The sequence below is a fragment of the Triticum aestivum genome, chromosome 3B (genome assembly GCF_018294505.1).
Source record: "Triticum aestivum cultivar Chinese Spring chromosome 3B, IWGSC CS RefSeq v2.1, whole genome shotgun sequence".
In the NCBI taxonomy this organism is placed as follows: Eukaryota; Viridiplantae; Streptophyta; class Magnoliopsida; order Poales; family Poaceae; genus Triticum; species Triticum aestivum.
The window spans coordinates 777,671,107-777,743,195 of NC_057801.1; the positions used below are offsets into that span (position 1 = coordinate 777,671,107).

Consider the following 72,089-nt stretch of genomic DNA (forward strand, 5'->3'; position numbering starts at 1 on the left):
TGCCATTAGTTTTCAAATTTAAAAACACTTTTTTGTTTTTTTGTTTTCTTTCTTGCTTTATTTATTTTATTTTGTTTCTACTTACAATAAAATACTTATGGTTGCTATTTTTAATTATTACGAGGGCCGAACAATAAGACATTAAAGCATTTCAAATGAACTATGAAAAAGTTGAAAGTTGGCATGGTATCATAAATTCACCCACATAGCATGTGCATGTACAAAACGGACAATGGTATCATACTCGTCTGTTACAAAGTTAGCATGGTATCATCATAATAGTTGCGAGAGAAAGTCTTCACTTTTTCTTCGCTTGTGTCATTTGCTTATTGCGCCGTAACCATGGATAATCTTCATCGTTTATCAGGATGCTGGGGTTAGCCTTGACTTTGAAGGGAGGAATTTCATGAAACTTTTCATAATCTTCAGACATGTCTGTCTTGCCCTTCACTCCCATGATGTCCCTTTTTCCTGAAAGAACTATGTGGCGCTTTGACTCATCGTATGATGTATTCACTTTCTTATCTTTTCTTTTTCTCGGTCTGGTAGACATGTCCTTCACATAGATAACCTGTGCCACATCATTGGCTAGGACGAACGGTTCATCAGTGTACCCAAGATTTTTCAGATCCACTATTGTCATTCCGTACTGTGGGTCTACCTGTACCCTGCCTCCTGACAGATTGACCCATTTGCACTTAAACAAAGGGACCTTAAAATCATGTCCGTAGTCAAGTTCCCATATGTCCACTATGTAACCATAATATGTGTCCTTTCCCCCCTCGGTTGTTGCATCAAAGCGGACACCGCTGTTTTGGTTGGTGCTCTTTTGATCTTGGTCAATCGTGTAAAATGTATTACCATTTATCTCGTATCCTTTTCAAATCGTAACAGTCGAAGATGGTCCCCTGGACAACAAGTACAGCTCATCACAAACAGTGTTGTCACCTCTAAGACGTGCTTCCAACCAACTGCTGAAAGTCCTGATGTGTTCACATGTAATCCAGTTGTCGCACTGCTCAGGGTGTTTGGAGCGCAGACTGCTCTTGTGTTCATCGACATACGGGGTCACCAAGGTAGAGTTCTGTAGAACTGTGTAGCATGCTTGAGACCAAGAATATCCGTCCGTGCATATTATTGAGTCCCTTCCAAGCGTGCCTTTTCAAGTCAGTCTCTCCTCATACCGCGATTGAGAGAGACCTATCTTCTTAAGGCCAGGAATGAAGTCAACACAAAACCCGATGACATCCTCTGTTTGATGGCCCATGGAGATGCTTCCTTCTGGCCTAGCGCGGTTACGGATATATTTCTTTAGGACTCCCATGAACCTCTCGAAGGGGTACATATTGTGTAGAAATACGGGGCCCAGAATGACAATCTCGTCAACTAGATGAACTAGGACATGCGTCATGATATTGAAGAAGGATGGTGGGAACACCAGCTCGAAACTGACAAGACATTGCACCACATCACTCCTTAGCCTTGGTATGATTTCTGGATCGATCACCTTCTGAGAGATTGCATTGAGGAATGCACATAGCTTCACAATGGCTAATTGGACGTTTTCCGGTAGAAGCCCCCTCAATGCAACCGGAATCAGTTGCGTCATAATCACGTGGTAGTCATGAGACTTTATGTTCTAAAACTTTTTCTCTGACATATTTATTATTCCTTTTATATTCGACGAGAAGATAGTCGGGACCTTCATACTAAGCATGCATTCAAAGAAGATTTCCTTCTCTTCTTTCGTAAGAGCATAGCTGGCAGGACCTTCATACTGCTTTGGAGGCATGCCGTCTTTTTCATGCAAACGTTGCAGGTCCTCCCGTGCCTCAGTTCTATCTTTTGTCTTCCCATACACGCCCAAAAAGCCTAGCAGGTTCACGCAAAGGTTCTTCGTCACGTGCATCACGTCGACCAAAGAGCGGACCTCTAGGTCTTTTGTAGGACCTTGAAGTATGTCTAGAGGGGGGGTGATTAGACTACTTGACCAATAATAACTTAACCTTTTCCCAATTTTAGAGTTTGGCAGATTTTAGCTATTTTAGGATAAGTCAAGCAATCATCATACAATTCAAGCAAGCATGCAAAGAGTGTATAGGCAGCGGAAATTAAAGCATGAAACTTGCAAGAAAGTAAAGGGAAGGGTTTGGAGGATTCAAACGCAATTGGAGACACGGATGTTTTTGGCGTGGTTCCGATAGGTGGTGCTATCGTACATCCACGTTGATGGAGACTTCAACCCATGAAGGGTAATGGTTGCGCGAGTCCACGGAGGGCTCCACCCACGAAGGGTCCACGAAGAAGCAACCTTGTCTATCCCACCATGGCCGTCGCCCACGAAGGACTTGCCTCACTAGCGGTAGATCTTCACGAAGTAGGCGATCTCCTTGCCCTTACAAACTCCTTGGTTCAACTCCACAATCTTGTCGGAGGCTCCCAAGTGACACCTAGCCAATCTAGGAGACACCACTCTCCAAGAAGTAACAAATGGTGCATTGATGATGAACTCCTTGCTCTTGTGCTTCAAATGATAGTCTCCCCAACACTCAACTCTATCTCATAGGATTTGGATCTGGTGGAAAGAGGGTTTGAGTGGAAAGCAACTTGGGGAAGGCTAGAGATCAAGATTCATATGGTAGGAATGGAATATCTTGGCCTCAACACATGAGTAGGTGGTTCTCTCTCAGAAATGGTAAGTTGGAAGTGTAGGTTTAGTCTGATGGCTCTCTCCACGAATGAAGAGGAGGTGGAGGGGTATATATAGCCTCCACACAAAATCTAACCGTTACACACAATTTACCAAACTCGGTGGGACCGAATAGTTAAACTCGGTCGGACTGATTTAGTAAACCTAGTGACCGTTAGTGATTTTCGGTGGGACCGACATGCAACTCGGTGAGACCGATTCGGTTAGGGTTAGGGCATAACGTAATCTCGGTAGGACCGATTACACAAACTCGGTGAAACCGATTTTGGTAATAAGCTTTCCAGAGAGTTGGTCAGGTAAACTCGGTGGGACCGATTTGCTCTTTTCGGTGAGAACAAAATGTTACAAAAAGGAAACAGAGAGTTTACATTGCAATCTCGGTGGGACCGATCGCTCACTTCGGTTAGACCGAAACGTTACGAAGGGAAACAGAGAGATTACAATCCCATCTCGGTGAGACCGAGATCCCTATCGGTAAGACCGATTTGCTTAGGGTTTGTGGCAGTGGCTATGACTTTTGGAATCGGTGGCGCCGGATTGGAAGAATCGATGTGACCGATTTTGGCTTTGGGTTTAGGTCATTTGTGGATGTGGGAAAGTAGTTGAGGGTTTTGGAGCATATCACTAAGCACATGAAGCAAGAGGCTCATTATGCAACACCTCATCCCTTCTTGATAGTATTGGCTTTTCCTATAAACTCAATGTGATCTTGGATCACTAAAATGTAAAATGAAGAGTCTTGAGCTCTTGAGCTTGAGCCAATCCTTTGTCCTTAGTATTTTGAGGGATTCACTTTCATCATCCATGCCATGCCATTCATTGAGCTTTCCTGAAATAATAGTCTTGGAATAGCATTAGCTCAATGAGCTATATGTTGTTATGAATTACCAAAACCACCTAGGGATAGTTGCACTTTCAATCTCCCCCTTTTTGGTAATTGATGACAACATATAGATCAAAGCTTCGACAAATGATAATAAAATTTAAATAACATCGTCGCTTTGAGAAGTATGTGATAAGCAAGAGCTCCCCCTAAATTTGTGCATAGTTTTAGATTTGCTTTGGACTGCAAATGCACAATGAATTAGGCTCATGGGTTACTCTTCCATGTCACATACATCTTGGTGGAGCGCTCAAAATAATAAACAATGAATACATGCACTCATCACCAAGCATAGTGAGTGATCACATAAGATAGATAGGATAATATCAAGCATGCATAAGTGTAGCTTATGATCAAACACATGATCATCAATGTCTCACAAGCATAGTATCTCAACCAAAAGCAAACAAAGATTGAAAAACCACCAAATAAAGCAAGAGAGAACAAAAGCAACACACACTCTCTCTCGAAGCCTATGATCTATACATTTTTCTCCCCCTTTGGCAACAAGTTACCAAAAAGTTCATAGAAAATGCATAGTGCTAGATCGACTCTCAGGCTTGATCTTCTGGTGGTGGTGTCCTGATAACTCCAAGGACGAAGGCTTCAGTTGATGTAGAGGGTGCTGGAGTTGATGCTGAAGCTGGTTGCACTGGAGCTGAAGGGGCAGTGGCTGGTGCTGAAGATGTTGCTCTAGTGTCTGTCATTGGCACTGCAACTGACCTCTGGGCTCTGGGCACTCTGGCAAACACATTGGTGGTAGTCTTGCCCTTCCTCTCCTGCATGTCATCCTACAGCTGCTCCACAACTGACCGAATCTCAGTTACCTTGACATCTAGATCATAGAATTTTTGTTCCATGATTCTTTCCAGGCTCTCCTGGTTTTGAGTTAGGGTGGCCAACCCCTTCTCAATCCTCAGAGATGATGCTATCAAGTAACCAAGCTGCTCCTGTTTGGGTTTCAAGAAATATTCAGATGCCTCCTCTTGAGTTGGCATCTTGGCAGCCTTCTCCCTCTTTGCCTTCTCCTTCTTCTCCTGAGCTTGAACTAATTGTGGATCATCTTCATTCATGACAACCTCATTGTCCTCAAAGTCTGGATAAAGTGGAAAGTGTTTCTTATCCAACTGATATTTTCCTATGCCCATCTTTGAGTTTATCAATTCTTGAATCTGAGGTGCATATCCACAGCTCCTCTTCTGATCTGCTGCAGTCCTCTTTATTGTTTCAACTATAAGGCTCATGACTTTGAATTTCTGTGGCACATCAAATAAATGCAACATATTGATGGCATGCCCTCTGATCATGTTATGGTCACCTGACTTGGGCAACAAAGTGTGCCTCAGAATCCAATTTATTGTAGGGAGCCCTGACAATAGAAAATGGACTGATCCAAAAGTGAAAGTCTCTAGGGCTTTGTCTGGGATCTCCTTGTACATATGTGTCATGGTATTGTGTTCAATTTTCTTCTTGGCATATACATCCAGATCATCATCATTTTCCTTTGGGGAATTTATCAGACTTGCCCATTCTTCTACAGTGGACTGGTACCTTGTACCTTCAGACATCCAAACTATTCTTCCATCTGGGTAAAAATATGCTGTGGAGTAGAATTGCATGATAAGTTCATTATTCCAATTTGTGAGCTTTTGCCCAACAAAATCTGCAACTCCACAAGCAACAAAGCTGTCTTGCACTCCAGGATAGTGCTCTTCATTTTCCTTGATGAATTTCCAGTCAACCCACCTCATGTCACAGACTATGGTCTTCTTGTCCAATAAGATTGTCTCATAGAAGTCCTGATGTTCCTTTGTATGGAACCTGTAATCAACAGCAGTTCTTCTCCTTGTGGCATATGGATCTGCCATCCTCCATATCCTCAATCCTGAGTCTTTCCTGATTCTCATGTCCTCAGCCACAGGATGGGCATCATTGTGGTCTGGTATCTTTGGCTTGAGCTTCCTTAGAACCTGTTCTTCTTCATCTTCCTCCTCAGCAACCTCAGGCACTGGGGCCTTGTTCTTCTCAGCAGCTGGAATACTCCTGGTATTCCTCTTTGGTGCAGACTTGGCCTTGGGGGCAGCTTTGGGTGCTTCCTTGGGCTTAGATGTTGCAGCCCCAGATTTAATAGCATCACCCATAAGCTTTGGTGCCTTTGGTGCTGGTGCAGAAAGCTCTTCCTCTTCCATCATGGAAGGTTGACCAACAACTCTGGCCATGGTCTTCTTGACCCTTTCCTTCCTCTTCTTGCTTTCATCAGCTAGCTCTTTGGGAACAGGATTTTCAGGCAGTTGAGTTGATGCTCTGGCCTTGGGCATAGGTTGCCTTCTTGCAGGCCTTTTAATCTTCATTCCTGGCTTTATATCTTTTGCTGAGCCATATTCCTTCTTGAGCACCTCTTTCTTGGAAGTAGCCTCACCTTCCTCAGCTTTGTAATCTTCATCCTCCGAATCTGAAGTTCTTTTCCTCCTTTGCCTAGTTGCAGCCTTAGGCAAATTGCTAGGAGTACTTCTGCTCCCTTCATCTGAAGTACTGGAGGGACTAGTGCCCTCACTCAAGTTCATCTGCTCTTCTGCCCTGTTCTGGCTGACACTTTGATCAGACATACTGCAAAAGCTGACTGCTGACCCTGTGAAGAGTAAAAGATGAGATAGAAAAGATGAGCATCACAAAATGCAGAGGTTTTTGCAAAAGAATGACTCAAAAGTTCAGTCTTAGTTTTCCACAGAAAGCATTTCGGATCCACCGATTTTCAAACTCGGTGATACCGAAGCAGTTTTGGAACCTAAACTGAAGATCTCGGTTGGACCGAGTTTCAGTTCGGTGGTACCGAGACAGCTAGGGTTTCACAGAATCCTCAAATCGGTTGCACTGATTAGTAATTCTCGGTCAGACCAAGAGTCAGTAATGCAATGGCATAAGCCAAATCGGTGAGACCGAGTTTTTCAACTCAGTGGGTCCGAGATGGTTTCGGCGGAAACCTAAACCTAAAAATTTGAATCACATCTAATCTATGAACTACTTTGGCTGGATAGAAGAGTTTCAATCATGGCAAGAATCAATATGAAATCAATGTGCTAGGAATCAGACGTGGATAGCACAAATATTAAGTCCATACCCTAACTTGGCGGTGGACTTGCTACGACGGCAACGGCGGGGACGAAATCCGTTGACGGCGGCGGAGACCAGCGACAGGAGGCTGCTCGCGACGAGGAGACGATCCGGAGACCACGAGGGCAGAGCGAGCTGTTGCGCGGGCGAAGGGGTTCGGAGAAATTTCCAAAATTTTGCTCGTGGCTATATATATTGCTCGACCATGTCGGTGTGACCGAGTGGAACAACTCGGTGGCACCGAGATGCATAACTGTGTTCAGTTACAGCAAATCGGTGAGACCGAAAAGTTCAAATCGGTTGCACCGAGATTGAAAACTCAGATCAACTTGATGATCTTGGTAGGACCGAAATGGAAGGATCGGTCAGACCGAGAATCACTAAGAGGTTTTGGAAGTTTAAGTCTATGACGAATCGGGGACTCCGAGTGCTCCTCACACAGAGTGGTTCGAATCTGACTTGATCAAATTTTGTGATGTAGCATGAATAGAGTTTGAGACGAGAAAAGCATAGATAGCTAAAGAAGGTTCTTAGGCATTCTTGTCCATCCACTTGCCACAAAGAAAAGAATCCAAACAAACAAAACAACAAGTGGATGTCCTTGAATGAGTAAAATATGCACCAACATGCTCACACAATAAGATGGCAATTGAAATATGTGGCAAAGCATGCACAACCAATTTAGCATCTATCAAACAATTGGCGATGACTAGGTCATCTATATATGAGTATATTGACTTAGGAGTCAAATGAGAACATTTGATCATAGGTCATACTCATCGTTTAAGCTCAAGTGGGGTTACCACTTTTACATAATGCATTAATGTGTTCACACCATTAGAGTTGCTTTGACTCAATTCTTAGAGTTAAGCTCCCCCTAGATGTGAGATCCCCCCTTAGAGGGATGAACTAACCTTGGGTTTTGTCGATGATGACTTCATGTAGGTGTTGAAGATGTAGATGCTCAATGTTGATGTAGATCATTTGGAGCAATCCTTTGGAGTGAGTTGCACTTTCAACTTGCCTACATGGGTTAGTCCCACAAGGAACAAACAAGAATATCCATAGACATAGAGTGATGCACACACAAGATGATGTCCATGAAAACATTAGGTTACCTTGTCCCTTGCCTTACCAACATGAGGGTTTGTGACTCCTTGAACTAGTGCAAGATGTGAAAGTTGATTGCACTTGTTCTTGCCAAAATGATATGAGTGAAGAATGTTGGCGGAGTCACCCTCAAGAACTCTCTAGTTCTTCTTCTTCGGGATCCACATCATCTTGATGGGAATCCTTGGAGTTGTAGTTGTACTTGATGAAGTAGAACTTGACGTAGTCTTGGGGACCCACTGAACGAGGCTTTAGGTGCTTCTTCAAATGCATCAATCTCTTCTTGAAGCTTGTCCTTGCCTTTGTTCTTGTGGTCTTGTGGTGGAAGATCATCTTGAGCTTGTGTCCCCTTGAAGGAAGTAGGATCATACTTCTCTTGTTGAGGAACAAACTTTGTCTTGGGGTATTGATCTTCTTCCCACTCAACTCCATTGGCGTTGAACTTTCGTTCAAAACCAACACCTTGATTCTTCCGGTGCCTTCCTTGCTTGCGTACAATTTCCTCGAATTGCTTACTCCCGGCAAGGCTCTTGTAAACACCTTTCTCTATAATTCCCTTCAATAAACTATTTTCTTGCTCAAGTGTAACTTGGCTAAGAGAATCATTAGTGGAATCAAGAGAACTACTAGAAGCAACAATATTGGATTTGACATTATTATTGTTACTACTAGAGGAAGTATCTTTCTTGTACTTGTTACTAGACTTGACTTGAGGCATGTAAGTAGATAAGAGTAAACGCTTGGCAATGTAAGAAGAACTTTTCTTGCGGAGATCATCATTGATTGCCTTTAAGAACTCATGCTCTTGCTCAAGATTGAGCTTTTCAAAGCGTAACTTCTCATGAGCCCTTAAAAGTTCTCGATGATCTTCGAAGATAGTTTCATGAGCCAACTTAAGAGTGTTTAGTTCTTTAGTTAGAAGCTCAATTTTCTCCTTATCATTGTCATTCGTTTGATTAGCATGATTAATTGACGTTTCATCATAGTATTCATCACTAGAGTTGTCAACAAGTAAATCATCATCCACAAGCAAGTCATCTTCATCACTATTAAAATCAACATACTCGGGATGTGTTACCTTTGGACCTTTGGCCATGAAGCATCTTCCAATCCTTCATTTGGTGAATCAAATATGTCGTAGGAGTTGGTTGACACAAGTGCTAGACCGGCAACACCTTCATCTTGAGTATATTCGGAGTCAGAGTGATAGCTTCTCTCGGAGTGTTTGTTGGAGTCGGAGCCGGAAACCCATTCACCAACATGAGCTTGATGTCTTCGTTTTGTGTAGCTCCTTGATGACTTGTCCTTCCTTTCCGAATCCTTGCTTCTCCGTGAGGGTCTTCGTTCATAACGATCATCTCTACTCCTCCTCTCTCTTGGTGGTGATTCTTCTCTTTTGCTCCTTCTTCTTGGAGAATCTTCTCTTCTTTTGTAGGGTGTCGTACACTCATTTGAGTAGTGTCCAGGCTTCCAACAATTGTAGCAATTGCGCTCTCGACTAGAAGATCTCTTGTCATGATAAGACCTTGACTTGGAGCTTCTTTCTTTGCTTCTACTCTTGTAGAATTTGTTGAAGTTCTTCACCATTAAGCTCAATTCTTCATTGAAGGTTTGTTTCTCACTTGATGATGTGGGGGCTTCACTTGAGGCTTTGTAAACACCACTTGACTTGTTGTGAAGTTCCTCCTTATCCTTGAGTGACATCTCATGAGCAACAATCCTTCCAATGACTTCCGTTGGCTTGAGATCTTTGTAGTTTGGCATCATTTGGATCAATGTGCACACGGTATCATACTTTCCATCCAATGCTCTTAGGATCTTCTTGATGATGAATTTGTCGGTCATCTCTTCACTCCCTAAGCCGGCAATCTCATTTGTGATAAGAGCAAGCCTAGAGTACATTTCAGCGACACCTTCACCATCCTTCATTTTGAACTTGTCAAGCTGACTTTGGAGCACATCCAACTTGGATTCCTTGACGGATTCGGTACCTTCGTGCATATTAATCAAAGTATCCCAAATTTCCTTTGCATTCTCAAGACGGCTGATTTTGTTAAATTCTTTGGGGCACAATCCGTTGAAGATGATGTCACATGCTTGAGCGTTGTATTGCAGCATCTTCAATTCTTCCGCATTAGCTTCACGGTTCGGTTCTCTCCCATCGAAGAATTCACCTTGCAAGCCAATACAAATAATTGCCCAAACGGCGGGGTTATGTCCAAGAATATGCATTTTCATCTTATGCTTCCAACTAGCAAAATTAGTACCATCAAAGTAAGGACCTCTATGGTGATAATTTCCCTCGCTAGACGCCATACTCTCCTAGGTTGTGAAACCAAGGCTATGACCACCAAAAGCTATGGAAATCAAAGCAAATGGAGACCAAGGCTCTGATACCACTTGTAGGACCTTGAAGTATGTCTAGAGGGGGGTGATTAGACTACTTGACCAATAAAAACTTAACCTTTTCCCAATTTTAGAGTTTGGCAGATTTTAGCTATTTTAGGACAAGTCAAGCAATCATCACACAATTCAAGCAAGCATGCAAAGAGTGTATAGGCAGCGGAAATTAAAGCATGCAACTTGCAAGAAAGTAAAGGGAAGGGTTTGGAGGATTCAAACGCAATTGGAGACACGGATGTTTTTGGCGTGGTTCCGATAGGTGGTGCTATCGTACATCCACGTTGATGGAGACTTCAACCCACGAAGGGTAACGGCTGCGCGAGTCCACGGAGGGCTCCACCCACGAAGGGTCCACGAAGAAGCAACCTTGTCTATCCCACCATGGCCGTCGCCCACGAAGGACTTGCCTCACTAGCGGTAGATCTTCACGAAGTAGGCGATCTCCTTGCCCTTACAAACTCCTTGGTTCAACTCCACAATCTTGTCGGAGGCTCCCAAGTGACACCTAGCCAATCTAGGAGACACCACTCTCCAAGAAGTAACAAATGGTGCGTTGATGATGAACTCCTTGCTCTTGTGCTTCAAATGATAGTCTCCCCAACACTCAACTCTCTCTCATAGGATTTGGATCTGGTGGAAAGAGGGTTTGAGTGGAAAGCAACTTGGGGAAGGCTAGAGATCAAGATTCATATGGTAGGAATGGAATATCTTGGCCTCAACACATGAGTAGGTGGTTCTCTCTCAGAAATGGTAAGTTGGAAGTGTAGGTTTAGTCTGATGGCTCTCTCCACGAATGAAGAGGAGGTGGAGGGGTATATATAGCCTCCACACAAAATCTAACCGTTACACACAATTTACCAAACTCGGTGGGACCGAATAGTTAAACTCGGTCGGACCGATTTAGTAAACCTAGTGACCGTTAGTGATTTTCGGTGGGACTGACATGCATCTCGGTGAGACCGATTCGGTTAGGGTTAGGGCATAACGTAATCTCGGTAGGACCGATTACACAAACTCGGTGAGACCGATTTTGGTAATAAGCTTTCCAGAGAGTTGGTCAGGTAAACTCGGTGGGACCGATTTGCTCTTTTCGGTGAGACCGAAATGTTACAAAAAGGAAACAGAGAGTTTACATTGCAATCTCGGTGGGACCGATCGCTCACTTCGGTTAGACCGAAACGTTACGAAGGGAAACAGAGAGATTACAATCCCATCTCGGTGAGACCGAGATCCCTATCGGTAAGACCGATTTGCTTAGGGTTTGTGGCAGTGGATATGACTTTTGGAATCGGTGGCGCCGGATTGGAAGAATCGGTGTGACCGATTTTGGCTTTGGGTTTAGGTCATTTGTGGATGTGGGAAAGTAGTTGAGGGTTTTGGAGCATATCACTAAGCACATGAAGCAAGAGGCTCATTAAGAAACACCTCATCCCTTCTTGATAGTATTGGCTTTTCCTATAGACTCAATGTGATCTTGGATCACTAAAATGTAAAATGAAGAGTCTTGAGCTCTTGAGCTTGAGTCAATCCTTTGTCCTTAGTATTTTGAGGGATCCACTTTCATCATCCATGCCATGCCATTCATTGAGCTTTCCTAAAGTAATAGTCTTGGAATAGCATTAGCTCAATGAGCTATATGTTGTTATGAATTACCAAAACCACCTAGGGATAGTTGCACTTTCATCTTTCCAGTAGGGTAGGTCCCAAAATATAGATTTCTTCTTCCACATGGGTGCCTGTACCCTAGCGTCACTTGGAACAGCTAGTCCGCCGGGACCCTTTACAAAGATTACGTGTAAATCATTGACCATAGCAAGTACGTGATCATTGGTACGCATGGCGGGCTTCTTCCGGTGATCTGAGAGCGGGCCAATCGTTGATGGTCATGAACAACAACGTCTTTAGGTCAAATACCTCCTGTTTGTGCTCATCCCACGTACGTACACTGTTTCCATTCCACAGCTGTAAAAGTTCTTCAACTAATGGCCTTAGGTACACATCAATGTCGTTGCCGGGTTGCTTAGGGCCTTGGATGAGAACTGGCATCATAATGAACTTCCGCTTCATGCACATCCAAGGAGGAAGGTTATACATACATAGAGTCACGGGCCAGGTGCTGTGATTGCTGTGATTGCTGCTCTGCTCCCCGAAAGGATTAATGCCATCCACGCTTAAAGCAAACCATACGTTCCTTGGGTCACTTGCAAACTCATCCCAATACTTTCTCTCGATTTTTCTCCACTGCGACCCGTCAGCGGGTGCTCTCAACTTCCCGTCTTTCTTACGGTCCTCACTGTGCCATCGCATCAACTTGGCATGCTCTCCGTTTCTGAACAGACGTTTCAACCGTGGTATTATATGAGCATACACATCACCTTCACAGGAACCCTCTTCCTGGGGGCTCGCCATCAACATCACCAGGGTCATCTCATCTGATCTTATATCGTAATGCACCGCATACCGGGCATGCGTTCAGATCCTTGTACGCACCACGGTAGAGGATGCAGTCATTAGGGCATGCATGTATCTTCTGCACCTCCACTCCTAGAGGGCATACCACCTTCTTTGCTGCGTATGTACTGTCAGGCAATTCGTTATCCTTTGGAAGCTTCTTCTTCAATATTTTCAGTAGCGTCTCAAATCCTTTGTCAGGCACAGCATTCTCTGCCTTTCACTGCAGCAATTCCAGTACGGTACCGAGCTTTGTGTTGCCATCTTCGCAATTGGGGTACAACCCTTTTTTGTGATCCTCTAACATGCGATCGAACTTCAGCTTCTCCTTTTGACTTTCACATTGCGTTCTTGCATCGACAATTACCCGGTGGAGATCATCATCATCGGGCACATCGTCTGGTTCCTCTTGATCTTCAGCAGCTTCGCCTGTTGCAGCATCATCGTGCAGATCGTCTGGTTCCTCTTGATCTTCAGTAGCATCACCGTATTCAGGGGGCACATAGTTGTCATCGTACTTTTCTTCTTCGCCGTCTTCCATCAATAACCCCTATTTCTCCGTGCCTCATCCAAACATTATAGTGTGGCATAAAACCCTTGTAAAGCAGGTGGGTGTGAAGGATTTTCCGGTCAGAGTAAGACTTCGTATTCCCACATATAGGGCATGGACAACACATAAAACCATTCTGCTTATTTGCCTCAGCCACTTCGAGAAAATCATGCACGCCCTTAATGTACTCGGAGGTGTGTCTTGAACCGTACATCCATTGCCGGTTCATCTGCGTGCATTATATAAAATTCAGTGTGTCAAAAATCATTACAGAACATCATGAATAGATAATTAAGTGACCAAATTAATAAAAGTTCATCATCACATTAAAACCAAAGTACATACATAGTTCTCATCTAACAACATAAAGCTCTGCAGAGCATCTAAATCAATTAAACCATACATTGAAACTATGTAAAACATTTCAATGCGAAAACAAATGCGATCATAATCGCAACCAATGTAACAACTGATCCAACGGCATAATGATACCAAGCCTCGGTATGAATGGCATATTTTCTAATCTTTCTAATCTTCAAGCGCATTGCATCCATCTTGATCTTGTGATCATCAACGACATCCGCAACATGCAACTCCAATATCATCTTCTCCTCCTCAATTTTTCTATTTTTTTCCTTTAAGAAATTGTTTTCTTCTTCAACTAAATTTAACCTCTCGACAATAGGGTCGGTTGGAATTTCCGATTCAACAACCTCCTAGATAAATAAAATCTATGTCACGTTGGTCGGCATAATTGTCATAAACAATAGATGAACCAATAGTTATGAAAAGATAATATATATCACATCTGGATCATAGACAGGACGAGGGCCGACGGGGGTTGATACCAAAACCATCGCACTATATAAGATGCAATAATAAAAGTAAGAAAATTATACAAGTATCTATATAAACATACAAGTAAGAATTTTTTTTCCTTTCAGAAAGAAGATAAGAACAAGAGGCTCACCCCGGTGGTGCCGGCGACGATATCGGCGCAGGCGATCGACGGCGGTGAAGACGGAGACGGGACGTGACAGACCGCTAAACCTAGACAAATATTGAGGAAAATGGAGCTTGGAGGTCGAGCTTGGAGAGGAGAAAGCTTAAGTAGTGTGGCTCGGGCATTCCATTGAACACCTCGTGTGCATAGGAGGTGAGCTAGAGCACCACAAAGCTCTCTCCTCGCCGGCCACGAAAAACAGAGCAGTGGGAGTGTTCTGCTCGCGGGCGAGGGGTATATATAGGCAATTATTTGGTCCCGGTTCGTGGCAAGAACCGGGACTAAAGGGCAGCCTTTGGTCCCGGTTCAGGCCAACAACCGGGACCAATGGTGGTGGGCCAGGAGCGAGGCACATTGGTCCCGATTCGTCCCACCAACCGGGACCAAAAGGTCCAGACGAACCGGGACCAATGGCCCACGTGGCCCGGCCGGTCCCCGGGGCTCACGAACCGGGTCCAATGCCTCCATTGGTCCCGGTTCTGGATTGAACCGGGACTAATGGGCTGACCTGGCCTGGACCATTGCCCCATTTTCTACTAGTGTTAATCAATATATCAACACCAGAAATGTTTTATTCATGTAAAAAAAAGCTCTTTTACGGTACCCTGGTACCGTAGTGCTAGATATATCTGGCCATCCATTGAGAAGGGCAGCTTCGTCATTTCCCAAAGGGCACTGGATGGCGTTATCAACTTTTGTGCTGCCATCTTGGGATTCCTGATAGAGTTGAGAAGCGAGCGATTGAGAAAAAAAAGTTCCCAAATTCCTGTCGCGTGGTGGCACCCTAAAGTCTGATTCCTTTTCTTTGACTCAATCGATCGCACGCCACTGCCCTGGCCGATATGTGTCGCACGCCACTGCTGTCACCGACATCGACCGCTTATCATCGTTCATCCCCACCACTTCCACGCCCACGGACGCACAACCATATGGCCTCTCCGCATGGTGCCCCTCGCGATCATCCCGCTACCTCTTTTCCACGTGTCGGCAAAGCAGAGACAACAGATTCATGGCCCCGTTTTTCCAGTCATGTCACACAGTTCAAGGTAAGATTTATTGCCTTGTTTTTCTAGCCATCTTGCACAGTTCAAGGTTAGAGTATACTAGTCATCAATCCGTGCACCTGCACGGGCTAGCCATTTTGAGAAACATGTAGATATTAAGAAACTGAATTAGTTTTCACAACTTAGTTGGGAACTATTTTTTGAAAAGGTTAATATCGGGAAATATATATAAGCATATATTTGAATATTAACATAACACTTATAATCCCTTATGGTTTCAAGTTGATAGAATGTGATTATTGAATCGAACAACTTATTTTTCAGAATACTTCGCCAATTTGATAGGAAACAAATAGTATGCTTATGTATCTACATGGGTTTTAGTAGGATATTACAATATAAGTATGTATTGATGAGTTGATAATAGAAGCATGTCCCTTTAACATCACAACTACCATGATTAGTGGGATTGAAATGTTTCAAAAATCATTTGTTTATGGATCCACGTAACATCTCATTACTGTTTTCAATTTATTTATGTGTAATGTGACAGAAGGAAAAAATGACAAACATTTGCGGCCAAAATGGAAGTTATGTGGGAAAAAAGGACCATGTGAAGTGTCATGTTTTGATAACACGAACATGATAGAGTTGACAAAAAGGTAGGAGTCTGCAACAAAAATAATCGACAATGAAACACCAAATATATATATCCACGAGCTCTAAAATATTAATGGTGGAAAACAAATACAGTGCTAGCTATCTCAAAGGAGTTTTTAAATACTTAGAAAGGACAATATGGTGTAGATGCAAGATCAGGACTCCATCTCGTTGCAAAAACGATGACGATGTTACGAAGGTAATCTCGACATGAGAAACTCATCAACTGAGGCGAATGTGGTGAATCTGCACACATAAGTTGTTAGTTATTTTGTTGAGAGTACATATCAGATTATCGGAGTAAGTACATGGAAGAGAGATAACCACAAGTTATATGAATCTGAAGGTTGTTTTTGCTACTTTTCATAGATTCCATGGTGCCATAAGTACACTCTATGTAGGTAACCGAATTCCGCTCAAGGCACAGATGAATGAAAAGCAAAAGGTGCATAACTACAAATCCATTCCCGCAACGCTACCGGGCATAGCCATGAATCAAATCATATAAAGTAGGAAAATACAGAAAAACTCATTTTTGAGAAAATACGACCTAAGAATATCATACATTCAACTGAAATTGTTCATGAATTTTAATATACTACAAATAAACCCAAAGTTGTAGGACCCTTCCCCGGACACAGCGCAAGTGGGAGCTACACGCACCGGGCTGCCCTTTTACAAAAAGGAATAAATTCTGATCAGCAAGGATAACCTACCAAGAAAAGAACACGGAGAAATGCATGAAAATAGCAAAATTATATATTGAATTCGCAGCATCATAAATACCATTATCAGTACTTCACACCTTACAGCAGTAGAAATCCCAGCTACACATTAGCAAAACTGGAACAAAGTCACAATCGGTCCAGTTTTCAGCCCAAGAAATCAGGAAATACTTGGCTATCAAGACATGAGGAGGATTAATTATAAGTAGTAGAAATTTGAATATATGAGAATCATCAACTAAAATAAGATGGATTAATAAAACATGTGCGGCACTGGCTCTTTTCTCCAAGCTAGGTGAGACGCGCCGCTGGCCATTGGACTCCTTGTTGTCGTATTACTTAGTACTGCGCTAGTGGTAGGAGGATGAGAGCAAGTATGGTAGAAATTTCTACTGTATTTCACCGACCAAACCTACATCTCTCTTTTGAACTTCCATCAGTACATTGGCTCCCCCTCTGCATCAAGCATCATGGAAATTCAAGAGGAAAAGCTACATTACCATCTCGTAATGCGTCGCTGGCCACTCGACTCGTCCTTGCCGTAATGCTTAGTGTTTCTTTTTGTTGATTCCAACTTTCTGAAAAAACATGGGACACACAAAAATGGTGGAGTTGGCAAAAAAAAATATTCGTTGTGTTGTAGCACGGGAAAAAGAACACTTGATTAGGTGGAAGAAGCGGAGGATTCTTATTGATAGTGTTATTCTATTTGCAGATTAGTAAAAAAGCACTTATATATTGCTCAGAGAATAGAAAGAAGACGTTCTGCCCCAGAATTCACGTAGATGCATGTGTACACATGATTCTTTCACTACTTCTTCTACGGGGATTAGCAATAGTAAATCCCAGCCGCTGATAGAGTAGCAGAGAAATCTTTTGTACAAATCAAACACATGATATCTTCGTACAACAGGAAATCTTGGAATGTCATGTCCACATAATTAAATCTTATCACTCTATCGATATGAACTAATTTATTTACCGTTCATGTATGGATCTATATTTATTCCCGAATTTTTTTTCTTTATACGAAATACCATACCAGCAGAGAAGACAAACCTATTTCAGTGCAGCACAATCAACTTCCATGCTACAGTAAGATTACATTAAAAGCTGCAGGAAGGGAAACCTGGATCAGTAATTAAGCAGTATTGCAATGAAATAATAACTGTTAAACAACAAACAAAGCATGGACAAAAATTTCACATGGGCAGCAGGACTCAGATGGAGCAGTATGAGAACAACTTCCTATGACTACGTTAATGATGCCGGCTAATTAATGCTGGGTCAGATGGTTTCGTCAGCTTTGAACCTCATGCATGGCACCAACTCAGAGACCAAAGTACGCAGAGGCTAGAAGGAGAGCGAGCGTCCTGTGGCAGGAGAGAGATAGGAAGAGGCAACGCTGGAGATTGAGCAGGCGTCGTGAACACGGCAACGCTGCACGTAGGATCAGCGGCAGGTTGGAGATAGGAGCGAAGGGACAAACTACTCTGTAATACTTCCTAGATCGGGACGGGGAATCTGAGGCGATGTATGGGAGAAATTTCAACCATAATTCTCCGAACACAATAATCATTGTCTCTCTTTGAAACTTCCATCAGTACATCAGCTCCTCTTCATCAATCATCATAAAAATTGATCTTACCAAAACGAAAAACTTGATTGCAGTACGGTCAAAATCTGAAATCAGGGGAGATTGAAGGGCTGCACAATAACACGATCACTGAGGGACTTGATTTGCTCGTGACCTTCCTTTTAGATTGATCTGCCATATGTTGAGGATGACAGGGAGGTGATGCGCGTTCAGCCTCTTGTGAAGAGGTGAGACTCGGCGGAAGAATTGGTTACATCCAAAAGAGGCTCATTTGCTTGTTTACATGAAGACTCGAGATGGGAGGGAGGGAGGAGGACCAGATGGAGCAGCAGCCCTAGGGATTTGCATGACGTCACTAGTACAAATAGGGCCTATTGTCCCGGTTCATAAGGGCCTTTAGTCCCGGTTCTTGCACGAACCGGGACTAAAGGCCGTCCACGTGGCCGCTGCCTGGAGGTCCACCTTTAGTCCCGATTGGTAACACCAACCGGTACTAAAGGAGATTTTATGATTTTTGTTTGAAATTTTTCTTTTTTAAACTTTTTTTGATTTTTTTTATTTTCAAATTCTGAATTATTTTAACCTCTAATCTCTAATCACCCTCATCACTGCTCAATTTAACCTCTAATCTCTAATCACCCCTCATCATTCCAAATCATCTAACTTCCCGGACGGTCACCCATCTCACTACTCCAGCCTGAGCATGCTTAACTTTCGGGTTCTATTCTCCCTCGTTTCCAAGTCTGCACTTGTTGTTTTTCTGACAATAGTAAGATGTCAATCGTATTAACCCTCAGGAATTTTGCTTGAGCATGAAGTGACACATTTCACTGTTTGAGTTTGAAACTATTGTTCTAAAAAACAATAATTATTTAGTAACACTAATATTTCTTGAATAAGTAGTTTGACCACAGTTTGACCACAGTTTGCCCATAGTTTGACCATAGTTTGACCACAGTTTTGACCAAAATTCAAAAACACTGAAATAATTATTTAGTAACACTAATATTCTTGAATAATTATTTAGTAACACTAATACTTCTTGAATAAGTAGTTTGACCATAGTTTGACTAGATTTAACAAAAATAAAAAAATAAAAAAACTGAAATTTGAGCATATCTTTTTTCCTTTTAGAATTTGAGGATTCTAAGAATTTGCAAACAGGCCGTAGGCGGTCAAAATCGGATGCGGATTTTCGTGTTGAACATTTTGATATATTATACGTTTTTTCTGACATAGTATGCAAAAGTTATAGCCGTTTTACATTTTGCCCACACTTTTTGCAAAACATGTCCAAATTTAAGTTTTTAAATTTTCCTAACTAGTAGATGTAGTAACATAACTACATCTTGAAGGATTTTAATTTTTGAAGTTTTTATCATTTTCTTTTGCTTTTTACAAAACTGAAAAGGCGATTGGGGGGGGGGGGGTATAGTTTGAAAATGGGACCTTTCACGAACCGGTACTAATGCCTCAAACCCCATTAGTACCGGTTCGTGGTTCGTGCCACGAACCGGTACTAATGGGCATCGCACCCATTAGTACCGGTTTGTGGCACCAACCGGGACTAAAGGTCCTATTTGAACCGGGACTAATGCCTTTGCCGCATGAACCGGGACCAATGCTCACATTAGTCCCGGTTCATTACTGAACCGGGACTAATGGGCTAACCCGGCCTGGACCAAAGCCCTGTTTTCTACTAGTGTGTGCGGGTGCCTCGTAGAGTAGGATCGATGCAGGAGCAGTCCGCGAGGGAGATGACTTTTCTTAGATGGAAGATGGCCTTTTTTGACGTGAGGGAGATGGTTTCTACGGAGATCAGATGGGTAATATGATTAGTCTTGAGGATTAATGTCCTTTTAGATGGAAGATGCCCTTTTTCTGACGTGAGGGAGAGATGCCCTATTTCTACAGGAAGGTGGGATAGTAGGTCACAACTCTTGAGGTATCTCATCGGACGGCTATAGGTACTTAATACAGAGATCGGGTGGCTAATATGATTAGTCTTGAGGATTAACGTGGTGCCTCGATTAGTGCTTCCAATTAGTAAATATAAGATATAAGATATAAGATATAAGATGCTTGTGGACTCTTATATAGAATACGAGAAAGGGAAACTATCACAGAAAATCTTTTGTCAAGCCATCAAACAAGTGGCAAGTGAAATGTTTAGAGCGCCACGTGGGCAGAGATCGATGCAACTTCAATTGGTAGGCAAAGAAAATCATGCCTGACCCTGGTTGATTCCTCTCTGGTTTCTTCAATTGCCATGTCTAGGTTAGGCATTCTGTATATTTTGATGTGGTCAAACTATGTCTGTGATGTCGTGGTTAGGATGCTTCTATCCTAATAAGATAAACATGGTTATGATGCCATGCGAACGTCACTACATACAAAACTTGTCCTTTCTAAGAGGTGGTTATGCTTAGTAGAGGAGGTGTTTGTGGACGCATTAGCTATCCATAAATTAAATCCAAACTACAAAATAAAGAACCAACATTAATGTCATTCGATTCAATGGTATTTGCAGTTTTCCTAATTTTGATGACCGGGGACTACACAAATGCGTCCATGTTGACTTTAGTGATGATTAGTCTTATGTGTTGGCTATGGCGACGGAGCTACCAATCAATACCCCATCTGATCACCAAGACGGATACCAGCCTATCCTCACCACGATGGAGGAACATGTACCTCCTTTATATATGGGGCACTAGGGAACTTTGGTTGAAACCAAAAGTTGTTTTGCCACGTGAGAACATGGTACACATATGTGGGATGTGATGGACCACATTCCCTTGCTTTTCTCTCTTGGTTATTTTCCAAGATCAATTCCAACAATTAAATCATAATGATATGCTCGGTTGTTAACAACACCAGTGGCAGCTACATTTCAGGTTATCATCGTAGGCCAAGTGGGGATGATCGTTATCACGGTGCACCCGAGGGAGAATTTCTTGATGATGATGTGCTGATCGAAATGGATGATCAACTCTATCCAGAGTGTATCCCTAGTAGTTTTGAGATGTTTCACTATATTGAGAATGAACATACATCACTGTCTTCTTGTGGGAGAGAGAAACAAACGATTCTTCAAAACGAACTCTATAGTTTTGAGGTCCATGGGTAGGAGGTATGAATTTGTATACAACCATGACTATTTTGAGTTATTTGAGGGCTTCCATTCGTTGATTTGTTTTATTAGAAAAATATATTCATTATAATTTGCTAGAACTGATATAATAGGATTGCCTATGGAAGAAAAAACAGAGAAGGCAGTCTACTTTTTGTAACCACCAAATGAAAATCGACGGTGCACTAAGCAGGCCCACTCAACTAAGAAAGAAGTACACATTGTTGGCTGATTGTTTGAACGATTCTAATCGTCAGAGTAGGGTGGTCGAGAAGCTTCTTGCTAGTGCCTGCGAAAGCAAAGCATATACTTTAGGAAGAAAATCAACTTATGAAGCTCAAAAAGTAAATGAAGACACAATTGAATTGTCTAGTCATTTTTGTGATTGTAAATGTTTACAGGGAAAATAATGGCCAGGTTTTTCATCTAAATATTCGATTATGAGAACTAATTTTTTTCTGTTGCAGCTCAGATTTCTTTTGTTCCTATAAAAATTTTCATATCTATTTTTCTGTATCTTTCAATAACAGAAATTAATTTTCTATTGGAGTATGTCGCTCAGAGACATTTGGCAGTCTTCCTGTTCTGAATTTCTTCCGGTAGCGTAGAGTTCAGACACGACTTGTTCTCTTATACTTTTCAAACGTCTGGCACTAACCTAGTTGCTGACGGCATTACCACTTGAAATATTTCCACCCCCAAAAGTACTGCTGCGAGCGCCGCCTTCAAGTTTTTGTTAGCCCATATGTTTCAAGATGCCTCCCATTCCTAATGAACTACAGACGCACTTCCACTAACTTCTTCTATTTGCCATTCCTCTCACCCTCTCTCAAGGCTCTCAACTCAATTCTTGTTAACTAGGAGCATATACTCTAATGTTAAGAAGAGCTAATATATGAGGTGGCAGGAAGAGTGTAAGACTACGGTCAAAAAATGGGTATGCAAGTATTGAGCAGGAGAAGGCAATGCATCCTTATATAAAGGCACATGCCAACGGCCCAGAGTGTTCTCCTCTTTTTCTAAAAAAAGTATATAAAGGCACATGTACAAGAAAATAGAGTTGAAACATATGTGTGCTCACTAGTAGAAAAGGGGGCAAAGGTCCAGGCCGGGTCAGCCCATTAGTCCCGGTTCAGTCAAGAACCGGGACCCATGGGGGCATTGGACCCGGTTCGTGAGCCCCAGGGGCTGGCCGGCCCACGTGGGTCATTGGTCCCGGTTCGTCTGGACCTTTTGGTCCCGGTTGGTGGGACGAACCGGGATCAATGGGCCTCGCTCCTAGCCCACCACAATTGGTCCCGGTTGGTGGCTCGAACTGGGACCAACGGCTAAATAATACAGAAAACAAAAAAAAAACTGGAAAAAAAATAAAAATAGCAACAATAAATACTTATTTATTTTCTTTTACGATAATTCTTTTTGCTATTAAAGTTTGTAACAAAATTCTAATTACTTATTTTTTTATGATAATTCTTTTTGCTATTAAAGTTTTTAACAAAATTCTAATTACTTATTTATTTTCTTTTATGATAATTCTTTTTGCTTTTAATATTTTGAACTAAATTCTAATTACTTATTTATTTTCTTTTATGATAATTATTTTTGCTATTAAAGTTTGTAACAAAAACACAAAAAAGTGTTTTCAAATTTGAAACTTTTCTAAAACAAAAAACAAAAAAAGTGTTTCATGAAACTTTTCTAAAACAAAAAAACAAAAAAAGTGTTTTAAAATTTGAAAACTAATGGCACTAACAGAAAGTTTATAATTTTTCTAAAATAAAAAGCAAAAAGAAATAAAAATAAAGAAATAAAAATAAAGAAAAAACAAAAGGAAATAAATAATGCAGAAAACAAAACAAAAAACTGGAAAAAAAAATAAAAATAGCAACATTAAGTAAAGAAAACAAAAAAACAAAAAAAGTGCCTCCTACTGGGCCCCCACGGCCTAAATACGATTAGAAACCCAACAATGGACCAGGATTCAGGCCCGTAGTAAGCCCAGTAAGCCCACATGCACATAGAGACAGATTAGGCCCGAAAGCCTGCTTTAGAGAGGAGCTCGAGAGGGTTGGTCCATCGCACCTTATAAACAGGTGATGTTCTCTGTCAGCTAGCGAGGTGGGACTAAACTCCCACCACGACGCCGTTGTGCAAGGCCCATTGGTCCCGGTTGGTGGCACCAACCGGGACTAAAGGGGTGCATTAGTCTCGGTTCGTCGCACCAACCGGGACCAATGCCCCCTTTAGTCCCTGTTGGTGCCACCAACCGGGACCAAAGGCCTCTTTTCAGCAGCCGAAAGGGCGGGAAGCGGCGTCCTTTGGTCCCGGTTGGTGGCACCAACCGGGACTAAAGGGGGCATTGGTCCCGGTTGGTGCGACGAACCGGGACCAATGCTTTGCCTATATAAGCAGCACTCGTGAAAATTTGGTTCAGTTCCTTCTTCCCCACGGCCGACGCCGCCAGGCTGCCCGTCTTCGCCTCGTCGTCGCCGTTGTCGCCCCGCGCCGTCCCGCGCCCCGCCTTGACATCGTCACCGTCGTCGCCCCGCGTCGTCGCCGCCCCACCCCGACGCCGTCGCCGCCCCGCCCCGACGTCGCCGCCGCCACGCGCCGTCGTCGCCGCCCCGCGCCATCGTCGCCCCGCGTCGTTGCCGCCCCGCGCCCCTCACGCCGTGGGCATCCCGTGAGCAATTTTTTTTGTTAGATTTTTTTTGTAGTTCATAGATTTTTTTTGTTAGATATGTAATAATTTAGATGTGTAGTTCATAGATTTTTTTTCATATTGTGTAATTTGTTCATGTTTGTATGTTCATATTGTAGTAATTTAGATTTTTTTATAGTTCATAGATTTTTTTCATATTGTAGTAATTTAGATTTTTTTTCTGTTAATAGATTTTTTTGGTGATATTATTGTTGAATATGCATGTTTGTATGTTTGTATATATGCAAAGATCAAATATGTCAATTTTTTATGATTTTTTTTCTGTTCATAGAATTTTTATGTTTTCTTCTGTTGTAATTTTGTTCATAGAATTTTAATGATTTTTTTGTTTATAGAATTTTCTTTCTCAATTTGTGTATATGTTCATATTGTGTATGTATAGGAAAATTGTGCATGATCAAAGTCATTTATGAATATGTTCATATTTAGAATAGAGGAAAAAGGAAAATAAGAAGAGAAAGTGTTTAATATGATTAGTTAGAAAAATAATAGAACTATAGTTAAACTAGTTTATTTTTAGTAAGTACTACTTTATTTTATTTATAGTAAGTGCTTCATATATAGTTGAACTAGGTAGTTGATTTAATAAACCAATTTATTTTACTATATATAAAAGTAGTTTAATTTTAATAAGTACTACTTTATTTATTTATAGTAAGTACTTAGTAGTTGAACTAGTTGATTTAATTAATAAAACTATTTTCTCTTCCTAACTATCCCTAATAATAAAGCACGGTCTCCGGGTTCACCGTCACAATACGCTTTCTTCATGTGAATTTACGCTTTCGGTTTAAATTTAAAACTATAAGCGAGGTGGTACTATTTTACCTGTGTATCTATATCTATCCGCTGTGGACAAGATTTTCGTCCGTCGTTATTATGGGCCAACTTTGCGGGCCCATCTACTGTATGAAACAACGCAAAAAATAGTTGGCAGTAAGCAGGATCGAACTTGCGACCTCCGCACCAAACCTAATATGAGCGACCAGTTGAACTAGGATTTGTTGGTGTTTTAACATAGGGTTCCCTAATGTTGAATTAGTACCACCTCGACTTCTTATATCAAACCACACCAGTTAATATACGTGTAAAACTTGCACATACCCAGAAGCTGGCTGCCAGATGATTCCTATGAGAGAACGGACGTGCACGGATTGCTGCTATGGCCGGAAGAAATTAAGGAATGATGGACTACACAATATGGATGAAAAAGAAAAGAGTTAGGCCTACAGGTACGGCAAGACACCTCGAGGAAAAAAGATCAGATTGATGAGAAAGGAAAAGAGAGAGATTGGGATCGGGATGACGAACGACACGGATTCAGGCTTAATTAGCGCATAAACAACTGACGAGCTGCAGCCCGCGGCGGCCGCTGTAGCGCTTGCCCTAGGCGAAATAAAATACACTGTCGACCACAACGGCCCAGCTCAGGGATCCCAAGGCCGAACTGTTCGCGCGCCTTCAAAGGGGCCATCGACGTGGAAGGGTCGCCAGCTGACGAGCAGCGTTGATCGGGGTTTGCGTCCTTCACGGACTCAACTACGACGGGAAAGCCGAGAAAAAAAGGACATCAACCATATAGCTCAAGTAGGATTAGACAATATATATTGGACTAATACACACACACAGGTTAGCATCAAAAATATGGATTCTCTAATCTCAATGAAGTGGTTGTTCTCGAGCAGAAAGAAGATGATATGGTGGACATGCTGGAGGTGGTGTTGTATGGAGGAACAATTGCATCTAGGTAAATTTATTACTTCCCAAAAAGTGTTGTGTGTAGGACATTTTTATTGTCTGATGTCAGTGTGAGATGCTTCATCACTATGTATCTATGGTCCGATCTTCAACGCCGTACTGAAGTCGGATGACAAATATTGTGTGTATATCAGTGCTCTAATTTCAATATTATTTTTTTGTTTCCTAAATTGCATCCAGAAAACACCTGACACTCTATCAACACGTCCACCGACATTGGTTGACTCATTCATGCTTATTTCAAATTTTGTTTATGGATACCGCACTACAAAATATATTATTTGAAAAAAGGATATAGTAAATGAATGTAGTTTAGTTTATTAAAATAGCTTGATTAATTATGACAATTGCAATATTCTACCAACATAATTGTAATACTAGGAGCATTACAGGTCAATGAACTATAAGTTGTGGGGAAGGAAGACTCGCGAAGCGATGTGGCCGAAATTTAACTAAAATATATATTTTTCGGCCGAAAGGTTTCGGTACTTTCCATCCCAGGCGAAAATGGCCAAATTTTAGCTGAAATCCGTTTTTTAACCAAAAATCAAAACACAGCTCCCGTTGCAACGCACGGGCTTTTGTGCTAGTCTATATCTATATCTATACCCTTATATTATTATTATTATTATATTATATTATATTATATATATATATATATCTTTCCCTACTAATAAAGCGGCTATCGCTTCTGCCCGTCCGTCATTAAAAATGCCCTTGAAGTTGGCAATAATTACCCACCAATGCCACCTGTAAGTGGCAAAAACGATTCGTTTTTAATTTCTAATATCGCTCCAGGGTTCTGTTATTAAAGGTGGATACGATATTATAACACCAATGCATGAGCAGCATGATGGCTGAGGCAACGATGCTCCACACAGGAGACCAGGGTTCGATCCTTGGTTCTCACGCTTTTTCTCTTTCTTTTTACCAAGCGCAGTAATGGGCCAGCCCATGTGCGGGTCGTGGCGCCCCCTCTTTTCTATATCTTTTTTTAATTTCTATTTTGTTTTTTCCCTAAAAAAAATTTCGGATTGATGGCGCCCCCTATTTTTTATTTCTTTTTACTTTTTTATTTCTGTTTTGGTTTTTTATCTCAAAATTAATTTCGGATTTCCAAAATATCAAACAATTGCGAGTTCTGAAAAAAAGTAGGAAAATGGTAAACTGTTTGTGAATTTAAAAAATATTCTAAAAATCAAAAAATGTTCATGACTTAAAAAATTGCTCACAAATTATAAACAAATCACGATTTCTAATGATTTCATGAAATAAAAAATGTTCATGATTTTTTTAAATGAGCCAATATTCAAAGCATATTCAGGAATTTAAAAATCATGTCCATCAGCTTTTAGAAAATGTTCACAAAAATTAAAACACATCCGTAAATAATGAACAAAACTAATTGTAGGTTCCATAAAGGTTTTATTAGGAGATCTATATAGCTCGTTTTATGATTTTATTTAGTCCTTCGCGTTGGGTAAAAAAGGGTTTCCGTGTTTTGTACAACGCTGAACCCAACAAAATTGACATAACTTTCTAAGGGTTTGTTTTTGTAAGCTATATTAAAATGACTAAATGTCTATTTTGCTTCCATACACAGTTATGCTTATTTTCATATCACAATAGTGGTTATGGTAAACACGGCTACGCTAAGTCCAGACGAGACACTTTATTTATCAGTATAGCTCAGGCAGGGTCCGTCAATGCAGTTTGCTCAGCCACAAAATATTTTGTTGTGACGCCTTAAAAAATCAAGTCTTGATGAGCATCATATTGTTCTTTTTTGAAATTACATTTTAAAAGTGTCTTATCGCATCATGACATGATTTGTATATACTTTGTGAATTTGATTCATACTTTTTTATATCTACCACACATGTATAACTAGATAGTTTTTTTCCGTTGCAAGGCACGGGCATTTCCAAAAATGTTCGCTAAATCAAAAAAAGTTCGTCAAATTCAATAACTATTCCACCCAATTTCTAAATATTTTCATCGATTATAGAATGTTTGCCAGTTCAGGAAAATTGCTTAAAAATGTTCACAATTTCTAAAAAATGTTTGTAAATAGCAAAAAATATTCATAAATTGAAAAAATGTTCTTGATTGTAGAAAATGTTCAGAAATTTGTAATAGTATGTTGTTTGCGATTTCAAATATGTGCATGAGTTTAACAAATTGTTCATAATTTCAAAATGATCATGATTTCGAGAAATTGAGAGAGATATTATATCTCGGTGATGCAACGAAATGTGATCATGACCATTTGAAATTATGAATTTTTTTCTCCCGTTGCAACGCACGGGCCCTTTTGCTAGTACTAATAAAGCGCGTATTGCTTCTGGTCGTACGTCACCGGCCGGTTTGCAAAAAAGTCCCCGTGGTTTCTGATATTCAACCCGCAGTCCCCTTTTATCTCTACTACTATAGTACACGATTTTTTGAATATTTGAATCTGCCTTCTCCTCTCATATTTTACCCGCCACTTCCAGAATCGAATCATCTATGGCCGTCAACTTATTAAATCGAACGGCCCGTGTTACCCGGATTCGCCCCTCACGCAGTCCCGCCAAACCTGAAAACAAGTCGCCCCTTCTGGAGAACTCCACAGCCCCCACGATAGCCCCTCCACCCCAGGCTCTAGCAAATCGATTCCCTGCCAACCTCCCATTTTTCATCTCACGCTGGTCTTTCCCCTGGAATCTGGATGCTCCGTATCCAATTTCTCTAGCCCGTGGGTCACACACTCACATTCACACACCAGCAGCTCCATTGGTCCATCCCCGGTCCACACACCCAGTACGGCAGCACCTCCGGATCACCTCCACGTCCAGATTGCATCTCCAGCCCCGTCTCCTTGCAGGCTCTGGCTTGCTTCGAAATTTGTTTCCGCCTGGTGATTAAAGGCTCATAGGAGCTGGACATCCATCTACGGTCAGCTGACCATAGTGCCGTTGACCACAGGTGAGGTTGGTGATTCTTCTGTTCCTTTGAGATTTTGTTGCATGAGAATGTTGTGCAAGTGATTCTTCTTGCTGAGGATGATATGAAATACAGATCCACTGGTCTGATTGTAGCTTGCTGATTTTTCTACTTTTCTTGCACGCAAGGTGTTTGTGTTTATGTCCAAACAGTACACTAAGAAAGGCAATGCAGCATATGTTCATTCTGTTCTGCAAAGCCAAATAAAGATATTGACCCGTCAGGGAAAAGCACAAAAAATATTGTCTACAAGGATGTTTTGGTATAATTCATCTGCATGCTGTGTACTGCAGTGTGATGTTTCTAATATGGTTGTATTGATGTAAATAGTACCCAGGAAAATAATGTTATATAGGGCTTCAGTCATTAGTTTGTCCTTGTGAAAGTTGTAGACCAAAAGTTATATTTGCAGGGGTACTATTCTAGCATATACAATACTTAAACCATGTACTACTCCTTTTTCAGTTATTGCATATAGCAGAAATCCAGCAACAGAAGTGAGCAAATATCATTCTTTATGATACAGAGCCATTGGGCTTCAAATGTATATACAATATACTGACATTTTTCAGTTTTAACGTACAACATAGACATCCTGTCAACGGAAGGGAGCACAGACCATTTTGCTTTACTCATACCATAAATAGATTACTAATTCCAATCTGATGCGCCTTGGCAGCAAGACCATGAACAAAACCAGCGGATTGCCTACCAATTTTGAGAAATTACACAGGCGATAAACCCCGGCATATGTTGGGGACGACGACGCAGGCAGCTGTTGTTGAAGAAGAGGTGGTCGCAGCAGATCGTGGTGCAGCAGCTTTCAAGGAGATTTACGCCCTCGCCACGGTGCACGAGTTGTACAGCGGCTCTCCTCCAAGATACAATAATCTCCTATCTCCTATTGTACACTCAAGAGGAGACGAACCAGCAGGTTCTCACGAACATAGCTCTTTCTATGCCAAAGTTCAGATGTATGTGGAGAAACTCAAGATTGATCTACCCAAAACATCTGCCGTACGTGGCCTTATATAGTCTCCTTCTCAACTTGAAAATTTTATCTCTTGGCCAGCAAGTTTTCTTAGATAACAAGCTTAATTCGTTGGCCAAAATATCAGAAGAAGTTGAGTCAATATCTGGTACGTACAGCTGAAACCAAAACTGTTTAAATCACCCAAACTGATAACAAACAGAGATCACAAATTCTGTTCAGAGGTGTCCCATCTGAACGAACGCGAAGATTGGCGTTGATTCTATCACAAGTCAAACGGAAAACAGGGTATGAAATCTTAACAAGCGATTAACGGCATTGTCAAGACATTCATTTGTAACTTTATTCAGAAACCGAAACAGACAAAGTCTGATCCTTAAAAGCTAAAATGAAACTGAAACTCTGAACTTCTGAATTCCAACAGCATAAATGTTGTAACTTCTACATGCTGGCAATGCATTAGAGTTAGCAGAATCATATTTGAACTCAACGAGGGAAGTGCAATGATCCAGCGTCAAGTGCATATCAAACTTCATAGTGTTCACTTCAGAGTTTTCAGCATCGAAACAATTCTCACGTTCCTGGTTCGCGTTTTTTTTTTGAGAATCGGCAGGGAGCTCACCTGGTTCGCGTTTCTGAGTGGGGCTCCATACAGGACGGTAAGGCAGGACGCAGAAGTTCGAGCGGTCTCCCCTAAAATCAAAAACAAAAAAGTTTTTTTTTAAATAGAAGTCGAGCGGAACAGGCTATTCTCACGTTTTTGCATGATTTTTACAACATGCATTGATATGGACTGATACATATCCTTTTTTCTGCTCGCAAAAAATATTGGATATGCGTGGTAGAATGCATTACATCCATGTACGTCCAAGTAATGTACGTAGAATGCATGGAGATTATTATTTTCTGGACAAAATTTAATCCCATGATGTACGTAGAATCCATTTCGTGAATATTAACTGCAAGTTTGTCTTTTTTTTGTGGGAAACTGCAAGTTTTTAAATGTTTGGGAAATATAGGAAAATCAAATTGTTCATGAACATTGTAAATTGGCAAGCGATTGCGAAGCTAAAACTCCATATAAAAAGTGTTTCATTTATACATAAGACTCTTTGCTTGTATCGTCTTTTTATTAAGAATGCACACGTGCAAAGCACGTGCCTTCGACTAGTAAGTTGCTAATATGAGAAAACGTTTCGTTCTTGCAAAAAAGGCCTTGTAGTTAGGGGTATTCAACCCTCGGTACGAGCAAATTCGTAAAGAAAAAAAAAACAGGACCACACACGGCGCACGAATTCGCCTCCTCTCCTCTCGCCCATGCCTCGCCGCCGCCACCACCCACGCCGCACGCTTCCGGCGAGCTCCGGCGCTGCGCAGAACGCCCCCGAGCTCCCCACGGTCCGCGCCTTCCTCCCCTCCGGCTAGATTCTCTGTTCCCAGCCTCTACCACCCGCTCGCAACCCCACCTCCGTGGCTAGGGTTTCGGACATGGCTTCAACGGCACGTCTCCGGCGGCCCTAGGTTCGTCCCTCCTTCCTTTCGGTCAAGTCTGGGTGGAGGTGGGCGGCGACTTGGTTGTGGAGGGCTGAAGCCTGAAGGTGCTGGGGCTGACGAGCTCCTGCCACTGTATGTGGATTGAGCTGGATGGGCACTGGGGTGATTTGGGGATCTGGCTGCTAATGCTGCGATAAAACGTCGTTACGATTTTGAGTGATCTAGGGCCGCTCATTGTCTCTTGTGGTCGGCCCCGCAGCCACTATTCTGAACGACCGTCACGGTTATCCGCAACACACCCATCTGCTGCACATCTTTATATGTATGTAACCTACAGAGAATAGGAACAATCACTACAGAGCCTGAAGATTGTTTTTATTTCTTTCATTGTCTTTCACTGATCTATCATTATTTCATTTGTCCATGTAGATTTAGATAACATGAGGTGAACTGATGATACGTGCTACTATTTGAAGACACGATTATCTACTGCAGAATTGTTGATGTATTTGTGCTGACAGGTTATGCAGTACTTGAAACACTTTAATTAGAGGAATTAGAGTTACAAAGTTCTGACTCGGTTCATGGGGCAATCTGAAAGAGAACTTGGTGATGTCAAGTAATTCTAAGAGCATAGGCATTATCCTTTTTTTAAATAATGGTAAGAGCATAGATCCCATCGACCAGGAATTAATCCATCAGGCAAGCAGAAGACTGAACGAAACAGTACCTTCATATATTATTTCCAAGACCATTAATGTTGTTTTCTTTACTGTAAGGAACCAGCTTAAGGCCTTTATGCATTGAACGAACTACCAAGATTTTTCTATCTTCATGTATGATCCATCTTGCATAGACACATGCGTAGCAATGGGATACTATTTGGTATGAACAACATCATTATCTTGCAATTCTAACATGTATGCATTTAACTTATTTACACACATAATAGTGATGCATCTTGCGTATCTGCTTATTGTATCTGAATCTTCAATGCAATTAACTGCTTAATTAGACAGCAGCAGGATTGAGCGATCTGGCATATAAGCTTTGCTCAGTGGTTCAGATTATCACTTTTAGTCTTCTGGTCTTGTCAAGTTTTTAGACTTCTTGAGGTCGCTCAACCAATCTGGCGTAAAGCTATGAAGAGATTTTGCTTGGAAAGATTACTGAAAGGATACCTTCACTTCATTTTATCCCCTAGATTAGTATAAGTATATATTAAGCCCCCGTTTATTTAGATGTATAGCTTGCATGGCAGTCTTGTTTAAACAGATTTTTGGGGCATTAAGCAATGCATACTCTGCTCACCATTTTTCTCATGTGTGTTGTTAGCCAAGCACTTGCTTTTCAAGATATCCTTTCCGATGTTAGGCTGGGCTGCGTGATTCGTCGATGTCTGCTCAATACAGTTGTGGTGATCCCGGTGACGAGGACATTAGGGACATCGGCCCGGCGGAGTCTGGTGAGTCAGCTATGAAGCCAAATCCGCAGTCACCAGGGACCAGGGTGGATCGAGAGGTATGCGTGTCTGAATTCCGTGTTGTGAATATTTGTGCTAATTTTCTGGCGAGTTGTGACGAGGGTTAGAAAATGGAATTAGGCATTCATTTTGATGTAGTGTTGGCGTGTGGTGGGGTAGGGTGCTGTGGTGAAAGTAATTTTCTGATAGAGGCGCTATTGTGAATCAATGTTCTGTACTGAAAAAATGCATGTAGTTATGTTGCTGAAAGAGGTTAGGCTGTTCTGCCAGGTCACTGCGAGAGTTGCAAAAAGATTTTGCGTTGCTGCGCCTCAGATTTTGCGCGTCCATGGACTTAAGTTGTGTGTTTGATTTTTCCGTCATACAGTACATTTAGAGTTATTTTTGATGCAGTGTTGGATGCAAAAACGAGCTGTAGATCACGCGCATAAGATTTTGTAGGGGTAGTGAAAAAATTGGTACCTAAATCCGTGTACAGAGGGTGGGTGATGAGTTCATGATTTATGGTGGGAGGATGGGGTCTGTTTTGCATCGCTCAGTGAATAAAATTGCACCGTAGTTCAGGAATGCGGTCGCCAAAAAACGGGGGACAGGCGCCATTTGGGGTAATTTCAGGAAAGAAAAACAGTGCTCTGGCCTGTGTGTTTTTCTGAAAGCCCTCATGGCCTTCCGTGTGGTTTTTTTTGTCTTATCTTTTTTAATCATTTTGCGTTGTATTGGTAATTTTGTTGTGTCCTAAGTGTTTCGCCTTGAACGACAGGTCGCTGATTTGGCTTTTGCTTTATCACAGAGTTCTTGTGGGAGCGAATCCTACAGAGCGAACCCTATGCCCCGTTAGTATGGGTACTCTTGAGAAGTCCATAAGGGCTTTCACAGAGGCATGTAGAAGAGGTCGTCAAGCCGGAGTTGGGCACCACATTTGCCTCGCTGACAGAGGCATACGTCTTTTACAACCTGTATTAGTGGGAAAATGGGTTTAGTATCAGGCATGGGAAGAGCCGATTGAATCCCGACAAGCGGAAGACCATGCAAGAGACTGTTTGTGGTTGCTCAGTATGTATATCAATTAAAAATTCAGTTCTCCTTCACATTTGCGCTGGATGGAGGGTCTGGTCTGATGATAAAACATCTGTTGGAGCAGGGGGAGGCTTTGCGTGAGAATACAAGGTTGTGCCGCTGTGAGTGTCCTGCGATGATAAGGCTGCTACGGACATCAGATAATGGGTGGTATACAATGGAGCACCGGGTAAAGCATAACATTGTTATGATGCCAATGTAGAGAGATGTTGCACTGGCCATCGCACACGCACATTGATGTGTACACGAGCGGGGTGCGGGACTGATCTAAACAAGAGAAGCAAGATTGGACAGAGGGGGCAATGGGGCAGTGGGAATCATTCGTGGTTGCGTATTACAGTGGCGGTGGGCTGGATGACGATTGCAGTAGGGATAGCGCCCCGCGGAGTCCGAAGAGTCTGCACTGAAACCAAATTCGAGAGCACACGGTAGACTAAGAGGTATTGGATAACTTAGCAGAATATGTGTTTTGTCTGACAATACTGAGGTTAGGGTGTGTCTTCAGTGGAAGGAAACTGAAAAGAGATCCTAAAAGGTTGTAGAGTTAGGAGTGGCTGTCATTTGTGATTTTTGTTCAAAAAAAACCAAGGATCTATTGTGGAGTGTGAGAAAACAAATTATTTTTATTTCATGTAATTTATGACCTCAAACCGTACGATGCCAGCAATAATTTAGAACTGTAGGAAAATGAGAGTTGACTTCTGAACTGAATCAATGATGATCCTGTGATTATCAGATTTTTAATGTATTCCTTGTGCCATAAAAATTTCTGCCGATGCAACTGTGAGCTCAGGGGCAATTTATTTTATATTTAGTTGCAATAAAATGCTATGGTTGCTGTTGGCTTTGCATGCCTGATTAGCTCGGCTGATGAATGTTGTTCCTCAATTAAAATGATCTGGGATTTTTTTCATGCCAATAAATACTCTTTGAATTGTTTGTGTTTTGCACAGAGTTCATTTAGCAAGAAATGTGATGTCTGAAGGGATGCACATGTCTCCTTGGTAAAAAAGAGATCGCAATTAACGCAAATCCAATGCATCAAGGTCAGCAGTTCCGTATTTTTATAACCGAGAGTGTACCACTTCATGCATGCACATTTTTTTATTGTCGATAAAACACCCGATAATTCGCGAAATGTCTGAATGAGATAAATAGATAGATAGGTAGCGATAGAGAGCATGTGAGTGATGCAGCATCATGTGGTCTTGAGCCGTTGTACTAGGGAAGCTGATTTTTTTCCCGTTGCAACGCACGGGCATTTTTACTAGTAATAATAAAGCACGGATTGGGTCTCCGGGTTCACCGTCGCGGCCTTTTTACACAAAGATCCCAATTCTTTTTTAAATCAACCCGCGGTGCACATCATAGCTATCTGTAATCTGTAAGTCAACATACCGCTTCGGCCCTCGCCTATCCCCCAACGACGATCCCCAATTTCAGGCGTCGCCCATCGCTGGGTGCTTCTCCGCCATCGCCCGTATAACCCCACCCAATCCCTCGCTCGCTCGCCGGGATCCAAGGCGGCCGCGGCGGCCGGGAGCAGACGTGCACGGGAGGAGTAGTTTGGGTCCGCGCCGCTGCCCTTTGCCTCTGCCACCAACGCCGCCTGCGCCGCCGCCCTTTGCCACCGCCACCATCGCCATCCGCGCCGCCGCCCTTTGTCGTCGCCACCACCGCCGTCCCCTTTGCCGCCACCACCACCGTCCAAACCGCTCTCGGCCGTTGCCGGGGATCCCGGCCGCGCAGCAAATCCAGCGCAAAGGATCTCCAGGCCTGCCGCCCTGCCCGGCGCACCCATCCAGAGGCACATGTTCTCCACAGATCCATTAGATCCCTTGCCGCCTCTCCTCTTTCCCTCGCTGGAGAAGCCTTTTTCATCGTGGCTTGCCCTGGATGCTAGATTCTGCAATTCCTCACCTGCAGTATGGAAGTGCATCTGCACCTGGGGCGCTAGCTGCTGATGGCCATAGATAACAGCGACGTGTACGAGGTGAGAGGATTTTCTTGAGTAGACAGCAATCTACTTTGATTCTTTACCATCAGGCATCTTTTCATAATCAATTCTGCTCAATTTTGACAATCACACGACAACCCCTAGCAAGCCTTTTGTGGAAACATCGAGTACTGTTTAAGATATGTTGTCCACAGGAAACTAATTAATGTATTTGGTCGATGTACAGGGCTACGTAGTGGTTGCAGTCTTGTATTGGCAAGTGAACAATTTAGTGTTCATTGGCAACAAAAAGAAGTGAATAATATCATGCCATAATTTTGTGTTGCTTCCCGGTCCTGGGTAGACGATGTATTGTACTTCTGCATGGAAATCTATAAATGATTATCTGCATATTATTTGTTTGTACTTCTCCAAGATCTCAGCATATACCATCTTAGTAACTTCTGAAACTTTCAGGGGTATAATTTATCATTGTACAAGTGCGTACTGAACGTTAATAACAAGGGGATTCTGTTATTTCTTTTTCAATTTACTTGCACTCGTCAGAAATCTGGTGTATAGAGCAGCACTATTCGGTCTACGTGGTCATATTATTCTGAATTTCAAGGAACAAAAATGATGTATATTTGGAGACGTAGGGGTTGAGGAACCTAATGTTCTTGAAAATTTTAAATATTGAAATGGTTGTTTTGATGCAGCAGAAGGCTTTTTCCTGAAGGGATTGAGATTACCAGGATTCAGATTGGATCCCTGCTGTGTCAGTGCAGGAGAACTTCTCGAACACGTAAAACGACGGTGGCATCAGGATCCAGGAGAGCAGCTTAGGGGTTCTCCGGGGCGGCGCCATGGTTGCTCCCGCGACGAGGACGCGGCACTCCCCTTCTGGTGCGGCGCACGAGAGAAGGAGGAGGGGATCGACCCAAGACTGGGGCTGAGGCCGGCAGCGCCGTCCACACGAGCCTCACCGGCGGTGCCCTCTACACCTTCTCGCTCACCCCCGTCACTTTCTCGCTCACCACCGGCGTAGTAGTCATCCTCGACGCCGTAAGGCACAAATGGGCATCCCGGCGGGAGTAGTCATCCTTGACGTCGTCAGCTCTGTACAAGGCACCAATCGTATCTTCGACGGCCACAAGTTCTCCTACTATGCCTCCGTCGCCTCCGCCAGCATTGTTTGGCTGGCAAGGTCACGTCACCAGGGACTCCATATTCATCGCCAAAGAATTCCGACTTCAGGTGACCTCCCTGCTGCCGTTTGCTTTTGCCGCTGCCCTGCGTCGACGACTTTCAGTTGGCTGATTACCGATGTGATTCTTCTGAAAACTCTGCAGGAACAGAGTAGCATAGCGGGGCTAGCAGCGACAAGTAGCAACAGCAGGGACGAGCTCAGGAGGAAAATCAGACCTCCTTTTGTTGAATACAGAGCAAGCTAGAGAACATACAAAAATACAAAGCAAAGCTTCACCGAAGTGCACGAATTGTTTAATAAGTACGGTTGCTGCAATGAATTAACGACCTAGGAGCTGTTTGGTTACAACGAGGTAATTCATTATTCAGGTTTGTTCACAATTATTTAATTTTCACTGTTTTGGATCCTGTACTATGCACAATATAATTTGTAGAATGTTTTATCTTTGCAAATAAGGGAAATAATGATCCAAAATTGGAGAAGATGGTGAAAACCAAATGTTTATGTGATTTGATATGATGTACTTAGTAATTAACTTTCCCTACCTACATCTTTTAAAAGTGTCTATATCATGTTTTCGTCAGCTCCGGCATCTTCAAGAGCTTTGTCATGCCCTATTATTTTCAATTTAGTCTGTGTCCGCATCAACTGAATTCGGTCGGTTCAATTCAATTCATCAATTTTTTGTATATTTGATGCATTATTAACCATAGCAACGCACGGGCATTTATTTGTGGGACTTGATGCCGGATATAGACAAATTGCATGTTTTCTTAGGGCATCTGCAATTGATGGACGCCAGGATTTATTTCCCGATAGACCGGCAGTTGCGTTAGTTGTTCCCAGTGTGCCCGGTACCAATAGATGCATTGAGCGCTTTCTCTTTTCCTGGGCACGCGAGTAAAGAAACGGGTAGCCGGGCCTACGTATTTAGAGCTGCTGATAAGCGCCTAGCATTGAATGAGAAGGCGCTTACTTTTTTCTTAATTTTTTGATGTTTAACTTTTTACTCTTAAGTGCCTACACAAGAGTCTAGCATTGCAGATGTCCTTAAGCTATAGGCTATCGTAGTGGTTTTACCAATCACAAATAAGCGACCAATGATGAAACAATAGTACAAATTTAGAGCACAATACATCATGATCTATTGGAAATTACATGTTCCATATTTGACATATCAACCAGTCAAAGTGGCCAAACTTGAGCATATAGTTAATCGAGCACGAAACAGTTCATTGAGTGCGAGCTTTGTTGACAGCCCTACCGGTTGGAGGTAAACAAATACCTTTCCCCCCTTTTTTCATAAAATCAAATGCTTGTACTAATGTTGATTCCATGCATTTTCATACATTATTCAACATTTTTGTGCGTTAGTAAAAAAGCCACTCTTTTAATTCACATTATTGAGCTAGGAAAATGGACAGAATTATTCTTTTTGTCCCGTTGCAACGCACGGGCTCTTTTGCTAGTATTTAACTATATATAGAAGTAGTTCCCTTATCGACGTCGACAAAAGGTGGCTGCGGTGACACATCCGACAAAAGCATATGAGAGATACTTCTTGAACGATACAGATGAGCTGAAAGAAACGAGTAAATTAATTGTTGGCCGAACTTATTACAAGTACCAGAGGAGGTCTCGGGGAGAATAAAAGCTTTCATTACATTGGCCCGACTTGTTACAAGTACACACGCTTACATTTGTTTTGTTGATTCTCATCTAGGTCATGTGTTTTGCTCAAAGATGTCTTTTCAAGCCATGTGTCATATATTTTTAGTTTTTTACACGGAAATTCATGGATAATTTTATGTGTCATCGGCCCGTTTTGTTTATTCTAACAAGCGAAGTTTAGCCGCCCGACATGGTCGCCTATCCTTTAATTTCAAGTTAGCTTAGACAAACCCACCCTTTGATATGCAATGTTTAAGCACCCATCACCGCGATGGACAACTATAGTGGCGAGCCAAATTTTGACATGTGAGAAGAGAAGGTGTCACCTGTCAACATCACCCATCGTGGAGTGGTATGACCACAACGGGCCATGTTGCTCCTATTCCTCACGTGGGTCGGTGAATAGCAGGCAAACACACACCCTCTATGAGAGTGCATGCTATATGGCCAGCTCGTTCTTGTTTCGTCCCCATCGGTTTTGGTTTCAAGAACCTTTCTCGAACCGGTTTTTTTCCTTTTTTCTATGTTGTTTTCTATTTGGTATTTTTTCGCTTTTCGGTTATTCTTTTCTATTTCTATTTGGTTTTTGTTTCCTTTTTATTTTTGGTTTTCATTTCATGAGCATTTCTTGAAAAATGAAGTATTTTTTGCAATGGCGAACATTTTTCAAATATGTGAAAGATTTTTGAAATTTTCAAATATTTATAAATTTCATGATATTTTCTCGAATTCATGATCATTTTTTGAAACTTGGGATCATTTAAAAAAGTGATGAATATTATAGACATACGAGAATAATTTTTCAAATTAGTGACCATGTTTTAGAATTAGGGAACAAATTTTCAAATTCATAAATATTTTCTGAAATTTAGGAATATTTTCAACTTCAAGACCATTTTATGAATTTCGGAACACTCTTTTTCAAATTTGTTCACAGCTTTGCCATTCGGAATAAAAATTCAAGTTCTTGAATATGTTTTGAAATTCAAGTACATTTTCTGAATTTCTGAGAATTTTTCGAAATGCAGGAATGTTTTTATAAAAAATAACTTTTTAATAATTGAAGGCATTTTCAAATTCATCAACATTTTTTTTTCCAAATTTGAATTAATTTTCAAATGTTGAACATCAAAATTCAATATATTCTTAAATTTCATTAACATTTTCAAATTCGTGCACGTTTGATGGTTATTCTCAGACCCACACACTGTATAGGAGCTCCCTATGGGCCTCTAGTCAACCTTGCTGGAAATTTTTATTACGGCCTAGAATGTCATTGATCACAGCTTTGGGCTGGAATTTTCTACATAAAGTCAGTCTTGACCATGTGCGACAACGATGGGCCCTAAAAGTGAATGGTGTTTTTTTCGCAAGATGAAGCATCTCGAAGGAATATCCATTGCATGCGGACGGTCCGGTTCTTGTTGCATACTCAAGTCAACACGAGGTCCGGTTCTTGTTGCATACTCAAGTCAACACGAGGGACGGAATCAACCCATCGGATGACAGCTTATCCTCAAACTGAACACACCCTAAGCATCAAAGTGAATGTTGTTCGCATTGATGAACCGAAGCTAGCGATTGATTGGGCCTGTCAATTTAACATGTATGTTGTTTCCGGTTCTGGAGTTCTTCAATGTCCCAGCTCCGGCTTTTACCGGTTTTGGGAACCTTGTAGAAGGTTCTTGAACTTTTTTTTTCTATTTGTTTCCTTTATTGATTTTTCCTTTTATTTTCTACTTTTTTTTTGTGTTAGCTTGTTTTTTGATCTTTTTTAGAAAATCTCAAATTTCAGGAAAAAGCCAAAAAAAATGTTTGCATTCGAAAATAATTCACAAATTTGAAAAATGTTTGTGATTTTTAAAATTTAAAAATATGTTCGCAAACTGGACGAAAATAGCATTTGAAATTATGTTGAAATTTAACAACAATTTGCACTTAAAAAATATTCATATTCCCCCAAAATATTTGTGTTTACAACAAATGCGCATTTTTTTTAGAAAATCCGGATTTTTGGAATTGGTCCCAAATTTGGAAAAAACACATCAAAGTAATGTTCTACAATTTGAAGAGTTTGTTCGTGTTTGCAAAAAAATAATAATCTGTGAAACAATTCATGCTTACAAAGATTTAATGTTTTTAGAAAATGTTCACAAACTTTAAAAAGCTCAAGGTTTCAAAATGTTAAGTTTTTGGAAAATATGCAGAAATTTTAAATTATTGTTTTTGTTATACAATTTATTTGCTACATTAGTCGTGTGTGCTACACAATCCAGTTTGTTAAAGTCGGGTTGCTACAAGAAACTAGCTCACTACGGAAAAACCGATCCACTACAGTTTGTCTAAAGAAAAAAAATCAAGAAGCCCGGTGAAAAAAGCAGGTCGCTACAGGAACCCATGAGCTTTTTTACATGAAAGTACTCTTTATGGCAAGGTGAGCACCATAATATCTGTTACAAGACTATCAACAATCTTTACGCGTGGATCTTCCTTCCACCCGCACCCATCTTACTTCTAGCTGATTTGGCTAAATCATGGGCAGTACAATTAGTACCTCTAGATGCATGTTAAAAAAACATGTGGGAAATCACACGCAAGGTGATAAATATCATAAAATACTGCCGCCGATAACGAAAGAGAGACCTCCATTCTTCCTGATATGAATTTCTTCTTGTAGCGTAGAGTTCAGACACGACTTGCTTTCTTATACATCCGTTCTTTGAGGCACTACCATAGTTGCTGATGGCATTACTAGATACAATATTTTCACCCCCAAAAATACTGATGCGAGCGCGGCCTTCAAGTTTTGGCTAGTCCATGTGTTTCAAGATGCCTCCCATTTCTAATGAACTAGAGGCGCACTTCCACTAACTTTTTTCTATTTGCCATTCCTCTCTCACCCTCTCTCGAGGCTCTCAACTCAATTCTTGTTAACTAAGAGCTACTTGCTTCATAAGAAGAGCTAATATATGAGGTGGCAGGAAGACTACGGTCAAAAAATGGGTATGCAAGTATTGAGCAGGAGAAGGCAATGCATCCTTATATATAGGCACGTGCCACAGGACGAGAGTGTTCACCTCTTTTCTGAAAGAAGTATATGAAGACACATGTACAAGAAAATAAAGTTGAAACATATGCGTGCTTCATCTCAACGGTGGCTGCGATGACACATCTCACAAAAAGGAGATGAGAGATATTTCTTTTTCTTTTAAGAATAAATGTTGCCGCTTTATTTATTAAACGTAAACAGAAATCTCGTCTGAAACAATGCTCAGAATGCAATCTGGAGGAACAGAGAACTAGACTTTACAAAGTTCTTCCCCCATTCCAACCTTAGCTAATCTATCAGCAGCTCCATTTCACTAGTAGAAAAAGGGCCTATTGTCCCGGTTGGTAAGGGCCTTTAGTCCCGGTTGGTGAACCGGGACTAAAGGGTCGGTACTAATGCCTCCCCCTTTAGTCCCGGTTCAATCCAGAACCGGGACTAAAGGCCGCGGCCACGTGGAGCCTTTAACAATCCACCTTTAGTCCCGGTTTGTAACACCAACCGGGACTAATGGAAATTTTATGATTTTTTTATGAAATTTTTTTTGAAATTTTTTATTTTCAAATTTCTGAATTATTTTAACCCCTCATTAGTGAATCTCTAATCAGCACCCCTCATCACTGCTCAATTTATCCTCTTCTCTAATCACCCTCATCATTCCAAATCACCTAACTTCCCGAACGGTCACCCATCCTCCCACTCACCCAGCCTGAGCACGCTTAACTTCCGGGTTCTATTCTCCCTCGTTTCCAAGTCTGCACTTGTTGTTTTCCTGACAATAGTAAGATGTTAATCCTATTAACCCTCAGGAATTTTGCTTGAGCATGAATTGACACATTTCACTGTTTGAGTTTCAAACTATTGTTTTCAAAAACAATAATTATTTAGAAAACAATAGTTATTTTGAATAATTAGTTTGACCAGGGTTTGACCATAGTTTGACTACAGTTTGACCAGATTTGACCAAAATTCAAAATAACTGAACAAATTAGTTATTAACACTAATATTCTAGAATAATTAGTTTGACCACAGTTTGTCATTTTTCCGATTTTTTCCACTCTAGATATTAAAAGCCCCGTATCTTTTTTTCTGTTAGGTTTTTGAGGATTTTGAAAATGTTAAATTTGGATATGCAAAAGTTATGCCCATATTAAATTTGGATGTAACTTTTCGAGTAGATGATTTTTCATATAAAAAACTTTTTCATCCGAGTTAGTATGCAAAAGTTATGCCCATATTTACAAATTCGAGAGAGATTTTGCAAATAAAGTCGAAATTCACATTTGCAAATTTCCCCAACAATTAGACCACATATCACATGGGAAACTTATTTTCTTTTATTTTTTGACATTTCCATCATTTTCTTTTATTTTTTTTAAATTGAAAAGGCGATCCAAGGGGGGGGGGGGGGGTAGAGTTTGAAAATGGGACCTTTAGTACCGGTTCGTGGCACGAACCGGGACTAAAGGTCTCAACCCCATTAGTCCCGGTTCGTGCCTCAAACCGGGACTAAAGGTCTACTCTTTAGTCCCGGTTTGAGGCATGAACCGGGACTAATGGGCATCACACCCTTTAGTCCCGGTTTGAGGCACAAACCGGGACTAAAGGGCACAAGTGAACCGGGACTAATGCCTTAGCCGCACGAACCGGGATAAATGCTCACATTAGTCCCGGTTCTGGATTGAACCGGGACTAATGGGCTAAACAGGCCTGGACGAAAGCCCTGTTTTCTACTAGTGTTTGCACTACGACTAACCCATGTCACTTTATACTACTGGAAACTCTTAAGCATCTCCTTAATCCCGTGTTTTGAATTTCGGCCAAAAAAATGATTTTGACCATCTAGGCCTGGGGCAAAAAATACCTTTTAGACAAAAAATAGATTTTGGTCAAATTTCAGTCAAATTTTGATTGAAAGTTCTGAAAATGACCGAAACTCAGCCATCTGGGCCTGGAGCGAAAAATTTCACAAACCAAAAATCAAAACCTTGGCTTATATTCGAGAAACTCTGTTGCAAGTTGGATGGCTCTCTTGCAAGCCTGTATCTCCACCTTCTCTGGGTCTGTCGACCTGCTGTAGTAGTGGCATGCTGCTGCCTTGAAAGCGCCGGCATGATTATGGAGCACAACTCCTCCTTTATCTCGATGATTGGACACCGCACCATCGGAGTTGTCTTTGATCCATCCCTCGTTCGGAGCCTCCCACGCTGCTGAATCTTTGGTTTGCTGGTCTTAACCTCCTTTCCATGATGGTGCTCTTCGAATCATGCTGATCGACGACAAGGGGGTGACGGTGGATGCACGCTACCTACGTGAAGGGGAATCCATCGACATTGGTCATGTCGTCTCGTTTCCCTGTCACATAGCTAGGGTTCGAGACCGGATCCTGACGAGCGACACGGGTGCGGGTGCACAGCTGGAGCGACCGTCGAGCGGTGGGGTGCGCGGCGCATCGGCTCACGTTGTGGAGGAGCGATGGCGGGGCCCAGAGATTCTCGGGCCACATCCAGTCACGGTGGAGGGGGCCACCATTGATGGCCGACATGTGGACGGAGATCCGTGCGGCCAAGGCGCGCGATGGGGAGGCGTGGATACAAAAGCCCCCTCCGCCCCGGTCTGTGACCTAGACATCGCTCTCTCACTTCTGGGAGACGCCAGCAAACCCTAGATCGAAAATCCCCTCCTCCTTCCTCTGGTGGGAGGGAAAGGTTGGAGGCAACAACATATCCTACGCTGTGGTGGTAGCATCCACGCCACGCAAGCCTGTGGTGATGGAAGACCGCGACAGCCAGGCCTTCCGCGGAAATCGACGGGAGGGATTCAGATCTGGGCGGATGGGACGCGGCGCCGGTCGTTTCGATCGGGGACGCGACCTGGGCCGCTTCTCGTGGTCTAGAGATGTCGATAGCGACGACCTCTCCACCAACAAGAAGGCGGCGTCTGCATCGGACGACACCGAGCGGTCGGATCTGGTGGAGAAGAACCCTAATCCCCCTGGTTTCGATGCGGCGGACTCCCACAAGAAGAAGCAGATCTACAACAACATCCCACGCGCTGAATCTTCAAATCAGGTGCTTTCGTCCAAAGCTTATGATCCATGTTTGATCTGCAAATCCACTAGCCATACTCATGCTAGTTGTCCGCAAGCTTTCTGTGAGAGATGTAGTAAGATGGGGCATCTGGCATCGGTATGTACTACTTTTCTTCCCTGGGAATGTGTAGCACCGATGTGCGCATTTCAGGCCAAGGGCCAGGGTTTCTTTTACATCCCAGACTCATGTACTGCTAAGCAGCTTAAGGAGAGAGCCACCAGTGTAGTGATTACTGTGGTGGAGGGAGAGGCTAGTGTAAAAGAGTTAGAAGATGCTTTTTCTGACTATATTGGGACTAAATGGCACTGTACTGCTCGCCCAATAGGCCCCAATACTTATGTAATGCATTTCCCTATTCAAAGAGATGTTAAAAAAGCATGCTACAATGATGAGATGACCTTGAGGTCGTGTGGAGTGGTGAAAATTATCCCATGGTCTGCTAATGTTGGTGGCAAAAGGAGTGATGGAAGTTGCTTGGGTTAAAGTAGCAAATGTCCCCTTGGAAAGGAGAAATGAAAGAAATCTAGCATATGTGGCCTCTCTGGTAGGTGTTCCACTTGAGATCGACATGACCACCCTACATAAGCCTGAATTTGTACGGGTCTGGCTGAGATGTCGCAATGTGGATGAGATACCTAGAGTTGCAGAGGCAGTTTTGGGCACACATTTTTTTGATTTCTTCTTTGAGATCGATAAGGTACTGGTTAGAGATCCAGAGAGGGAGAGCAAGAGTGCTCAGGTTGATACTGCTAAGAAAAATTCATATGTTGACAAGCAAAATGCTCAGACATATCCTAAATCCAATGAAAAAGAGAAAGGAGCTGGGTCCAGTAGGTATATGGAACTGGGAAAAAAATGCTCCTGTTGATTCTTTAGAAGATGGACAAGAGGAATCAGAAGAGGCTGAGGATAAGACCTTGTTGATTGATACCATTGCTGATGAGGCATGTAAAAAAGAGGACCTGTGTAAATCCATCACAATTTCTGCTGCATCTAAGTAGCATGTGGATGAGATCCAGGTAAAAAAAAGTCTTCTAACACTGATAATATTTCTAATGACATATCTGCTTTGCATATATCTCATTTGGAAGAGGCAAATAATGAGAAGGTGGAAGAGCTTGAGGGAGATGAGCATGAAAAGGAGGGGGAAAACTCACTATATGGTATAGTTCCCCACCTCTTCTGATGATATGGGGGAAGTGATCCCTACTCCTCCTCTTATTCCTGAAGCTGGACTGAGGCTCAACGTGAGGAACATGCAGAATATGGAGGGCAAGATACAGGACAAGGCTGCATCCATATCCAAAAAAAGAAACCTGAAAGGTAATGAGCCGACACATAATTCTTTTGAAGTGATATCTAATCATGATTTGATGCTTAGAGCAACAAAAATAGGGGTGCTAATCCCTGATGGTAACTTTTCTAGCATTGGTATTTTGAGAGAGCTAGAAAAAGTTAGGAATAAAGGGGAAAATAATGATACTATGCCTGAAAAAAGTATTGGAGGGGGAATGATGTATATTACTAATGGAAAGGGGGATACAACTCCCATCAGTACTGATTGGGCTGATGAGGAGGGGGAGTTAGATGAGGAATTTACTGTAGCCAGGTCTAGGAAGAAAAGAAGTACAAAAGTCCATGTGGCCATTTCTAGACCTGTGACCAGAAGACAAAACCTTGAAAAAGGTGAAAAAAAAGGAAAACTGGCAGCCCTGTCCATTATTCCAGGGCCACCAGAGGAAAAAAAAGAAAAATGGTGTTAAATGATAGGTCTATTCTCGAACTGTAGAGGGGTAAGAAAAAAAGGAATGAGTTCCTGTCTCTGCCATATTATTAAAGATCATTCCCTTGATTTCATTGGTTTACAAAGAGACCCATAAGAAGAGTTTTATGGACAGTTTCTTCAGGAAAATTGATCCATACAGGGCATATGAATGGAATTTTGTTCCATCTACAGGAAGATCTGGGGGGATCCTTTGTGGTGTGAAGAAAGAAAGATTTGAGAAAGTTCTATGGAAGAAAGGCAGATTTATTCTGCAAGTTTCCTTTTATGATAATAAAATAAAAAATAATTGGACATTATGCACTGTTTATGGTGTTACCCATTATAAGGACAAAGAAGATTTTCTAATCGAACTCTCTGACTTCTGCAGTCATACTAAGACATGCAGGAAAAAAAACAAAAAATGGCAACACTCTCCACATTTTGATCTGTTCAATTCAGTGATTAATTCTATGTGTTTGAGTGAGATTCATATGAGTGGAGGCATGTATACTTGGACCAATAATCAATCTCACCCAACAGTTGAGAAACTAGATCGTGTCCTTATGAGTAGTGATTGGGAGGATATTTTTGCCCAAGTAAACATTAGAAAATTGGTTAGACATGTCTCAGATCATAATGCTCTCCTGTTGTCCTCTGACAACCATGTTGTCAGAATTCCACAGACAAGAGAGTTTAGATTCGTGCTTAGCTGGCTTAAGACAGAGGAATTTCTTCCTTTGGTTGAGAAAATCTGGAATCAATATGTGAAAGCCACTGATCCTATTGGTATTCTAAATATCAAATTGAAACATTTTAAAAAATTCCTTAAAGGATGGGGCTCGAATATATTTGGTCATGAGAGGATCAGGAAGATGAGAATTAGAGAGGAGTTGAGATGTATTGAGGAGGAGGAAGAGAAGGGGGAGGTAGACCCTGTTGTTTTCTGTAGGAAGACATAACTTCTCGTGGAGTTAAATGAAATCCTAGTTAATGAGGAATTATTTTGGCTACAACAATCTAAAGAACGTTGGCTGCTTAAAGGAGATAGTAACACTGCCTATTATCAAAAAATTGCGAATGGTAACAAGAGGAAAAACACCATACATTCACTGAATGTTGGTGATACTGTGGTCGAAGGAACGGATAAGCTTTTAGAGCATGCTACTAACTTTTACAAATCTTTATTTGGACCAGCCCCTGGGAACATGTTTCAACTCGACCCTGAGGTGTGGGGGGATAATGAGAAATTAGATGCGGATGATAATATGATATTAAGCAGACCATTCTCTGAGGAGAAAGTCAAGACTACCCTGTTTTCAGTGAATAGTAATATAGCCCCTGGACCTGATAACATACCTGCTGAGTTTTACCAGCACTGTTGGGAGATAGTCAAAAAAGATATAATGGGATTATTTGTGGCCTTTTATGAGGGGAGATTGGGTGTGCATAGACTGAACTATGGCATCATTACTCTGCTTCCGAAGATAAATGGAGCTAATAAGATACATCAGTTTAGACCAATCTGCTTGCTTAGATGACCTTATAAACTGATCATGAAAGTACTTAATAATAGAGTGGCCCTTTTTGCAGATGTTCTATTTAGTAAACATCAGAATGCCTTTATTAAGAATAGACATATTACAGATGGGATTATGGCTCTTCATGAGATCCTTCACTACACCCATATTAGGAAGAAGGTGGGGATTGTCATTAAGCTAGATTTTGAAAAAGCCTATGACAAGGTGAACTGGGATTTTTTGATAAAAAGTTTAGAAGATAGAGGTTTTGGTAATACTTGGTGTGGATGGATGAGGAAAATCATTCAAAATGGGACGGTCAGTGTTAAATTGGATAACACAGTGGGGCCGTATTTCCAGAGTTTCAAAGGTGTAAGACAGGGATATTCTATATCTCCGTTCCTGTCCAATATTGCAGCTGAGGGTTTGTGCAAAATGGTGCTTCAAGCACAAAAAATGGGCTGATTACTGGCTTAGCACCTGAACTAGTGGAAAATGGGGTAGCTATCCTGCAGTACGCAGATGATACAGTGTTATGTATCGAGCATGACCTGGAAAAAGCCATGAATTTGAAATTGTTGCTATACATGTTTGAACTAATGTCTGTGTTGAAAATCAATTTCCAGAAAAGTGAGATTTTGTGTGTTGGGGGGGGGGGGATGACAATATTCTGACAACATATACATATATGTTTAATTGCCAGATTGGGCACTTCCCCATGAAATATCTAGGAGTCCCAATAAGTTACTCCTCTTTGAGAGGGGTGGACTGGGAATTTCTAGAAGAGAAATATATTAAAAGATGTGAATCTGGGTTAGGAAGTAATGCCTCTTCGAGAGGGAGATTAACACTGCTTAATGCTAACATTTCAAGCATTGCTTTCTACTACATGTCCATGTTCTTGCTATCAAAAACACTGATATCAAGATTGGATAAACATAGGAGGAGGTTCTTCTGGCAAGTTAGTAAGAATAGAAAAAGATATTATCTGGTTAAATGGACTAGAATTTGCCGGTCCAAGAACAAAGGGGGCTTGGGAGTTAAAGATCTCCATAAGCAAAACTTGAGTCTTCTTACTAAATGGTGGTGGAAACTTGAGACAAAAAGTGGGCTATGGCAAGATATTGTCAAAGCCAAATACTTTCGGAGCGACACTGTGGCTTCGATAAAAGGGAAGATCAGTGACTCCCCATGTTGGAAAGCGATAATGAAAGTTAAAGAGCTATATATGGCTGGTAGACAAGTGTCGATCCAATCTGGTGACATTGCCAAACTTTGGATGGATCCTATAGGGAAACAATTTCCATTCAGCGAGCAATTCCCCAGATTGTTTTCTATCTGTAACTACCCTGAGTGCACTGTTAAATCTGGTCTGGCAGCAGATTCATCTTCTTTCTTTCGAAGAAGATTGAACCATGAACTGGAGGAACAGTGGCGACAGATGATTGATGTTGCTAATAAAGCGTGTGTCTCTGATGATAGTGATAAGATCAAATGGGCCTTGGGCTCTAAATCCTACTTTACTACTAGGTCAATTTACTCTTTCTTGGAAAAATATATATGTGGAAGTGACTATCGTTGGATATGGAAGGCATGTATGCCTTTGAAGATATGAATCTTCATGTGGCAGCTGTCGCAGAACGCGGTTTGACTAGGGATGTAATGACGAAAAGGGGGTGGAAAAAGAACCCTAGTTGCTCCTTCTGTGTAGAGAAAGAGACTTCTCAGCACCTTTTCTTTATTTGCCCAATAGCCAGGGCGACCTGGAGGGCTGTGGCATGCATGTTTGGGACTGATCTATGCCCTAACAATCTTTGGCAAGCTTATTCGTGGTGCCATTCCTTCTTCCCAGAAGGAGAGGTGTTCCATACTGTTGGCATTGCTGCTATCTGCTGGGCTATTTGGAACTGTCGTAATAGAGCTACATTTGAGTTTATAACTCTGAAAAATCCTTCTGAATGCACATTTTCTGCTTGTGCTCTCTTGTGTTATTGGGCAGGGTTGATGAAAACACAGAAGGATGCAGATGACCTGAGAACTGGAGCGACTATGCTGAAGGAAAGCGCTTCAAGACTGATGCAGATATGTGCCACGGCGTACCAGAATGATGGAGCTCGCTGAAGATGCTAAAAGGATCCAAGATCGACCCCAGGGAGTGATGGCAGCTAGCGTGTGGGAGGAGGACTGGTTTCATTCTGGTGATTCCGTGTGTTGTGGGCATTCTTTTGCCTGTTGCTTGTGTCCTCATTAGATAAAGACAGTTCCATGGCTTTTTGTGGATAGTGTTTCGATGTAATGGTGTCGTCGGGGTTTCGCCCCACAGTGAGTAACCTCGATGGCGAGTGCTTACAGTGAGTTTCCCGGCGATGCTTGAACCCACTTTCCTCTTTCCCGTCTTATTTTCTGGACAATGATGTATTTCGTTATGTCGCAGTAATGGAAAGGGGTTATGCCCGGTTCAAAAAAAACCTCCTTTCCGTGTATATCATTCCACTCATTCATAAAAGACAGAACAGTCTGCATTATTTCATGTGGTTCAGCTATCTTGCGTCCATCTCTCTCATCATCACACGCTAACCAGAGGCCATAAACTGCTTGTACCATTGAGCGCTCATTCTCCGGAGCATCCACGAACCAGCCAAGGAGCCAGCTCGTGAGCTTGCTCTGGGAATCAGTGTTGCACGTTTGGATCGCCACCGAAATTCCTATTTCCGAGCGAAGCTTCCTCCAAAAACATACCGAGTGCGGGCATTCCCAAAATCTGTGAATAATGGTTTCCTCCCGACCACAAGCAGTACAGAAAACTCCTACCTTAATACGCCCACCCCTATGATAGTGCAGATGAGAGATATTTCTTGAACGATACAGATGAGCTAAAAGAAATGAGTAAATTAACTGTTGGCCTAACTTATTAAAAGCTTTCATTACATTGGTCCAACTTGTTACAAGTACAAATGTTTACATTTGTCTTGTTGATTCTCATCTACCTCCTATGTTTTGCTCAAAAAAGTTTTTTTAACCCATGTTTCACATAATTTTACACGAAAATTCGTTGTATTTTTTTTTCAATTTCATTGATTTATGGTTTGTGGAGTGGTATGACCACAATGGACCATGTTTCTCCTATTCCCCGCGTGGGCCAGGGAGTAGATGCCAAAAGCCCACCCCTATGAGAGTGCCTGCTATTATATAGGGTGGCTCGTTCCCAAACCAGTTTATTTCCTTTTTCTCTGAACATGTTTTTTCCCTTTTCTATGTTGTTTTCTATTTGGTATTTTTTTCTTTTCGGTTCTTCTTTTCTATTTCTATTTCTATTTGGTTTTTTTATTTTCTCATTTACTTTTTATAGTTGATTTTCATTTCATGAACATTTCTTAAAATGAAATATTTTTTGCAATGGCGAACATTTTTCAAATATGTGGAAGATTACATGAACTTTTTCTCAAATTCACTATCATTTTTTTGAAACCTGATATAATTTTTAAATGTCATGAATATGTTGAGATATACCAGAATAATTTTCAAATTAATGAACGTATTTTGACATTTTGAAATAAATTTTGAAATTTATGAATATTTTCCAAATTAGGAACACTTTGAAATTAATGAACATTTTTTTAATATTGGGAACAGTATTTTTAAAATTTGTTAATACTTTTGCCATGCAGAAATAAAAATTTAAATTCCTGAATATTTGTTGAAATGTGAGAACTTCTTTTCAATTTCTAAAATAAAATAAAATCCAGTAACAATTTTCTATTTTTTAAACTTTTATAATTGAATTCATTTCCAAATTTATGAACATCTTTTTTGAAATTTGAATATTTTTTCAAATTTGTGAACATTAAAACTAAAGAATGTTTGCTAGTTCGTGTGCATTTGATGGTTATTCGTAGACCCACGCACTGTATAGGAGCTCCCTATGGGCCTCCGGTCAACCTTGGTGGAGATTTTTATTATGGCCTAGAATGTCATTGATTAGAGGTTAGGGATGGAATTTTCCCTGCAAAGTCGGCCTTGATCATGTGCGACAGCGAATGAGCCCTAAAAGTTCATGCCAGTTGCATAAATGATGTTTATCCTCTTTGACGCATTAAGCTTCAAAGCTAGTGTTCGATTGAACTTGCCCATTTAACAAGTATATAGTTTCCGGTTTGTGGAACATTCTTCAATGTTCCAACGCCCTTTATTTTTGGTTTCGGGAACCTTGTAGAACGTTCCTGAACTATTTTTTCTATTTGTTTTCTTTATTGAATTTATCATTTTATATTTTACTTTTTACTTTTCACTTTTTGTTTTAGCTTCTTTTTGGTCTTTTTGATAAATTCTCAAATTTCAAAAAATTCCAAGTTTAAAAAATGTTTCATTTGAAAATATTTTCACCATATGATTGTGGTTTTAAAAAAATATAAATTTGAAAATATGTTCACAAACTGAAAAAGGACCTTTTAAAAATAATTTAATTTTTTTAAAACAATTTGCATTTAAAAAATGATCATGTTCTCCTAATATTTTTCATTTTCAAAAAATGTTCATTGTTGTAAAATGTTATCACTTTTGTAAAATTTTCGCAAATTGGAGAATAACTTTCTTCTTTTCGAAGTAATGTCATCCAATTTTAAAAGTTTGTTTGTGTTTGGAAAAAAAGTTCAAAATTTAAAACACAATTCAAGTTTAGAAAAGATTTCATGTTTTTAAATATTTTTCAAAAATTTTAAAAATGCTCACATTCAAAATGTTACCTTTTTGGAAAATGTGCAGAAATTTTAAAAAAATGTTTCCGTTTTGCAAAATTGTTTCCAAAAAGGCAAAGTAATGTTATTAGCTCCGCCGGAGAAATGTTTGGAGCCTTCGCCGGCGCTCCGCCGGAGGGGGAATCGACCACGGAGGGCTTCTACATCAACACCATAGCCCCTTCGAGAGTTGTGAGTAGTTTACCACAGACCTTCTGGTCCATAGTTATTAGCTAGATGACTTCCTCTCTCTTTTTGGATCTCAATACCATGTTCTCCTCAATCTTCTTGGAGATCTATTCGATGTAACTCGTTTTGCGGTGTGTTTGTCGAGATCCGATGAATTGTGGGTTTATGATCAAGTTTATCTATGAGAAATATTTGAATCTCCTCTGAATTCTTTTATGTATGATTGAGTTATCTTTGCAAGTCTTTTCGAATTATCAGTTTGGTTTGGCCTACTAGATTGATCTTTCTTGCAATGGGAGAAGTGCTTAGCTTTGGGTTCAATCTTGCGGTGTCCTTTCCCAGTGACACCAGGGGCAGCAAGGCACGTATTGTATTGTTGCCATCGAGGATAAAAACATGTGGTTTATATCATATTGCATGAGTTTATCCCTCTACATCATGTCATCTTTCTTAATGCGTTACTCTGTTCTTTATGAACTTAATACTCTAGATGCATACTGGAGAGCGGTCGATGTGTGGAGTAATAGTAGTAGATGAAGGCAGGAGTCGGTCTACTTGTCACGGACGTGATGCCTATATACATGATCATGCCTAGATAATCTCATAATTATTCGCTTTTCTAGCAATTGCTCGACAGTAATTTGTTCAGCCACCGTAATACTTATGCTATCTTGAGAGAAGCCACTAGTGAAACTTATGGCCCCCGGGTCTATCTTTTATCATATAAGCTTTCAATCTACTTTTATTTGCATCTTTACTTTTCCAATCTATATTATAAAGTACCAAAAATATATTTATCTTATCATACTATCTCTATCAGATATCACTTTCGCAAGTGGCCGTGAAGGGATTGACAACCCCTTTATTGCGTTGGTTGTGAGTTCCTTGTTTGTTTGTGTAGGTGCGTGGAACTTTTGAGGAGCCTCCTACTGGATTGATACCTTGGTTCTAAAAAACTGAGGAAAATACTTACCTACTATTGCTGCATCACCCTTTCCTGTTCAAGGAAAACCAACGCAAGCTCAGGACGTAATAGGTCACTACACGTTTTTTAGGCGAGCACTAGGCGTCGGCGCACCGGCCCAATAGTTCGGCTGGTCGCGCGACAGCCCTCAGATTTGAGCGATGCAAACCGTCTGATCTTGTCCCCTTTCTTCTGTAAGGCACACCGGACCCCCTGCGAGCGCTGCAGCCGGAGCACCACCCTCGAGCTAGCTAGATCCCTCGCACGCCTGTAGCAGAGAGCGCCACCGCCCCAGCTTGGCGGGTCCCTGTGCGCGCGTCGCTGCCCCTCCCAGTCATCTGGGTCAGATCCCCGCCAAACTTGGCCATGGCCGACACGGAGCCGCCGTCGGCAGCGGTTGAAGCTCCACGCCGCCATCCGCAGCGGTTGAAGCTCCCCGCCCCCGTGGTTGCAACATCTGGTGTGCCACCCCCCCTCCATCCTAGCCGCCGAGCTCGCCGCAGGGTGCATGCTGCAGGCACCACCGGCGTCTTCTTCCCTGGGTAGCCCAATTCTACATGTCGCCATTGTAGCAAAACAGCTCGACATTTGTAGCTTTTCAAAATCCTCGATGTAGCAAAAAAAAAAAAACGAGCGGCAAACACATCGCCCAGCACTACTCCCTTAGTTTAGCAAAAAAAAAATCACAGGTTCCAGCTTCTCTAGATGCTGATTCCAGCAATTTTACTTGCCGGTTGAAACCTTTTGTGCTGCCCCTTCCAGCAAAAACGGCGGCCATAGAGCAGCCGCTCTCCACCGTCGCAACAAATACCATGTCTAGTTCCAGCAAAAAATTCAACAGACGGGGGTGGTAGCAAAAATCAAAGACATTGGTAACAAAATTTTTGAGTTGTTCCAGCAAAAAGATGGATCGAAGAAAAAAAAAATCAAAGACGGGGACAGTAGCAACAACGAAGATGGTTGTAGCAAACATTTGTAGTGGTTCCAGCAAAAAATTCAAGGGCGGGTGGTGCAAAAAATCAGAAGGACGCTGGTAGCAGAAACAAGAGATGGTGGTAGCAAAAATTTAGACTGGATCCAGCAAAAAAGTACCCCAATTGTGGGATCATAGCAAAAAAGATTTTGATTCCAGCAAAACAACAAACTAGTTGTAGCAAGAAATCTTGCCAAATTGCAGCTCCTGTCGAGGTAGGATCCAGCATCTCGTCCATCAACAAAAATCCATGGCCAGGGAGGTGGCCTCCTGTCGTAGCACCGGCCGTCATGACTAGATGCAAAGCACCCCTGCCCCCTCGAGTATGCAGTTCCCGACCTCTCGCCGTTGCGTATTTTCCAGCCATGGAGAAAAGCACAAGGAGGAGGGTTCTCTTCTGACCACTCCCATGAAAAAAAACTGCGCCGCCCAGGTGGTGTTGGCGGCCATCGCCGGTGTTCCACTGGTGTAGCTGGGGTGTCGGGTGGCTGGAGAGAAATAGATGAGGAGGAAGGAGAAAAATGAGTGGTTCAGAGTTGTTCGCGTGAGGGGATAAGGGACCAGAAGAGCGGTGAGTAGGGCCTACGTAGTTGCAACCAAGCGGTTCAGTGCGACCGGTCGACCGGCTCCAAACGTTTCCCTTTTTTTAGGAAACTATAAACCTTTATCAAGTATCAATGGTCACAAGAATACAGATTATATCGGGCATAACAGATAGCCACACATGGCGCCTAAAAGGTAAAGTAGAAGCCGCCTTATCGAGAGAGTGAGCTTCTCCATTGTGCTCCCGCTTCTCGCGAATGATATTGTGCGTTCAAAATAACATCCGGCCATGACTAATTTCTCGGAGGGTGGTGGCATAGCGACAAGGAGCCGCGGTGTTGATATTCGCTACAACTTCAGCACAATCAGAGGCAATGCAAAAAGAGTTAATATGAAGGTCTGTAGCAAGAGCTAGTGCTTCGTTGCAAGCTTGCGCCTTGAGTGTCGCCAGGTCGACGAGGCCGTCGAAAACGATCGCGGAAGCTCCAAGGTAATTTCCATACTTGTCCCGACAGACTACTGCTGCTGCCCCGCGGGAACTACTCCTCGAGATACCACCGTGGACGTTAAACTTCGCGTCATGCTCATCAGATGGCAGCCAACCCGTTCGTGGAACCATTGGTGAAGACGTATGTTGGATACCCGATGTTACATGCAGGCCCCTGATGTATGCATGCATGCCCGTGTGTTGAACATACATGTCCTTACGCAAAACTGAAGAACGAACAGGAACATCCTCCAAGTCCTCCAGAATTTTTTTGACGAAACAGGAGGTGCTCATAGGGCTCTGAAATTGTTCATCATGTATAGCTCGTCTCCTAGCCCACCAGATTGCCCACATAGTCACCAGCATACGCGTGATAATGTCCGAAGGGAGCGTGTCCAAAAGCCAGAACATCCATAGCTTTGCGTCCTCTGTATGGTTTGAAATGATCACTTCCATTAGCTCGTCGTCCGCTAAAGCCCACACACATCTAGCCATCCGACAATCAAAGAGGGAATGTCGCCATGGGTCACTACACATGAGTGCGCCTGCGTGCGAGTGGGCTGCCCCAGGTGGGGCGCGGGGCGCCTGTTTTGCACCGGCATTCATGGTTTTTTTTTTCCTGTGATTGGGCTCTAAAGGAACTGCGCTAATTTCATGGATATTTCACAACAGATCGAGTGTTTGATTTGGTCTCACAAGGTCTTATACCTGGCTGGAGGTGAGCAATGAACTTAGTATTGTATACTTCTTTGTTATTCATGTTCAACTAAATAAAGATTCAGTTATATATGCTTGCTTTGTTCAAAACTAGGACGAAATGTCATTCATCTAAGTTTACACATTCATTTATGCATCTTATACGTGAAGGGTTATACGCTGCTTCCACATTGACAAACTTTATTAAAACCATCCAGGTTATTAATGCTGCTGAGGCATTTGGGGACAGGGCATCTCCAACGGTAACCCGCAAAAAACTTCTCGCATCGTTCGTGGATAGGGGGATCAGTCCGCAGACACGGATGTGGGAAACAACCATCAAACACTAGCCACATTCTGTCCGCCTGCAAATTCAAATTCAAATCTACGCTGATCCACACAACGTGCTGGATCACACCTGCGCCGGATTGTGTCCCCGATCACAGCCTAAAGGAGGCAAATATGCTTAGTTTTTACATGCCCAAATTCAAAAGAACATCAGTCCATCAATCTATGCATTACTGCCCTGCCGGACTGGCCATCCCAGCAAGATGCTTCCCGATCAAGGAGGTGTCGTCGCCGCCATAGGCAGCCTCTGTGTCCGCGTCCACCTCCGCCTCCGCTGTGTCCTCATCTTGCACCTTCGCCAACTGACATTTCTGTCGTTCCAGCATCTGATAGCGGATGGATTGCACGATAATTCTAGCGTCAACATCCAAAGAGTCGATATTCAAGGTCAACATCTTGGCGTCCTCTGCATTGGCAGCGATTTTCACCCTCTTTTCCTCGAGCGCGGCCTTCTTCTCCTCGAGCGCTGCCTTCCTCTCCTTGATCATGGTCGTCCTCTCTTCGAGCTTGATCTTCTTCTCCGTCGCATCCATCAACTGCTTGAACCACTCCGGAGGCCCAATGTTGTTGTTGCTGTGTGCCATCGCCGGTCTGGGTGTAGGACTGCGGTGTGGCCATCTGGGTGTAGGACTGCTGCTGCTGGTAGTTGTCGGACTGGGTCGGATCTGAGTCTTCCACCTGCCCGTTCTCATAGCCCCCTCCTCCTCCCTCACCACCATCGTGGATGATATCGAGCATCTCCTTGTTCGCGTCGTACGCCGGCTCCCCCGCTCTCGGCATTGCAGCAAACAGCACGCGGGCACCCATCTGCTCTCCGCCCACCGTCCTCGCCTGGGCGAGCGATGGCGAAGAATACTCGGAAAAGAGCAGCGCCGCACTAACACTACTAGGGAAAAGCCTATACACAGAATCTTAGCAGCAGCGCGGAGTAGCGCGTGTGCGGGAAACTCGCCACTGACAAGTTCTTAGCAGTAGCGCGCTCGGTGTAAACCGCGCTGCTACAAATATCGACCGGCGGTGTCCACAAAACTCCATTTAGCAGCAGCGCGGTACCGCGAGCCGCGCTACTGCTATGGATGTAGTAGTAGCGCCCTTTTTCTGAGGTCGCTGCTGCAAAATTTCAAATTGGCACACTTTTTGGTCCCGGTTAGCAGTAGCGCTGTTGCCCAAAGCACGCTGCTGCTACTTCCTTAGTAGCAGCGCGTTTTGTAGCAGCAGCGCGTTTTAACTCCCGCGCTACTGCTAATCCGCACCAACCCACCAACCTTTTCCCAACCCGTCCCTCCCCCTCCCCCTCCTCTCTTCCCTTTCCCCTACCTTCCACATGCTCCCACTCTCACTCTTCTTCTTCCTCAATACTTCTCCCCCATTACTCTCTCTCTCTTCTATCTACCTTTCTCTCTCTTGATTACTCCTATCTAACTACACCACCTCCATTAATGCATCTCCTTTCTCTTTTTCCTTCCCCTCCACTAGTTGAAGTTGTCTCCTCCCAAATTAGGTAGCTAGGTAGATGTAGGATTTAGTTAAGTGACCTATTTCCCCCCTAACTAGGTCTATCTTTGTGAAGAAGAGCTTTGTGCACTTTTGATCTCCCTACAACATCATCTCCACCGTGTGCTCGATCTCGAGATAGAGGTGATGAAAATTTCATGCTTTTGCAAAATGGAAATATGTTTATGTGTGTGTGATATGTTTGTGGAAATTGTGTGTGTGGCATGAGTTGACACCAAATTGTGCTTTTGAGTTGCCTATGTTTTGCCGAAATGTCGATTTATTTCTGTTTCGGCGAATTCCGGGCAAACTCTAGATCCATATATGTCCTATTTTTAGGGAAGGTCATCCCGAATTTTTGTATGACTTTGATGCATGCACACATTTTTATAATCAATTTGTTTTATTATTACCGTGCAGACGTTCATGATGGTCAGTGGAAAGATGGTGGACAGGTGGTTGCGATCGGTGGTGCAGGACATGAAAGAAAATAACCTGACAGAGGTTTTATGTCCGTGTCGAAAATGCAAAGGAATAGTTTGGCTAGACCCCTATGACGATGGTCGTGTCGAAGCGCACCTGCTCATGACTGGTTTCATGGATGGCTATACTCGGTGGATAACTGAAGATGAGGATGACGATGTTGAGGATGCCGACGGGGAAGGCAATGATGACACGGGGCAAGACGAAGAGATGATCGATAATGGCGGCGAGGAAGAGGCCGAACATGGCGGCGGAGAAGGGGCCGGACATGGCGGAGGAGAAGGGTCCGGACATGGCGGCGGAGAGAACGACATGGACTCCACGCAGCAGAGTTCGTCGGTACTAAGTTCAATCGTGCGGGGCCCTTATGTTCAAGCATTGCTTCGCAAGGAGACGAGTACTGAGAGAGCTGCTTCTAGAGAGGAGGCTAAGCTGGAGCAACTGGTGGTAGACTCAAACACTCCATTGTATGATGGTTGCAATCCCGAGGTGACCCGCTTGAGTTTCACGCTCCAACTCCTGAAGACGAATGCTAAAAACAAATGGACCGACACTAGCCTCGATGAGCATCTCAAGTACCTAAAGGATGTTCTTCTCGCGGGTAATTTATGTCCTACTAGTGTTGATGATGCCAAGAAGATCGTGTGCCCTCTTGATTTTCCACACGTTAGATACCATGCATGCATCAATGATTGCATAATTTATCGCGAGGAGCACGCGGAAAAAACAAGCTGTCCAGTGTGTAATTCTTCCTGATACAAGAAGGCCGGGAAGAAATGTCCCCAGAAAGTTGTATGGTACTTACCGATCACTCCCCGTCTCCAGAGGTATTTTGTAGATCCCAAGGAAGCAAAGCTAATGCGCTAGCACGCGGAGAGGAAGAAGCCCGGCGATGGAGATGATCCGAAGCTGAGACACGTGAAGGATGGAAGCCAGTGGAGAGCGTTGAACAGCTTCTATCGGTATTTTGAATGTGATGCAAGGAACATCGTGCTCGGCGCGTGTACCGATGGCATGAATCCATTTGGCAACCAGAACACCAACCATAGCACATGACCCGTGTTTGTATGGATGTACAACCTCCCCCTGGTTGTGCATGAAATCGAAGTACATTCACATGAGCATGCTTATTCAAGGGCCGAAACAACCAGGAAATAATATTAATTTGTATCTGGGGCTACTTCAAGAGGAGTTAGACACGTTATGGAAAACACCGGCCAAGACATGGGACGCCAGCAAAGGCGAGTATTTCAACATGAGAGCCGCGCTGATCACGACAGTGCATGACTATCTCGATTACGGATATGTGGCAGGCCAGGTGTGCCATGGATATTGCGGATGCACGCGGTGCATGGATGATACGACGTCTCAGCAGCTAACGCCAAGGAAAGATGGCGGGTCTGGGAAAATCGTGTACATGGGGCATCGAAGATGGCTTGAACAGGACGACCCGTGGAGAAACCGTGGAGATCTATTCAATGGTCACGCTGAGCATCGAGGACCTCCATGTAAGCGGAGCGGTGCCAAAATCGATGAGCTGTTGAAAAACTGAAAGGAGTGCCCCGCACTGGGAAAGACGATGAGAAAGGCACCGGAGCCGCTGCTGAAGGTATGGAAGACGAGGTCTGTGTTCTGGGACTTGGAGTACTGGCACAAACTCGATACACCTCATTGCCTTGATCAAATGCATATCTGTAAGAATGTCCTTGAGAGCTTGCTCGCAACACTGATGAACATGCCGGATAAGACCAAGGATGGGCCGAAGGCAAGAAAAGACTTGCAAGATTTGAAAATCAGGGAAGATCTGCACATGCCGCCTCGTAAAATGTCAGACGAGACAGAGACGGAGACGGAGGCACGGGAGAACAAGGGCAAGAAAATAAAGAAAGAGGATTATTGCCCCCTTCTTGCTTCACCTTAAGTCAGGCTGAGATCAATTAATTCTTTAAGTGCCTTACCGGAGTCAAAGTTAGTTCCGGTTACTGTGGCAAGATAAGCAGATATCTAGACACGGACAAGAAAAGGTTCAGCGGGATGAAGTCTCATGACTGTCATGTGATGATGATGCAGATACTACCTGTTGCCCTTAGAGGGATAATCGACAAGCACGTCCTGACACGCTTATTGGTCTCTGGAACTTTTTTGATGTCATCTCTTGAAAGTCGATCAGTGTGAAGAAGCTCCGAAGGCTACAGGAAGAGATCGTTGTGATACTGAATGAGCTTGAGATGTACTTCCCGCCCGCGTTCTTTGACGTGATGGTGCATCTGTGTGTCCATATTGTGGATGACATAATAGACCTGGGGCCGTCATTCCTGCACAACATGATGCCGTTTGAGAGGATGAATGGGATCAGCAAAGGATTAGTTCGTAACATGTCCCGTCCGGATGGAAGCATCGTCCAGGGCTATTTGACACAAGAGTGCATCTCTTTCTGTGAGAATTTTCTATATGGCGCAGACCAGCCGCCTGGTGTTAATGTTGGTTTGCCCGTTAACAAGCACGATGGGAGGCTCGAAGGAGATGGTCACTGCAACGGTCGCAGGGAACTGCACGTGGCATACTCAGATCGACGCAGCGACTTTGACAGAGCAAACTTGGTAGTGCTACAACACCTAGACGAGGTAGATCCTTTCGTGGCACTGCACAAAGAAATTATCGCAAAGAAGTATCGTGACCGGGGGGTATGCAGGACGAACGCCAAAGTTACTAGAGAGCACAACTCCACTTTCCTGCATTGGTTCAAAGAGCATATTATTGCTAATCCCCTGGAGGAGGGCTCTAAGGAAGGATTGCTCATATACGCCTTAGCACATGGCCCCTCGCCCAACCTCGTAACCTATTAGGCATATGATATCAATGGATACACGTTCTACACGGAGGCCAAAGATATGGACAGTGATGATCGGAACTCAGGGGTGACGATGGAATGCATGACCGGCAGCGACAACGGCGCAACTGAACGATTTTATGGAAGGGTCGAGGTGATCTGGGAGCTTGACTACTCTGGACTGCACAACACGACGATGTTCCGTGTCAGATGGGCAAAGAATGTCGAAAGACAAAACCAGATTTTTACTACCATGAGTATACTCGACGCCAAGAGCGCTACCGTGAACACTATCGCAAAAAACGAGCCATGGGTACACGCTAAGCACGTGACACAATGCTTCTTCATAACCGACCCATGCAATCCCAGTCGTGTTGTCGTGAGGAGAGGCAAAAGGAACATCATTGGAATGGATAGAGTCGCCAACGAGGAAGACTATGATCAGTACGGCAACCCAATGAGGGAAGATGACGATGATGATGAAGTATACATCAAAAGAAGAATCAATACTACATTACCTAAGAAAAATTGTACTCCATGAAAAAGGCAAAGTCACAATGAGGGGCTCAATTATTCTTCGACGAACAAGAAGGGAAAGAAGCTGACTCAAAAACGAAAACGTCAGCGCTGAGGAACCGTATGTTATCGGTCAAATGATGTAATATATATATATATATATATATATATATATATATATATATATATATATATATGTTCCTATTTTGTATACACACTTAGCCATTATTATGCATGGGTCCAATGATGTAATATATATGTTCCTATTTTGCATACATATTTAACCGTCAAATGATGCAATATATATCGCCCTCCCTTTGTTCAATTCTCTCGGGAAATAAAAGTGGGAGAAAATAAAGAAAAAGAAAAAGGAAAACTGGCAGTAGTAGTAGCGCATTTCGTATAAACCGCTACAGCTACTGAAGGTAGTAGCAGCGCGTTTTGTCCAAACGCGTTGCTGCTACGTCCACTTAACCCAAAATTCTCACTATCCCTGCTTCATCCCGCCTTTTGCCCCCAAATCCCCACTCTATCTTCCCCCGTCGCTCGCCCCCGACCCGGCGCTGGCGCTCGCCCCGACCCGGCCCTCGCCCCCGACGCCGACCCGGGCGCTCGCCCCGACCCGGCCCTCGCCCCCGATCCCGGCGCCGGCGCTCGCCCCGACCCAGGCGCTCGCCCCCAACCCCGGCGCGCTCGCCCCCGACCCGTCGGCCCTCACCTCCCTCCTCTACTTCCTCCCCTCCCAACCTCGGCCGTCGTTGGGCCTGCCTCCTCGCCCCTGCACCCTCTGTAAACCCCCCCTCTCTATGCTAGGGTTCTTCGGTTAATTTACTTAGGTTTTATTTAGGGCAGTATGTTAATTAGGTTATCTATTTAGTTATGAATTTAGCTAGGTTTCAAAATTAGCTGAATTTATATGCAAATTTGAACTGGACATGTGATATGTGGATATGTCATGTTTGGAAAATGATCCGAGTGGCCTATGTTACGCCGGAATGTTGAATCATTTCTGTTCCGGTGAATTTCAGGCGCTCGATATGTCCATTTTTTAGCAAAGGTCATGCCGAAATTTCCCGTGAATAAAGGCATGATTTGTGCTACATAGTTGGCATATTGAGTGCTGGCACATAGATTTGTTTTTATGTCATTTCTCATTTATTCATACTTTTAGAAATAAATGAGGACACTTAATCATAGGAAACATGTCGAACAACGAAGAAACTGGGCCTTCCGACCAAGATGCAGACGAGATGGATTATGAGGGTGAACAAGAGTACCTCGACTATTTGACTGCTAGGCAAGGTTCGCAGGTCGGCCTCGATGATGGTACTGATGCAGACATCAACACCGACAGCGCCGGCTCTGATGGCGGCGCCGAGACCGGTGGGGAAGGTACCAGCGGGGAAGATACCGGCAGGGAAGGTATCGGCCCCGATGCCTCTACCGAAAAGAGGAAGCATAAGAAGCAGAGGATACGAAAACCTAACAAGATACCGGCAGGGAAGGTATCGGCCCCGATGCCTCTAGGGATTGGACGACTTGTGATCACAACGATGGCACCTGGCAAGTTTGAGCCGTTAGAGCCGGAAGAACCTTGCAAGTGCTATGGGAACCAAGTAGGATGCATCCTACGGGAATGCGCAAGCATCAACAATGATGACTTAAGGAGTAAAGAACATTTGACGCAGTTGCTCCTAACGAAGTTGCACAAGAGATTCAAGTTCCCCGACCGGGATGATAACATATAACAACCGTGGGATGATCCGAAGATGAAAAAGATTAACAATCACTCCATGGGCATGTTCAGCAATGATTTGGCCTCCTGGAAAGGGAGGGTGAAACGAGCTATTGAGGCTGATGAACCCCTGTCCAAGATTCTGGAGGAAAATCCGACACTTACGGAAGAGGAGTTCGAAAAGTTCAAGGACACTTGCGCTACCGAGGCAGCCAAGGCTAAGGCTGCGAAATTCAAGAGCCTTCAGCAAAGGAACACGGGGAAGCATCGCCTCGGAAGCCGTGGCTACCTCGGTAAAAGGCCCATATGGGATAAGGAGGACGCGGAACGTGAAGCCGCGGGTCTCCCAGACCCCTTCGCGAAGTTCACCAACCCCTTGGAGCATGACTTCATCAGGGCCCGCTACAAGTGGGACAAGGAGAAAAAGGTTTTTACACGGACAAGATCACGAGGAAATTGATTAGACTACTGGAGAAGCAACACCAGCTTGCAGCCGAAAGCCCTACTTCTCCGATGAGGCCCAAGTGGGACACCCCTCTCAACCGGGCCTTGAACGAACTTAAGGGACTCCCTTTGGGCCAGCGGCCGCAATATGGTCGTGTGCACGGTGCTGGAGACGGCGCCACGTGGAAGGTGTTTTACAACGAGGGCCCGGAGGCCAAGAAGCAGAAAAAGAAGTTTAGTCAGGCGGACATCGACACGAAGGTGAAGCTTGCGGTCGAGAAAAAAGCAGCTGAGGACGCGAAAAAAGCAGCCGAGGAAAAATATGAGTTGCTACAGCAGGCAGTCAATGCAGCTGTAACTGCCTGCAGAAATGATTTTGCTACTAACTTGGTTCCAGTTATCATCAACTGGACGAAGGAAAATCCAGACAAGACGGTACATGATTTCCCGTTGCCCAGTTTCGTCGGGAGCAACTCCATGAACAACAACACCATCGCACCATCACTTGCTCACGCAACCGGGCCTCCTCTCGCAGCCGCTCCCGCTCATAGCAGCCCGTCCTCAGTCTCAGGCGCGCTAGGTGGGCCTTCGTCTTTGGCTGAGCTCGACGCCGTCACGGTAATTACATGTCGCACCAACATATATATATATATATATATATATATAATATTCCATTTTTGTTGCCTTTCGGTTGTTTTACGCCACACACATATGTGTTTGCAGGCGAAAGAAACCCCGTGCACCATACTCTACTTGATCAAAGGCCAGAAGGTGGACGTGGGAAAGGGGATGATAATGGACCCCTCGCAACCCACGTTCCACAACCAGCCGATCCCCGCTGGGCACTTCAGGGTTAGCTTGACCAGTGTGAAATCGGGGCACGAGGATTTGCCTCCTCCAGTACAGCATGTGGGAGTGGACGACGAGACCCCATCGCGGATTGGAAGCTGCAAGGGTTGGGTGCTGCTATGGCCGAAGAGTCTTATTCGTCTGGAGTCGGCCGAGAGCACACCGATAACCACACATCAACAAGCATGTGCGGAGACCACCACCCCGCCTACGCAATTACCAGCTCCTGTAGTGCCGGGTGAGAGCGGCGGACGACATGATGAAGGGGGTGCAATAGTACTGGCTGATGTAATTTCTCCTGTAGAACAGAGAATGGATGATGAGACGGAGGTCGACCCTATGGATTTCCTCAATACAAACGCGTATGACTATGACATAGATATGATGAGTCAACCATATGACGGATCGGGCTATTAGCTTGCTAATGAGGATATGGATGATATGCCCGGGCAGGGTCGTAGCAGGGATTGCAAAAAGTCTCTCTTCATGAAATCCTCACAGGACACGCCTGAAGATGCCGCCTCAACACAGGCTCAACTAGCCGGGCGCGAGGGTCGTACAGTACTTAGCCCGGGAACACTGGGGCAGGGGTTAAGGAAGGGTCTGGAAGGTGTGCCCAAGAAAAAGGAGAGGAAGAGATCGGGGAAGATAACTGCCTCCAAACAAGCCAGAGCACATAGCAGCCAGACGATGCATTCTGAAGAGCGTGTACCCGTGAAAGGTGCGGTCATGTTCCATCTCACGGGCGAGCCGATGCTACCGCCGAAACCGCTGGAGGCACTATCAGGGGATCTCAGGAGACTGCACGACCATGTGCTGTCGACTGAGAAAAGCCTACTAGCCTCAAAGGATCCAGGATATCCGACATACGCGGCTCGTGTGCCTGAGGGGAAGTGCTACGTCGAGACACGGCCCGCGGAGGTGTTCTTCCTGCGGTTTGACCATATCTTTGAGATGTTTCTAACAAGGCGGCTCGATTTTACAATCGTCCGCCTTTTTGCGCTACATATGAGCTCCGTCATGAAGAGTGAAGAAGTCTCGCAAATCTGTGTGGCGGATCCGTACTACATGCACGAGTCTTTCTTGAGTCTCGGCGACTTTGAGCGTGAAACTGCTAGGGAGTACCTCCAAAACTTCATGGTACAGAATAAGGACCGGGAAATTGTCCTCGTGCCTTATCATCCAAAGTAAGTCAGTTCCGGACAACCCTTTCGTACATTTCAATCATTCCTTCTCTCTCATATGGGGAATAATTTGAGGTGTCTTTTCCCCGCAGCAACGGGCGCGCCGTCCTTATCGTTCTTTACCCGCAAGTCTCCCACGCCGTGTATTTTGACCCTTCCAGAGACTACGAGATAAAAGACTACACCCACATAATGAATATTCTAGATGATGCTCTCCAAGGCTTCAGCTTTAGAGGTGGCCACGTGCAGATCAGGAAACAAAGGAACAAGAAGATGGGTTTCGCGCATAAAACTAACTTCTCCTGCATCCATGTCCCAAAACCAAGCAAGAAGGATGGATTCTACATCGTCCATCTCATGATTCAGTTCAACACGGATCACCAAAAGCTTCGCATGAGAAGCAGAAATGATGATCATATCCACAAGTGGCTAGAATCTCATGGAGAAGCGGATTATAAACTTAGAGATGACTTCTTTCGCATCCAAAGCGACATTGCGACGATCATCATGAAAGAAGTCGTCGATGAGAAGGGGATGTTCCACCACGGCCCTATATCGCGAGCTGACGTCCGAACTCGCATAGGCATGCAACGTCTAGACCTCACGCCGTTCAAGAAGCTAGGGTTCATCCTCGATGATATGGAAGGATGGAACTTCTAGTGATTTATGATGCCGATGATGATGATATGTGTCGGTTGAACTTGTATACTTTTTGTAGCGATGAAACTTTGTGATGTCCACGGTCCCTGCCGAACTTGCGTAACGCTACTTTGTTAGTTTGCGTACGATGACCTGCGTACCTCTAGTTAATTAATTTGCATACTGTATGTTGCATCTAGTTGCTAACCCTTTCTTTTTCGGTGTTGCTCTAGTATATTTTGTTGCATATATATGATTGTACATCCTCTTCATGAACATGCATCTCTAACAGGTACCTAGTTTCTTGATGGCGAGATGGAATTGCTATGTCGTGTACAAAGGGAAGGTTCCGGGGGTGTACAACGAGTGGCATGAGTGTCAGGCGCAAGTGAATGGGTTCACGGGCGCCAGCCATAAAGGCTTCAAAAGCAGACAAGAAGGAGAAGCTAGTTACTTGAGGTTCACGCTAGCGCGAGAGAGGACTCGTAACCGCCACCTCATGTACTGCATAGTTCCGCTCTCACTCATAGTGATAGCTCTTCTTGCGTATACCTTTGTTTAGATGGATGACGTTGTTGTAGTTGCAAGTATTCGAGACTTGCATGTATCGCTATTTTCGAGATGATGACAAGATACCACTTTGTGTTGGATGATGATTATGATGAGACTATTTGTATGTATATGCTATGATTACATTTGTGGTCTCGCAGGCATTTGTATGTGTATCATGATGACATTTCTATGTGTTAAAGATTCTTCTATAAAGCCTGTTCAAATACAAAACAAATATGCCGGAAAAAAACAAAAAACTACTCAAATTAGCAGTAGCGAGTGTATAAAAGTTAGCAGCAACGCCGCGATAGCAGTAGTGCATCCAGGCAAAGCGCGCTAGAGCTACTAGAAGTAGCGAGCTTCCACTAACCGCGCTGCTGCTACACTTGTGTAGCAGTAGCGCCGGTGAGCACGCGCTACTGCTATGTGTTAGCTGTAGCGCCTTATTAGTAGCGCCACTCCCCGCGCTACTGATACACCTAAAACCCGCACTGCTGCTAGCCTTTTCCCTAGTAGTGTAACATCGATTTAAGGAACCATACCAGCGGGGTTTACAAGCTGCTTGGCGGCATAGTAGTACGGAGTATTGTAAGGCTCTAGCCATGGGGCTGTTAGTACTTTGGGAGAACCCGTCTAGCGGCGTATGCCATGGCCCCGCTGACCGTCCCGTCCGCCACGACCATCGCCACCACCAGGCCCACTGGCGGCCAAACGCTTCCTCATCTTCTCCTACATTGCGGCCTTCGCTTTGACGTGGCGATTTTTCCGTGTCTCCGAGCTGATCTTCCGGGCAAGCGTGATGCTCGGATCCTCCGGCACCTCCATGTCTGATAGGTTCTCTGACGGTTCCTTGAGTCGGCGGCGGAGGAAAAGAGAGGGTGGGACAAAAGAGCGGGAATTGGGTGGAGAGCAGCGTGGAGGGGAAGGAGAGAGTGGGGGATTTTGGTGCGGAAACAACGCGGAATGGTACAAAAGCGCGGGCTTGGCCCTCCTTTTGGGTGGGCCAAGAGGTGGAGAGCGACATTTCGCGTGCCTGGACTCCCGCAACCCCCCCCCCCCGCGCGTTTGTCTCCGGTTTGCGGGAAAACCATTGTCTGAACCACTCACGGATAGATATAGATCGACGTTGGATGGCTTCCACGATCGGGACAGCCCAGTCCGGACGGTTGTGGGAGGTTTATGGGTCGGCTTTGGAGACGCCCTTATGATTGATTACCCGTAAGATATCATTCCATAGTGCAAATTTGTAATGTTTCAAACAAAATGAAAAATATACTAAATTGGCAGGTATGTTGAATGTACATCAGCAGAAATTCAGGCTTTGACATCTTTCGGAAAGCTCTACCTTGGGTACCGCAAGAAAGTAGTGAATAGTTGCATCAGCGAAGCTGCTAATTTCGTTGAGTCTGTTTAAAAGAGCAATGGTTCAGTATTTGGACTCGATGCAAAAGAACACCATCACAATTTAATATATCTTTTTCGGATTGATAGCAGAAACTTTAGACTGTGAGCTAGGCGCTCCCGCGACCGAGCCCCCCTCCTTGCGCCACCGGCCACTCTGGCCACGGCGGCCACCAAGCGCCGTTCCTGCCCGCTCGTGGCAGGGGCGCCACCCCCCCCCCCCCGCGGCCATGCGCTCACCTTCCCCCACCCGCTCAGACGCTCGGTGCGCTCGCATTCCAGCAGGGCTTCCGGCGGGTGCACCCCTGCTTCCGCATCAGATCTGGTCAGATCCACCGGTCCGTCGCAGGTTCCGGACTCTTCGTCACCTCCGTTGTCGGCAACGGCTTGTGCGGCGCCCCCGGCGCACATCCTGCTACGGGGGGAGTGCTCCAACGTGGCGCCCGCATTATCCCCCTCGGTCCATGCCGAGCCCCCCCCCGTTTTGGGAAAAACAAGCTGAAATCCATTGTGGTGATGCCGTCCCCCTCGCCGCGCGTTTCCTCTTCGGGCGATGGGGATGGATGGACGGCGGTCAGCTCGCGGAAAGCCCGGCGCGCGGCGCCCTGGCCGGTGCTCCGGCATTAATGGCTGGGGAGGAAGGGAGGCCTTCTTAAGCCGTTTCGACGGGCTCTGCTTTCGGTGCCTCAGCTCCAGCCACCGTAGGATAGACTGCCGCGACCCGCTGCATTGCATAATCTGCAAAGAGCCGGGGCATTTTGGCCGCGAGTGCCTGAGCAATCCCAAGAGCAAGGGGTGCGCCGGCCGCCCGACCCTTCCTCCCTAGCGCGGCCCCGTTCGCGAACGGTTGCGTTTACCCTCGCCGTCTCCTCTGCCCCCGTCGCCCTCGCCGCCGCCGCCTGTCATGGCTGCCATGGACCACGAGGCGTTCCACACCGACGCGTCGCGACGCCCCAGATCAAGCTTCAAGATGGTGATCAGCACGCCAGCCATCGAGCAGCAGGAGTTCCTTCGCCGCAAGCATGTCGTGCTGCTCACGGCCTCAATGGCCCGCCACGCGGCCAACCCCATGTCAGTGGGCAGGGCCATCAAGGAGAAACTCCGCTCCCCGCCCCACCTGCTGCGCGTGACGAGCCATGACCCGGAGGACTTCTTCGTCTACTTTGAGCTCCCGGCGCACAAGGAAAACGCAGTTCGCCGTGGGTTCATCACAGTCGACGACATCAAGTTCAAGATCAAGGGGTGGCGCGAGGACGACCACGACGTGACGGACGACTGCAAGCTGCAGGTACGCATCATCATCGAGAAGATGCCAATGCAGCTGTGGTCCCTCGAGCACTACTAGGAAAAGGGCTATAGATGGAAATGACACTAATGGTGCACCAGACTTGTGGTGCGCCATTAGTGTTGAAACTACTAATGGCGCACCCTTCCCACGGTGCGCCATTAGTACCAATTTTTTTTGAACTAGTGCGCCTGTCCAAACATACTAATGGCGCATCCACTGGTGGTGCGCCATTACTAGTTGTAACTAGTAATGGCGCACCAGCCAGAAGGTGCGCCACTAATGTTATTTTTTTTATTATTGTTTTTATTCCTTTTTTTGCAAAAGTACTAATGGCGCACCACCAGGGGGTGCGCCATTAGTAACCTGGATTACTAATGGCGCATTTGTTGCTGGTGCGCCATTAGTAAGTGGGCAGCAACAAGATATTTTGGACAGCCTCTCCTCCCACACTCACTTTCTCCCCACTTCATTCTCTCCACCGCCTCCTCCTTGTCTCGGGTGCCTCCTCTTTTTCACCTCATTTCCACCATAGATTCATTCAAATTAAGTGGTTAAGTTACCTTATTTTGCTAGGTAAGTAAGGGGGGAAGCTATATTTATGTTGTTCTCCCTACAACAATGTGCACATGCACTTTTTATGGCCTAGCTAGATCTATGTATGTTCGTGGTGTTGCATATGTTTGTGGTGTTGCATATGTGTTTGTGTTTGGAGGTGTACCGGTATTTGAAATGCGATAGTTGCCAATATTTTGCCGGAATGTTGATTCATTTCCGTTTCGGCGAGAATTTTGGCATTAAGCATTCTTTTTGGTCCTATTTTTAGGGAAAGTCATGCCAAATTTTTTCTTGGTTCTAAAATATCGTTTTGCTCTACCCCGCAGGCGACCATGGTCCGCACGATGACCGAAGGCATCGTGAATAGGTTTTTGAGGTCCGCGAAGGCCGAGATGCTTCAAAAGAACGAGACGGAGATAAGATGTCCGTGTCGAAGATGCAAGCTGAATAGCCTTATTGCGGACCCGGATTCCGGGCAGGTGCGGGACCACCTGCTCTTGCGTGGTTTCATGGATGGCTATCGGTGGCAAGGTGATGAAGATGACTATGAAGTCGTCCATGGGGGCCGGGCAAGAAATGAGGAAGGGCACCAAGACAACCACCGCGGCTCGGGGGGGCGAGAAGACGAAGAATCCCCAGGAGATGATCACGACGGTGATGCTGTACACAGTCATCATGTAGAAGATGCAGGACATGATGATGATGCTGGCGGAGCAGACGACGCTGGACCATCGATGGGCTGGGTGCAGGACCCTCATATTCAATAGCTGCTTCTCAAGCAGACGGATAACGCAAGAGCTGCCGCCCGAGAGAAAGCCAAGATGGATCAACTTGAGTTAGACGCAGTTACTCCATTGTATGAAGGATGCAGGCCCGAGGATACCCGCCTGAAAGTAACGCTCATGGCTCTGGAGATGAAGGTAAAACACAAAATGACCGACGCATGCTTCGACGAGAACATGTCATTCTGGCACGAACGTCTTCCCAAGGGGAACAAGTGCCCGACCAGTTTGGAGGAGGCGAAGAAAATCGTGTGTCCTCTGGATTTACCGCACGTGAAATACCATGTGTGCATGAACAATTGCATCATTTATCGGG

The 72,089-nt window shown here is 43.7% G+C and overlaps 1 long non-coding RNA gene across 5 annotated transcripts; it reads left to right on the forward strand.

Moving 5' to 3' along the window:
* Positions 1–31,029: 31,029 nt before the first annotated feature.
* On the forward strand, positions 31,030–50,525 carry LOC123072359 (uncharacterized). Of its 5 annotated transcripts, none has more exons than XR_006435062.1 (6): positions 31,030–32,811; positions 33,564–34,290; positions 34,804–34,896; positions 36,506–37,043; positions 37,139–37,348; positions 50,088–50,525. It is a non-coding gene; the product is annotated as an uncharacterized lncRNA (long non-coding RNA). The 5 variants fall into 5 exon arrangements; XR_006435063.1 differs by lacking the exon at positions 50,088–50,525 and having other exon boundaries at positions 31,030–31,612; positions 31,720–32,811; positions 37,139–38,146; XR_006435060.1 differs by lacking the exon at positions 50,088–50,525 and having other exon boundaries at positions 31,031–32,811; positions 33,564–33,826; positions 33,915–34,290; positions 37,139–38,146.
* Positions 50,526–72,089: the final 21,564 nt, after the last annotated feature.